Raw genomic sequence first — 58702 nt, forward strand, 5'->3', positions numbered from 1 at the left:
AAACAGGGCATCTGGGATGGCTGTCCAGTGGCAGTGCACTTGCCTACAACCCACAGGTCCTGGGCTCAATTCTCAACACTGAAAACAGAAAAAGAAGTCAGGCACGGCAGAGACACTAGGATCCAGAGTTTAAGATTATCCTTGGCTTCAGATCAAGTTCCAGTCCAGCCTCCCAAAAGACTATCTCAAAACGTACAAAGGAGCTGGGCATGGTAGGGCATTCCAATTCTCAGAAGGCAGAGGCAGGAGGATCTCAGTGAATCTGAGAACACTCTGGTCTGACAAATGGAATTCCAAGCTAGCCAGAGCTATATAGTGAGATCCTGTCTCAAAATAAAACAAACCAACAAAACCAACAAAACACAAAAACATACAAAGGCAGTGATTTCTAGGACTTGACACCAAAGATACAGACAACAAAGGCCAGGTTGGACACTTCATGGAAATTCAAGTTTTTTGAGTATCAAATGACAGTATCAATTTTAAAAGACAACCCATAGAATGTGAGAAAATAATGCAAATCAGATCTGATAAGTCATTGATATCCATAATGTATAGCCTTACATTCCACATTAAAAGGAATGACCCAATCGAATTCGGGCAATGTTCAAATCCTGGAAGTGGTTTACCAGGAATGGAGCGGGCAAGCAGAGACGTGAAGAGCAACCTGGAATCCAAAGATAGCACAGAAGCCAAAACAAACTATGCCTTCAAGTCCTGCCCAGCTAAAAGCGAAACCATTTTTGACCGGCCCCCTATCAATGTAGGCTGCCAAAGAGTTAATCCTTAAATCTACTGGTCGGTGGGGTGGCTACTGCTAAGAACCCCATGAAGTCCAGGACGCCAGACTGTTGGTAACCCCAAATCCCTATCCTGAGTGGTTCCAAGCTCTGGACTAAATGGTTTCGCTGAGTTCCCATCCTCCACCTGTAGAGAGACTGGCTTGCTTGGCTAGCGCAGATAAATACAACCCGCAGAGACTGACAGAAGAGGCAGCTTCTGTGGCAGCCTTTAGTTTCAGAAGGGTTAGCACCTTAAGGCCACCTGCAGTCTCTGGAAGTGGCCTGGGCCGGGCTGACAAGCCTGGGATGAGTGGATGGGGGGCAGGGCTGGCATAAGGATGCAGGAGGTAAGGGTCTCCATTCTTTAGGGTACAATGAGAAATCTGAGACAGATAGCACCGACTTCAGGCCAGAAACAAGGGAAAGAAGCGTCAAAGCTGAGACACCAGACGAGGATCCCCAGCCTTGAGTGTGGGGGTGGAGAAAGGGCCCTTCTCTACACAGTCTCCGTTGTTTCTCCGGGGGACCCCCTCCGCTCTCTCAAGGGCCTCGGTCCTTCCCCTCCCCCAAAACTCTGCGCCCTTTGCGGATTGGTCCCGGGCTGCCGGAGGCGGGGCTTATGGCCCTGACGTCACCGGCCGAGGAGGGGGGACGGGCGACTGGGGGAGGGGGTGACGAGCTCCGGCTCAGCACCTCGGAGAGCTCCCTCCCCGGCCTTGTTTTGCTCCGGAATCGCTGCCGGGGGAGGGAGCAAAGGGGCCGGCCTTAGGCGTCGAGGCCGAGGGATGGCAGTGAAGAAGACGAAGGGCCCCCGGGGGCAGACGGCCCAGCCGTGATCCTGCGAGGCGGGCCGGGGCGCCGGGTGGGGTGGGGGGCAGCGGGCGGCGACAGCAGTGGCCGCACATCTGGATGGAAGCGAGCTTTGTCCAGACCACCATGGCTCTGGGGCTGCCCTCCAAGAAAGCATCTTCCCGCAACGTGATCGTGGAGCGCAGGAACCTGATCACCGTGTGCAGGTGGGCGCCGCTGGCGGTCGGGGTGGGGTGATGAGAGAGGTTGAAGCAGGCTGAGAAATCTAAGGGTTGAGCATGCCCATGAGGATGCTCTGCAGACACTGAGAAAAGGCAGGGCAGGGAGGACCGCGCTCTCTATCCTTCCTAGGCCCGGAACCGGGAGGCGGGCTGGAATGTCTGGTCCTTATTCTTGGCTAAGCCAGGCCTATGCCCAGACTGGGGTTTGGGGGATGAAGAGAGTTTAATTGGCACTGCAGTTTCCTGTGAGAACCAGGAAGTGACATTGTGTATGAGAGGGGGGAGGAGGGAGGATGGCTGGCTCTCTTCCTGGCAGTGGGGGCAGGGTGGGCAAAGGGAGCTCAATGGGGTTGGGGGTGAATGTCCTCCAAGTCCCCTCTGCCACCCCTGCCTGCTTAGCGTCTTGGAGTGGAGCTTTCCTAAGAGACTTTACTATGCTCAACCCTTCATAAAGCAATGATGGTGTTTCTAGGTAGCAGCAGCCTGTGGCTGGACCAATTGTGCACAAAGGCCCTGAACCCATCCAATGAAGGTCGAGAGCACTACCCCGCTGTAGGGAGCACCCAAGGCCTAATTGCAGAAACTGGGGCCCCAAGTAAAGACTGGGAGCCCAGATCCCTAAATCCCTGAGGGTGGGGCAGTTGCAGGGCTAGGAAAATTCTCCTCTTTCTTGGACACCGGAAAGTAATCCTTCCCACTTCAAGGCTGCAGTGACTCACCCTGCCTGCCCTGCCCTGAGGCCAGAAAGCCACCAGCTGTGCAGGCTCTCTCCCAAGCCCCCACCTGTCCTTGCCACTCCCTCTGGGATCTCCATGCCAGCTGCCTTCTCCACCTGCAGCCTCCATGTCCAATGGGGTGCTTCGTCTTGGCTCTTAGTGCTCCTGGGTGTGGGACCGAGTTGTCCTTTCTTGCCAGTCCCACTTGCGTGAACATAAACCACAGCCCTGTTCCTTCTTCCCGAAATCATGCCCACCTGATGCCCAGTCTCCGGTTACCCAGGGTTCCTTTGGAGTCTGGACACATACCCAGCCATGTTGTCTCTGTGTCAGAGCACCCCTTTGCCAGTGTCTCGAAAGTCTGTGCACATCACCTCTGTGAGGAGGAGGCTGGGATGTGCATCTGTGACCTAGCCGGAAGCACTTACTGCCTTCATATTCCAAACCTGCCAGTGTGGTGTCAAGAGATTTCTGCCCTTGGGACCATACTTGGGCTCAAGCTTTTGCATCAGTTCTTAGCTGGGCAACCCTGTGGCCGTCTCCCTCCTATCCACACTCTGAGCCTTTGGTGCTTTTTCTTAGGTTTTACATCTTAGGTGTAAAACCACTCCAAAGAATGTGTCGTGGTGTGCCGCGTTAGATACTAGCTAGTGCCTGGCACACAGAATCAGCTCTATTTCAATGACATCCTTCTGGCCCCTCTCTTGGTTCTTGGCAATCTAGGCCCATCTTTTTCTTGCCTGCCAGGAGAGCTGGGGCTTAGTGTGTGGGAAAAGGAGAGAGAGCCACTGGACCTGAGCCAGAGAAAGAGAGGTTCAAGGGACTTAGAGGTAGCTCAGAGTCGGGGGACAAGGAATAGTTTAAGGGCTCGGGGGCATGACAAATTCTCCAAATCCCGAGGGACCCTGCTGCCTCATTACTGTCACGTGGTTCTCCTCTAGCTCCCAGCAGCTCCCTTTAGCAGACTGCTGGCTCCCCTGGGCCCTGGCCTCCCTGTCTCCATGGTAACCCCAGCAGTTATCCTCCTCCTAACCAGGTCCACACCATGGGGTTCCTAGAGGCTCTGACCAGCTTTCAGCATCTCCAAGGACAGATAGCAGACGCTGCCATGCTCACCAAGCCCCAGGCCTCTACTGAAGTCTGACCCAGATGACCACAAATTGGTGGTGTGCATAACAAAGCCCAGAAAATGGCCTTATCGCAGTCGCAGGCTCTCTCTTTCCTGGCCAGGCCAGCCTTGCCTCCTCACCTGGCCTGTGCCCAGGAATCAATACACTCTCACCTTCTCCCACCCTTGTCTGGGATCTGAACCAAAGTTGAAAGGGGCGAGTGCTGGTATTTCTGTTTGCACCCAAGGAAAAAGGCTTTGAATCCAGCAGCCTGCTTATCCCTAGCACAGGCTAACGCTGACCTGTCTGCTCTTGGGCTCCATCCCCTGATAAGCCCAAGGGAAGGTGACAGAGAGGGGCTCCTGGTTGTGCTGTTTACTTGAAAGCCTTAGTAGCCAATACTTCATGACTGGGGGCTTCTAAAGTAGAGGGCAGAGGTCACTCAGAGCTTGTTTGTTTGTTTGTTTGTTTAAGACAGGGTCTCTCTATGTAGTCCTGGCTGTCCTGGAATATACTGTGTAGACCAAGCAGGCCTAGACTTACAGATCCTCCTGCCTCTGTCTCTTGAGTGTTGGGATCAGATAAGGCGTGTGCCATCATGCCAGGCTACCTTTTTTTTTTTTAAGATTACATTTATTTATCTGTTTGTTTATTTGTTTGTGTGAGCATGTGCCACGGTGTGAATGTGGAAGTCATAGGACAGCTGATGGGAGTGGGCTATCTCCTTCCACCGTGTAGGTTTTGGGATTGAACTCTGGTCCATGGGCTGTGGGGCATGTGCCTTTATCCACGGAGCCAGCTCACTGGCCAAGCCTCAGTAATTAGAGCAGCCACTAGGAAGTCGTAAGACAGAGCAGAAAGAGCCAAGGATGGAGAATGGGCCAACTATTTGCCTTTTCTCATGTTACATGACTGATCATTCCATCTCTGGAGCCTTTAGCCTCCTTACCTGTGATATGGGGCAGGTTGTCATGAGAGGACTCGTTTCCAGGGGTTTTGGCGAGGACACACATATGAAATATAGTTCTGGACACAGTGCATGGCTTGGTTAAACATGGATAGAATAAAAGCACAGACTGAAGTTCCTCCTGTATCCCAGGGCACCCGGCTCCTGCTCTGTCTCCAGAAGCAGAGTGGTAATGAGATGTGAGGAGCTGCGCACCCTCTCCCTGTTCCGCTCCACTGCATAGATGGCAAATGGAGACTCTAGCATAAGGATGGTAGAGGATGCCGGAGGCTGAAGCAGGGCTGCAGAGGGCGGTGGGGGCTGCTTGGCTCCAACCCCTCTGCCTCACCTGCCTCCTTTGGATACCTTCCTTCCTGAGAAACCAGTGTCTGGGCCCCCTGGATCCTTTCCAGGGACCTCTTGCCAGAGTTCCTTCCCACCCAATGTATGTCAGACCCACACCCTGCGTTCTGCCCCCACACCCCAAGCTCCACACTGCCTAGCTCTGGGCAGCTGGCGTGTGGGTGGGCTAGCTGAGAAGAGAGGGGAGGAGGGAGGTCCCAGAGCTGAGTGTCCACCTGGTCACGAATGCATGCCTACATTCCTGCATGCACATTCTGGTACAGGTGACCCGACCCCTCCACCCCCAGAGAGGAGAGTTCATTCCAACACTATTGAAAGATTCTTTGGGAGCCTGGGTCCAAACTTGGCTTCTGATGCCTGGTTGACCCTCGATTCACACATTTGAAAAATGCCACCTGAAGGGTGGTAGGGACAAAGGTCTAGGGACTATCCCCTAGCTCTTGCTGTCTTTCTGCCACCCTCCCTCTCCTCCCTCCTAGCCTGGAACCTTTCGCCTCCGCTAGTTTCACCTCCCCCACCCCCATGACACCCATGCCCCTCATGACCTCTTCTCGGGCGGTTCCTCAGACACCCTTCCTCCTCTGCTGCCCTGTTTGACCCTCCCTCTCCTCTCCCCTCCCCTGCCCCCCACCCACCCAGGTTCTCTGTGAAAACCCTGCTAGAGAAGTACACAGCAGAACCCATTGATGACTCTTCCGAGGAGTTTGTTAATTTCGCAGCCATTTTAGAGCAGATCCTCAGCCACCGATTTAAAGGTAGGCCATCCATCACCTACCCCTTCCAACCCCAGCCTGTGGCGCCCAGCTACTATCCCGGGCTCTAATAACCTTGATGGATTTCTAACCCCCATTCCTGGTCCTGGACCCCATTCTGGGCTGTACATAGAAACGAGAGCATAGAAAGCATAGTGTTGGGAGACTGGGGAGAGGGTGGTGTGCCCACAGCTCCATCGCTGTGCATGCAGCACTTCCTCTGTCTCTCTGTCTCTCTCTGCTGTCGAGCTTCGGCTCAAGCTTGGGGTGGGGGGGGCTGGGGCTAGGGGAGGCATTACCTGTGTGTCTGGTGGCTTAGGCTTATGCATGCAAGTGTTTTGTGACATGGACCTTTTCCAAACTCCCTGGTATCGCTGAGTCCCCTCCCTGCCCTGGCTCAGCTTGTGCCCCAGCAGGGCCAGCGAGCTGGTTCAGCTCAGATGGACAACGGGGCTTCTGGGACTACATCCGGCTGGCCTGCAGCAAAGTGCCCAACAACTGTGTGAGCAGCATTGAGAACATGGAGAACATCAGCACAGCTAGAGCCAAGGTGAGGGGCCATAACGGGAACACCCCTGATCCCCGCCCTGGACAGAGGGGCCCTTTGCCCACAGCACTCCGAATGGGGACCATACCAGAGGGACAGATAGGTCCCTTTGGGACAGTTAAAGGTGATCGATCCATGCTTTTCAGGGCCGGGCGTGGATCCGGGTGGCCCTGATGGAGAAGCGTATGTCGGAATACATCACCACAGCTCTTCGGGACAACCGAACTACCAGGTCAGACCTCTTAGGCAGCAGCATGCTCATTCGTTGCCTAAGCCTTAAGTCCCCACAGCAAACTTCAATACCTGGACTACAAGTTCCGGCATGCAGTGATAGTTGGCTTCTCGAAGATGACATGGTTACTGGACTACAGAGGCCTCAGTCACATGCCATTTTACTTGGCCTTATGCCAGGACCTACAACACATAGCCCTGCCAGCTCTGCAAACAAAGGCAGTCACTCTGTTCTTGGATCCCAGTGTTCAGAGCTTCAGTGCTTAGAGTGGGGTTTGCTGAGAAGTTGGGTCCTGCCGATCAGAGATCACGGGGCAGAATGCTTCTGTGTGGGAGTGGGGAGCTACTGTGGGTCTCCCTCCCCCATCTGATTTTTTTTTTTTTATAATACATTTTATCCCTAACCCATCTTATTTCAGAGACAATTGTCTTTTGAGGACCTCATTTACTGTATGTGTGACAAGCACTAAGACTAAGATTTACTCCCTGATTTATAGGATTGAGGTGACCCTATAGTGCTTTGATAGGGGTTGCTTAGCCTAGAGAACAGAACCGTGTTTCTTGTAAGGAAACAGGCATTGTGATGGGGGCTGGGTCAGGTGCTAGTTCCAGTGAGGTACTGAGCCGGAAGGAGTCTCCTTCCTCCGGGTAAAGTTTGTAATAAGTAAGCCAGGCAGAGAAATCCTGGGTGGAGGGACACTCCTTGGGAGTCTCAGCTTTCTCCTCCCTGCAGACGGTTCTATGACTCCGGAGCCATCATGCTGCGGGAGGAAGCCACTGTCCTCACTGGGATGCTGATCGGGCTCAGCGCCATCGACTTCAGGTGGGGTCTGCTTGGCGGTGGTGAAGGGGACTTTCTCACCCACAACTGTCCAACGCCCCTCATTCCCTCCCCCCACCCCTGTGGCTCTTCTGCCCCAGCTTCTGTCTAAAGGGCGAAGTTCTGGATGGGAAGACACCGGTGGTCATCGATTACACACCCTACCTAAAATTCACCCAAAGGTGAGCAGCCCGGTTATTGCGGTGGGTGAGGAGATGGGTACCGGAAGGGCGCTGAGTGTCATCCTGGTGTCACTGCCCAAGGGTCGGAGTTGGGGTGCTAGTGGGGCGAGGCGGTGCGTAGCCGGCCCCACCCACTGCTCCCGCTCCTAAGCTACGACTACCTGACGGATGAGGAGGAGAGGCACAGTGCCGAGAGCAGCACCAGCGAGGACAACTCACCAGAGCACCCCTACCTGCCTCTCGTCACCGATGAAGACAGTTGGTACAACAAGTGGCACAAGATGGAACAGAAGTTTCGCATTGTCTACGCACAGAAGGTGCGCGGGGCGAGGCGCGGGGAGCTGGGCGCGGTGGGGGCAGGGCCTGGGGCTGGGACTCCAGCTGGGACCCCTTTGGGCGTCCGGGCTGAGCCGGCGCCCCGCAGGGATACCTGGAGGAGCTGGTGCGGCTGCGCGAGTCGCAGCTGAAGGACTTGGAGGCGGAGAACCGGCGGCTGCAGCTGCAGCTGGAGGAGGCCGCGGCACAAAATCAGCGTGAGAAGCGGGAGCTGGAAGGCGTGATCCTGGAGCTGCAGGAGCAGCTGTGAGCCCGCCTCCCGCCCTGACCCCTGGGAACCCCAACATGACTCCATTGGCTGGGATCGCTTTTCTGATGACACCCAATTCGCATCAGCCTACCCATCCCATCCCCTTTCCCAAGATCCCGTGGAGGTTGCCAAACATTACCTGCCCCCCACATTAAGATCCCCCGCAGCTTCCAATACCCATCAGCTAGAGACACCAGCCATTCCTCACACGACTTTAGCAGCCTTCAGTTTTATCGTGTGCCACCCCCATTATTAAGGCCTCTGATAGGCATCACACACACACCCCCACCCCCAATCTGGAACATTTCCTCCCTGAACCTGACCCAGCTAGCTAACACGAATCCCACCCCTTCAAGAGTACCCACCCTTTCCATTCTCCTCCCTACATCACCCCAACTGACTTCTAAAAACTCCATCATGAGTGCACTAATCCTGGCCACCACAAACATGGCCTTAGATCCTAGTGCCATAATTCCAGACTTGGGCCATCCTCCCTGAGCAGCACAGATCCCCATTTTTACCACTCAAGTTTCCGTCCTAAGCCCTGCCCCTACCTTTGCTGAGTCTCGCTTCCCTCTCCCAGCCAGGCCTGATCCCCCTCCCCCTCCCAGGACAGGTCTGATCCCCGGTGACCATGCCCCCCTGGCCCAGGGTTCCAAGGAGCTCACCACATCCCTAGTCAACCAGTGGCCCTCCCTGAGCACACTTCATAGGCCCGAGGGTGCCAGCAACTCCAAGCTATATCGGAGGTAAGCCTCAACCAAGTGCTGTCCCCATACCCCAGTCCCAGGAAGTGGGGCCTGGAGCTGCGGGTCACTCCCTGCACTTTTCTGTTCTGCTGTAGACACAGCTTCATGAGCACGGAGCCGCTGTCTGCAGAGGCCAGCCTGAGCTCAGACTCCCAGCGCCTGGGAGAGGCCAAGAGGGACGAGGAACCCTGGGGCCCCATCGGTGAGCACACCCCACACACACTCACCCACCTTGGCACTTCAGAAAAGGGATAGGGCCCCTGTAGTCAGGCCGTGGCTGAACCCCTTATTCTCTCAACTCTTCCTGTACTTATACACCAATAAGGAGCTTGGCTTGAGGTTTCAAAACAAAAGTGCAAATTCGGGCCCCACCTCTTCTACCTGTAAACGAGGTCAATCTCTGCACTTGGCTGACTCAGATTCCCATCTGTAAAATAGGGATGTTGGTAAAGAGCCTCCAGAGTGCACGTATGGAGAGGGCGCAACGGCTTTCTAGTGTCATGACACTAGACACATGTTGCTGGCTCTGCCCACACACACACTGTGAACGGCTTGCCTGACCAATGTTTTCCCCTTTCTTTGGCTGCCAGGAAGCTCAGAACCAAATTAGTGGCTCCCTCTGAGCGAATGCCCAGGACTTCAACGCATGCATTTTGTGTTGACCCCTCCTTGGTTACTCCCTTCCTAGTTTCTTCCCCTATGCCTGGACCTCCTGCCTTTTTTTTTTTTAAATACATAGATATATATTATATTGTATTGGATAACTCGACTTTGAGACGAGGCAGGCTTTGGACATGTAACTCACCACACTGTGTTTGTGACTGTGTGTGTCTCCCCACCAGACTGTGAGCTCCGTGAGGGCAGGGACCATGTCTTGTCCATTCTCTGTATCCCCAGAGTGTGAAATAGAGCAAATGCTCACTGTGTGCTTAATAAATGGACAAAGAAAGGCTGAACCTTGGGGAGACAGAGACATAAACTGATGGTTTATGACACAGTGTCTCAAGCCCTGTGCAAGGAATGTTCAATCAAGGTTTAATTAAAAATGACAGATGCTCCAGAAGAGGCCACGTCCCCTGGGGGTGACTGGAGAACTGCCCCCCTTCTGCCCACCCACGAGGACCTCCTCCCCACATACAACACAGGCTGGTTGGCCCGGCCTTACCCGCCCTCTCTCCCTAGGGAAGGACCCCACGCCCTCCATGCTGGGCCTCTGCGGCTCCCTGGCCTCCATCCCCAGCTGCAAGTCCCTGGCAAGCTTCAAATCCAACGAATGCCTGGTGAGCGACAGCCCTGAGGGCAGCCCGGCGCTCAGCCCCAGCTGAGGAGCACCAAGGGCAACACCAGCCCCACCTGCCAGGGGCCATGGACAACTGCCACCTTATGAGTCCCCCAACCCAGGCCACCCTTCAAGAACACCACCAACCTAGCCTCGGGTCTCTAGGGAAAGATGACCCAAGCCTCTTTCCTGCTTCAGCTTCCTGCCAAGGAGGCAGGAGCTGCATGGGAAGTGGTGGGGCCACGAGGGACACCCAGATTACAGATCCTCAGTCCCCTGGGGACAGCGCTCCATTCTGGTGGCTCTGAAGGCTGCCTGGTTCCTTCTGATTTCTTCCACACCTGCCTCAGGAGCAGGTGGTCCAGCCCTGGCATTCCTGCTGCCCTGCCTCTGGTCTAACCCTGTGTACCCTCTGAAGTCACCCTTCCTTGGTACCTATGTGGGGAGAGATTAGGCAAATAAAAACCAGAGGACTGAAGTGGTTTCATCTGTTGGAGAGTGGGGTAAGGGCTCCCTAACAGGTCTGTTAACCAAGGTACACATGCCAGGAGGATGTGCCCTGGGGGACCACATGGGGCCATCATTCAGGGTGTGGGCTGAGTGGGAGGGGGCTCCGGATTCTGTACATCTGCAGGTGCTTTCTGGATCTGACCCTTCTAAGACTTGCTCTCACCCCAACACAGTGGGCCCCACATGAAAGGCCCTTACTACCTACCAGACAGGCACCTTTCACCCAGATCTGTCTGGGTACCCCCTAAGGTGGGAAGCTTTTAAGACAAGGTCTCTGGATGGCCTGGAGCTCAGTATGTAGGCCAGGCAGGCTTCAGATCTGCTCGCCATGAACTCTCGGGGCCACCATACCTGTAGATGCCAGCTTTTTGTTGCTGTTGGTTTTTTTTTTTTTTGTGAAGATAGAATTTGGCTGTGTAGTCCTGGCTGGCTTGGTATTGGAGGCACTCCTCCTGCCTCAGCCTCCCAAGTGAAGGAATAACAGGTGTGGGCCACTGTGTCTGACTGGGGACCCCCAAACGTGCACACGTACCCCAAGACACTACAGCCACAGCTGTGCACAGAAGACCATCATCTTTAGACAAGGAATGAATGGGGCCAAGATACTGCCTGGCCCAAGCTCCTCGGGCCAAGCTATAACAAACATGGGGATACAAAAAAGGGCGATCATCAGATTTGGTCTTGAATTCGGGAGGCGGGAGAGGGGCAATCCTGGGAAGGGAAACAGCAGGAATCCAGGTCTGAGGACAGCCTGGGTGACTGGACTGGGAGGGAAGGCACTTGGCTCAGTCTCCTGATCCCACCCGTGCAAGAGCCGGTTGCTCCCCGACTTTCAGCGGCCCAGAGGCTGCTCCTGGTTGAGCCTCTGGAAGAAGCTTTTGCCAAACTCGTAAGTGCTGATCATGATGGCACAGGAGGGTGCAGCCTTGATGATCCTGGGGAGGAAGCCTGTGATGGAAAGACAGACCACAGTGAGGGGTCCAGGTCCCCTCACACACACAGCATGGATATGTATCATATATGCAGTGCATTCACAGAGACAGACCTGCAAAGAGTCCCCTGGTGCCAGATTCAGCCCGGATTCTGCGAAGCAGGAGCCAGGTGGAGTCCACTCTGGGCGGCTTCACTGCAGATGCAAGGCCCGGCTCAGTAGGGCTCAGCTCAGGCCCCTGCCTGCCCTCTCCCCTCACCAGCCCAGCTTACCTCTCACAGCCTCCACCGCTCCCAGTGACATCTGTCGCTGTGTCTTCACCACATCGAAGGGTAGGGTAAGGGTGGCAGCCACCTGGTCAGGTGAGGACAGGGCTCAGCTCCATTCCCAAGCCCTGAGAGGGACTAACGCATCTCAAGGGCGGCTGAGGAAAGCACACAGGCTCCCTGGCAGGCATTGCAATGTTCTGTAGGTCACCTCTGGTGGCCCTACCCCCAGGGCAGTCAACTCACCATTCCTGAGATGCCACCGGCCACGAAGCTGATGCCCACCGATGTCTGGTCTTTTGGTCTCAGTCCGCTCAGCCAGCTCTTCACCAACTCGTAGTTGAACCAGTACAGAGCTTGAGAAGGAGATACACACTCATTAAATGGGGGGGGCAGGGAGGTGGGCTCCAGACTTCTCACCCCTCACCCCCACAGCCACACCATCCCAGGTGCAGGCTTGCCTGCTCTCAACCAGGTCCTCCTCACGACTTAGGTCAGGAAAACCTAGGCAAAACCCTAGGTCCCTGCTAGACCTGTCCTTATATAATGAGGGACCCAAGGTTCAGGGAAGTGATTATGACTTCACGGCCATTTTAGTAACGAAGGAGGGACTTGGTTAAACATTACCAAGAGCCCTTTACCCTAGGCCCTGACCCCGAGCGCCTACCTGAGAAGGGGACATCTCGAAGAGCTGTGGGACCCCAGCCCAGCCACAGAGAGCGCCAGCCACCCTGAGTCACCGCAGCTTGAACAGAGGAAGCCAGCTCACGGTATGACACATGCTGAGCCTGCAGCTTGGTCCGCACGAGCTCCAAGGGGCTGACAACTGTCACGGTGCCCACTAAGGAGGCGAGGGTTGGTAAGACAGCAGAAAGAGGTCAGGCCAAAGAGGTCATGCATTCAAACCCAGCTGCTGCCCCAGGGCCTGAGGGTTTAACATACTCCCCCACCCCCAGGCTAGCAAGAGGCTGGGACTGGGACCCAGAAGGTCAATGGTTAGTTGTGCTCACTTCGGGCGAGGGCACCAGCCACCATGGGTGCGTAGAGGTCAGAGGTCAAGGACTGACCACACAGGAAGGCCTTGAGTTGGTCGTAAGCAGTGAAGTAGATAGCAGTAGCTGGCACGGTCATCACCCTGGGAGTATGGAGAGGCCAGGAAAATCACTTAAGGGCTCCCAAACCTCTCAAGCACCCCCTTCCCTACCCAGCCATGACTAGGGTACTCACAGGGTGGCTGGGAGGCCGCTCCACAGGGTCCTAGTGCCCTCATGCCGCACAATCTTCACAAAGGCATCCTGACCAAGCCAGCAGGCAGCCCAGGGAAAGAAGACAGAGATGAACAAGGCCTGCGATGGACTGGCTCAGCCTCTGCCTAGAGTCTTGCTTGAGTCCTGAGAAGAGCCAGTTAGCTCTACACTCACACCCCACTCCACGCCCCCCAACTTGGTTCTAGGTGGACTCCTAGTCCACCCCTTAAACCTTAAGGAAGTGGATGGACGTTGGTGCTACACATCTTTAGTCTCAGCACTCGGGAGGTGGAGAAGGTGGATCTCTGGGAGCTTGAGGCCAGCCTGGTCTATTACAAGAAGAACCCTATCTACCACTACCCCCCACACACACACAAACCTAAACAAACAAACCACACAAACCCCCACCCCCACCCCCAAAACCACAAAAAGCAAAGAACAAAACAATTCCATAGTAAAGAACTTTACTAGTGTGTATTACGCTATTAGGTCCTGTTTTTGATTCTCAGCATCAGGACCAAAAAGCTTTCTGAAGGAACAGCCTCCCAGGTAAGCCCTTCCTACACTGAACAACCACCCCATTTGCTTTCCATTCCCCACACCGGCAGCCTAGCCAAATCCAAATCGAGTCCCTCAGAGACACATTGATTCTGCTCCTTACCAAGGTGCCAGTGAACCGTGTGGGGTCCTGAAACCAGGTGGCACAGCGGGTACCATTTGGGCACAGGTACAGGGGCTCCAGGACTCCATTGCAGTATAGGAGGCACTTCCCTGGGGACTGTAGAGCGGAGGATGCTGGGAAAGGGAACGGACATTAGGGTGGAAGGGCCTGGAGCCTTGCTGGGTGACATAGCTGGGTCAATATGTGGCTATTCCAGTGTCAGAAAGCTGACTAATGTGGCCTCAAAGTATGGGGGGGCAGGAGGGGATCTCGAGAGAGGGTTTCTCTGTGTAGCCCTGGCTGTCCTGGAACTCACTCCATAGACCAGGCTGGCCTCAAACTCAGAAATCCGCCTGCCTCTGCTTCCCAAGTGGGACATTAAAGGTGCGCACCGTGCACCACCACTGCTGGGCTCATGTACTACTCTATGATCATGGGTAACCCAGGTACTCGAGGGATACTCAACACTTCTTCCCTGGGCCCTCCCAAGGGCCTGGGGCTTGGGGCACTCACATTTGGTGTAGGAGAGACTCCAGAATCTGGAGGGAGTTGTCAATTCTGAAACACAAAGGTCAGCCCTGGTGGTCAGGAATGCAGCCTCCCCCACTAGAACCCCATCTCTGGGAAATCCTTATTTTGTCAGGCAGCTCGCCTTGATCTGGTACTCACCGCTGGTTGCCGAGGGTCTCTGAGACTGAAGGCGGACCTTCACCACATCCAGGGGTGTCACTGGGGAAGGAGGTAGGTCTGAAGGTTCCTTCAGGACACCACTCACCCTCTTCTTTATCAGAACCAAACTGCCTCCAACCTTTAGCCCACATTAACCCCCAGCTGCCCCATCCCCCATCTCCCCAGGTCTTACTGAAGAGGGAGGTGACCACAGCCCCGGCTCCTGAGGCCACCATTTGCTGAAGGGGGCTAATGCCCCCAGGGTCCTGATCATCCATCTTGGAATTTCAATCCTGAAAACACACACCACAGTCAAATGGAGCTTACCCCCTGACAAGGCAGGCCTGAGTGGGGGGAGTGGGGAGCAAGCATGAGCTAAGGTGCTCTGGGACTTTAACGACAGCGCACTCAGGTCTCATCCAGAGTTTGCCTCTATAATCTTTAAAATCTAGAAATGTGCTCACTTTGCCGAGGGGAAAACTAAGGCTCAAAGGTTGCTGTGACCTTCAAGGTTACGTCATTCGTTTGGAAAGAAGCTAGAATAGCCGTCGGCCAAAGACAGTGATGGCTATTTTCTCAGCCACATGCTCCTCCAGACCAGAGGCCGAAAGATCAAACACCTGAGCCCCTCCACCCAACATCTGGGCGGACACATGAGCGCCCCGGGCGAGGAGAGGTCGAGTCGGGCACCGAGAGAAACGTGTAAACAAATCTGCTGATAGAGGAAGGTCCACCTTCCTTCCCAAGATTGCTGGCCCTCCCCCACACTGCCTGCCTGGGGCCAGAGAGGACAGGCCGTGAGGCCTGGATGGCAGGACATTCTCTGTCTGCCTCCTCTCTCTCTTAAACACAAGCCGCGGAGATGGAAGCAGAGACCTAGTAACAAACCCTTTCACCGAGACTCGGCCGCACTCCATGCCCAGGCCCAGTAAAGGGGTTCACGGAGAGGCCCACCCCCTTCCCGCGGCCTCGATTCCCCTCCCAGCCGGGGACCCTCGGAGAACCCACTCCAGCCCAGGCCCGCCCACCTGGCTCGGAGCCGGTCCTTGCGCCGCGCCACGCCAGGGGCCTGGCGGGCCCATAGCGGCTCCGCGGCCGGTGCAGGGTCCGCGCGTGCCCGCTTCGCACAGCGGCCGCCCGGGAGAGCGGTGAGACCGGCTCCGCCCCCAGAAGGCGAAGCCCCGCCCCGTGGCCGACCGGCCGCGCGCACGGAGTGCAACGAGCTCCGCCCACTCGCGGCCCTCCTCCCACCCCCCCAGTTCCGCCCTTGCGCCGCGGCCGCGTGGGCGGGTCGCCGCGGCCCCGCGCTCCTTGCGGCCGGCAGGTCAAGGTCGCCGACTGGACGGCGCTTGCACCCGGCTCCAGTAGCTCTCCTCTGCCCACGCCCTGCAGGAGTGTTGTCCGGGGAGTCCAGACCTGCGATCGCTGGAACTTTCCTGACCGCTTGGGTATTGCTGCTCCGCGTCCTTTTACGAGGCAGCTGCCGCGAGGGTCGGTTCTTCAAGGTCATCAGAGTGTGGGACAGCAATGGCAAACATCTGCCCACTTAGCTCCGTGGCGGGAGTTTACGATTTATGGCGAGCCTGTTGGCTGGAATCACCATCCTCTTTTACGGATGATGAAACGGGGTTGCAACCCCAGAACGCTTTATGACCTGCAGGGCAGCCTTGTCAGCCGACCTGCAACCTGGGCTAGACGTGGTGTGGCCCTGGGCAAATTTACAGGACCTCTTTGGGCCGAGGACACAGAGAACGTAGAGCAAGAAAGAAAACCAGTGTTTCGCGACAGATCTTAGACTGTTACCACTTTTAATACTTAGAAGTTTTTTGTTTCTTTCCCCCAAGACGATCTACGTAACCTTTGCTGGCATAGTTTCCAATGTAGGCCAGAAATGGCCTCTACCAAAACTTTTCATAGTAGGTAATTACAGACGTAGGTACCCCCATTTTACAGAAAATGAAATGGACTCAAGTTAAAACTTTTGCCGCTGCCTTCCCCGGTGGGCTTGCAAACAGCGCTGTTTCCGCACCAGCTCAGTACCCGGCACCCCACCGCCCGCCTCGCCTCTAAGACTTCCAAGCTAAAACGGTGTTAACAGAAACTGGAACACGCGGTGTGAGGCTGCACCTTTAAGAAGAAAAGGCCGCGGCTTTGACGTCACTACCGTCTCCGCCCCTCAGTCCCCAACTGGTTGCAGACCGCGCTGGAGCCGCCCAGCCAGCCCAGCTAGCACGTGGATTCCAAGTGGCCAACCATAACTTTACCCTGAGAAAACCCTTTCGGCATTTCCATGGCTCGGATCCTCCAGCTTTGGGGGCGGAGTGAGAGCAAACGGGTAGTTAGGAAAGCAGCCAATGATCAAAAGGCCCGGGCAGTCGGTTGGCCGTGAGGCAGAGGCGGCAGGAGAGTCACGAGTGAAGTGTCGCTTGTGCTGCCCTGTCCTATCCTGTGTCCTCTCACCCCAAACCTGGCTTAAAAGTAACACAAAAGCTGGGCATGGTGGCGCACGCCTTTAATCCCAGCACTTGGGAGGCAGTGGCAGACGGATTTCTGAGCTCGAGGCCAGCCTGGTCTACAAAGTGAGTTCCAGGACAGCCAGGGCTATATAGAGAAACCTTGTCTCGAAAAACCAAAAAAAAAAAAAAAAAAAAGGTAACACAAAAGTCGTTTCATAAGCTGTCGGTTCAGTTGGGAATCCAGCGCCTGCTAAGGCCATTTCAACCTCAAAGTTAATGTTTTACCACGTTTCTGAGCAGAGATGATTTTTCTATTCTGTAGAGAAGAAAACTGAAGGCCCTGTGTATAATCTCTTCTCTCCCCCTCTCTCTCTCCCTCTCTCCCTCCCTCCCTTTCTTGTTTATGATTTGGGGTTTGGCTTTATTTTCTGTTTGTTTTGAAGCAGTGACTCATAGCCCAGGCTAACCCGAAACTCCATGTTTAGGCAAGAATTACTTCGAACTCCTGCCTCCCAGATGCTGGGATTACAGGCATGAAAGACCATAACCAGCGGTAATTAATTCTTTGCCCACCCCTTACCCCAACTTCCAGTTTATAGATGAGAAAAGAGTCCCCTGAAGTCACTCAAAAGATCCTATTTGCTCTCAATGAGGTCACTGCCTCAGCAACATGACTCCCAGTGTCTGTCCGAGGCCATCTGCAGTCTGTAGGAATGTCCGGAGTAACGAGGTTACTAGAACTACAGACCTGGAGGAAGCAGTGAGTTTCCAGGGGCCCTGGAGGCAGCTTGTGGCCATCATACAGATAAAAAGGCCCAAGCAATCACTTCTCACTGAGACTTCTGAGAACGGAGCAGCAGATGGAATGAACTGGTATCAAAGCTGGCCTGGCCAGGAGCTCGAGCAGGGCAAGCCCCAGGGAGGGCAGGAGCTGGGAGACCTCCAGCTTGCATCCCCAAAGCCTGTGGAAACATTTCCAGGTAGAGGCAGAACTTCAATCCAATATCAAGATCTAAGCAACAACTCTCTGTCTAAGGCCAACACTGTCACCATCTAGCGGGACTTTCCAGAGGCAAAGAGCCAGAGCCTCTGTCCAGCCACTGAATCCCCCCCCCACCCCCCAAGAGAAATCCAAAGTTCAGACCCAGGGAGGGCTGACCAGTGGAACCAGGAAGGGGAGGGCAGCAAAGCCACAGAGAAATGGGAGAAAAGGGGCCTCTGTGACGTGGAGAGCAGAGGCCACAAGCACTCGTTTTTTTGTTTTTGTTTTTTTGGTGTTTTGAGACAGGTTCTCACTATGTAGCTATTGGCTGTCCAGGAATTCACTATATGCACCAGGCTGGCCTTGAACTCCCAGAGATCCACCCACATCTGTCTCCCAAGTGCTGGGGTTAGAGGTGTGTGCCAGCATCCTTGATCTTAAGCCACACACACTGGGTTGTTTAGGAGCAAATGAATCTAAAGTCTCAAATGGTGAGGGGGGGAGGGGAGGGGGAGGGCAGAGCAAGAATACCAGAGCTAACTTTGGTATATTGGGGCTCATTTTTTTTAAACTTTCATTCTTTTTTTTTTTTTTAAGGTTTCTTTATTATCTGTAAGTACACCATAGCTGTCTTCAGACACACCAGAAGAGGGAATCAGATCTTGTTACGGATGGTTGTGAGCCATCATGTGGTTGCTGAATTTGAACTCAGGACCTTTGGAAGAACAGTCAGGGGCTGGTGAGATGGCTCAATGGGTAAGAGCACCCGACTGCTCTTCTGAAGGTCCGGAGTTCAAATCCCAGCAACCACATGGTGGCTCACAACCATCTGTAACAGGATCTGATGCCCTCTTCTGGAGTGTCTGAAGATAGCTACAGTGTACTTACATATAATAAATAAATCCTTTAAAAAAAAAAAAAAAAAAAGAACAGTCAATGCTCTTAACCACTGAGCCATCTCTCCAGCACCTCATTGTCTCTCTCTCTCTCTTTTTTGTTTTTGTTTTTTGAGACTGGGTTTCTCTGTATAGCCCTGGCTGGTCCTGGAACTCACTCTGTAAACCAGGCTGGCCTCGAACTCAGAAATCTGCCTGCCTCTGTCTCCCAAGTGCTGGGAGGTGTGCGTCACCACTGCCCAGCCTAAATGCAATATCTTATATGTAGACTTAGAATTAGTATAAAGTTGATTTTGTTTATTTTATCTTACTTTATTTTGAGAGAGGGGAGGGCATCGCAATAGGTAGACTAGGCTAGCCTAGAAGTCACTTTGCTGACCAGGTCAGCCTTGAGCTCTCAGAGGATCCATCTGAGTGCTAGAATCAAATGCATGCTCCACAATGCATGCTCCACCATGTCCAGCCCCAAAGGATGCCTCTGTCTTCAAACGTAAGGCAAATGTTCACCTAAGGCTGTGTTTCAGTGTTCCAGCACGCACTTAGCACTCACAGGCCCTGGCTTCAATCCACAGCAAACAAACAAAACCAAAAAAATGTCATTATCTGGCTCAGCCCCACTGGCAACAGTCTTTCCTCTCTCCCACTTGGTGGGAGAGTAGGTATGATATGTGGGGCTGAGTCCCCAGTGCTTCATTTGAGAGACCCTACTTTGAATGTGGCCTGCAGAGGTATATAACGCCCATAGGGCCCTGAAGAAGACCCTCCAGAACTGGCTTCTATTCTGGCTTCCACAGTGTGGATTTATGAGTGTGTTGTGCGAGGCAGTTTAGGAACATACAATAACTATTGCCACTCTAAAGGTCTAAACTCCAACCCAGCCAAGCCACTTAATTCCTTCTGGCCAACTGACTTCACAAAAACAAAGTGATAGAGTCGTCCTTCATTGAAGCCTGTTTGCATCAGCCAAAAATCACATTCCCGAAATGTAATCACAATCCGATCATGACAACCGGATGATCACCCACTGTGGGAGGGAGTCAGAGGTCTGCATCCTGATATAAAACAGTCTCGAAGGTAAAATGTTGCTGCTGGGAACGTAGCTCAGTAGCAGGGTGCTTGCCTAGCTCATGTGAAGTCCTACACTCTATCGCCAGCATGGAAACCAGAAAGTTGAACTGCAGCATACCAGACACTTGCTCTTAACAGGAACAGCACCGCCCCCTAGGGGACGTTTCTGAAATTCGAGGCTGGTGCCGCTTTGGATGACCAGAAATGTCCTGTTTGGGAATGTCCCGTGCTGAGCAGAACATTCTGATACAACATGAACTTTCAACAACAACAAAACCCCACGTCGCTAAAATTTCCTTTTTTCAGGGCAGTTATAGGCATGAAAAACTTATAATTATCAGCTGCCGATGACAAATTCACCCCCACTTTTTGTATGTATATGATGTATCTGTGTGCAGGTACGTGTGTGTAGGTCAGGGGTCAAACAAGGATGTTGTGCTCCAAGGACTGTCTACTTTTTTTTTTTTTGACACAAGTTATCTTACTAATCTGGAACTTGCCAGTGCAGTCTAGGCTAACTAGCCAGTGATGCCCAGGGCTCTGCCTGTCTCCATCTCCCCAGCACTGAGAGCATAAATGCATGGCACAACACTCAGCTTTATACGTGGATGCTGGGGATCAAACTCAGGTACCTATGCTTGCAAAACAAGTAGTTTATCAACTGAGCCTAATCCCCAGATCCTATTCCCAAAACCTTTTTTTTAAGATTTGTTTTATTATTATATATATTTTCCCTGTATGTATGTGTGTGTACTACATACGTGCCTACCCACAAAAGTCAGAAGGAGGCTTCTGAGTTCCCTAAGACTAAAGCTATAGACATGAGTCACCATGTGGATGCTGGGAATAGAACCCAGGTCCTCTGTGCGAGTAAAAGGGGCTTTTAACTGCAGATCCAACTTTCCGGTACCCCCATATATTTAATAATTTTTTTTTCAGTGGTGGAGAGATGGTTCAGGGGTAAAGAGCACTGGTTGCTCTTCCAGAGGAACAGGGTTCAATTCCCAGCAACCACACGGCAGCTCACAACATCTGTAAATCCAGTCCCAGGGGATCTGACACCTTCTTCTGGCCTCCATGGGCACTGCACACATGTGCATTGGTACACATAAATAAAACAACTATGTTTTAATTATAATAAAAATATGTTTGCTATTCATTTTCTAGGAATAAAACCACTATGGACCCTAAGAAAACTTTTATTTTTTTCCTTAACATTACAGCTTGAACTTTGTTCTGGTTTCTAAGTGTTCTGTGTAGGAAGACCACAGGACCTATGAATTTCATGAAGGAGTGTCTTCTTTTGGGGACAGGGAGGAGGAAGACAGGGGAGCTCATGCCTTGCTATGGCGCTGAGGCTAGCCTCGAGTTCTGGATCCTCCTCTCTCTCCCTCCCCTGAATTTCTGGGATTGTGGGCATGTGATGTCACATGTAGCAGCTTACGGCTGAGTGTCAAAGGTGAACTAGATAGTAGGTAGGTATTACCAGGCTCAGGAGACTTGAGTGCCGCAGGCCTTCCCTGTCCCACACATTGCCCACTGCCTCTGGACACGGCAAGTCCAGTTTAGCCGTGTGTGGTCTTCATTGTTCTGAGAGGCTCTCATGCATTTAGCAGTTCTGAGAGCGGTCTACTGCCATAAATAAGGCCTCGAATAAAGCCAGGGAAGGTGGGGCAGAGGGTGAGTTACCCACTAGATCACCATGGGCCAAGAAGCAGGAACACTGGCTGTACCTACCACCAAGATTTGTGTTGGAGATTCAAGGCGAGTTTACTGGAAAGGCTACTGTGCTGGAGATCACGGTAAGCATTAGCAGAACACAATTGTTGTTCTGGTTGGTTTGGCTTGGAGGTTTGTTTTGATTTATAGCTTTTGAGACTGGGTTGCCCCAGGCTGACCTCAGACTCTGTGCAACTGAACTTGAACTCCTAATCCTCCTGCCTCTACCTCCCAAATGCTGCGATTACAGATTACAGGTGTGCACCACCTCTCCTGGGTTGGTTATGATGTGCTGGGGATCAAACCCAGCCTTCAGACATGCTGGCTACAGCTTTAACCTGTTTGTCTGTCTGTAGAGACAGTCTTGCTATGTAGCCTTAAACCTAACATCCTCCTGCCTCAGCCTCCCCAGTGAGGGCACAAGTCACCCCCATAAAGCTAAGACCCTACTTTTTACAAACACTAAAATAGGGTGAGCCAGTAGCCTACCTGATGGGTGGTAGAAAGCCTGATGCATGGACACAGGTTTCTTCCCTAATTGGTTGACCTGTCTCCTTTCCAGGGTTCACAGTAGCTTGATCTCTGAACTCTTCTTCCCTTTTGCACCAGGATCTTGCCTGTGTTAGGCAACTGCTCCGCCACTAAGCTACAGACTCCCAGTTTCTTCACTTTTTTTTTTAAGATTTATTTATTATTATATCTAAGTACACTGTAGCTGTCTTCAGATGCACCAGAAGAGGGCGTCAGATCTCATTACGGATGGTTGTGAGCCACCATGTGGTTGCTGGGATTTGAACTCAGAACCTTCAGAAGAGCAGTCTGTGCTCTTAACCACTGAGCCACCTCTCCAGCCCCAGTTTCTTCACTTTTATCAATGCCACCAATATTGATGCTACCGAGAGACCCTGCTGCCTTCTTTGGGTGGGGGGGACACTAAGGTCTCAGTGGAGAATGGTGGCTATGACTTGTGACCTGAAAAGGTGTCCTGTGCCACTTCCCTCCATCCCTGTGGCCTTCTCTTTTCATCTCTCTTTGGGCTTATGGCGATGCTGCTGCAGTCTGGGAAGGGAAGGCTGGCTTCCTTGCTTGGGTCCCCTCCCATCACTTTGGAGACAGAGCGTCAGGTTAGTCATAGGATCCCTTTGATGTCCTAAAACAAAAAACAAAACAAAACAAAAATCCCCTCTGCTTTTAATATGCCATTTTACAAGATTTCTTCACGTCCATTATGCTATTTGAACCTCACCTGTGGAGGGTGTGCCAAGGGTGTTGTGTGCACATTCCAGTAAGGAAGAAACTGAATTTTAAGGGAAGTGTGTGTGTGTGTGTGTGTGTGTGTATGTGTGTGTGTTGGGGGGGTTGTGTGTAGCAATGTCCCCTGAGTTGAAACATTCTGGAGGCTCCCTAACACTTAGGAAGTTCTACAGTAAGGCTCCTTAAGCCTCAGGAAGACCCTGAAATGTATCAGATTCACAGAACTCCTCCCTCCCTAAGATCAAATAAACAGTAGAGAGGAGGGGAGGGGGGAGAGGGAGGGAAGGGGAGGGAGGAGGGGAGTAGAGAGGGAGGGAAGAGGAGATGAGGGAAAGAGGTGAGGGGAGGAGAGGAAGAGAGGAGAGGGAAGAGAAGGGGAGCAGAGGGGAGGGGGAGACTCTCAGCTGTCAAACTGCCTTTAAGCAGTACACAGAGGTCTAGGGCTCCTGCTTTTGTGAGTCACCCACCGCCCATGCTAGCCCAGGCTTTTATTGAGCTGCTGCATCAGCCACACTCCCATCAGTGACTCCTACAAACTCACTGGTTTTCCAAGTTGTGCTTCAGTGGTATGTATTTGACCTATCATGGATTCCCTATTCAGGGGGAGTAGATGTTTCTTCATGTCTCCCCAGGAATAGTGTCCCACAATGCAAATGAGGCCTGGACAGTACATGCCTAGACAAATACAAGTTGAGGGGACTGGTTGCATGGCCCCTGCACCGGATGCTAAGACGTACAACTGAAGCCAGTCCGTATGAGGATGGAGCATCCCCAGGGAAAATCCTGATGAGGCCACCTCTCCCTGTGTGGTCTGGGATGGAAGATCTCTTTGCTGTAGTGGTGGTCACATTCCCCCTGTGATGGACGAGAGGAAGTTCGAATAATGTCTCATGAGCTAAGAATGCCATGTCTGTGGAAGGGGTCCAAAGACAGCCACCATCCTCTACTTGGTATGGGGTGGCGTGCCTCCTTGAGTACAGGGATGTCCCCGAAACAGCTGATGGAGTAAGGAAATAGATTAAAGTCTCTGAAAGTAGCCGGGCAGTGGTGGCGCATGCCTTTAATCCCAGCACTTGGGAGGCAGATTTCTGAGTTCGAGGCCAGCCTGGTCTACAGAATGAGTTCCAGGACAGCCAGGACTGCACAGAGAAAACCTGTCTGGAAAAAAAAAGTCCCTGAAAGTAGCACATACAAGAGGCAGTCATGTGACCCCTGCTATAGACATAGGACATTGAACTGAGGCTCAGCTGTCTTCCTGAAGGGAGGAGTCACGACAGACCAAGGGAATGCATTGTTAGCTTCTACATTAGCTTCTGGTGTGGAAAATAAAGCAAAAAGGTCGTGGCGGTGAGTGAGATTAAGGTGTTGGCTTAAGGCTTACAGCTGAAGGACTAGAGATAAAGAAAAGACTTCACGTTAAAGAGCCTTTACTAGGGTTCAAAAAGTTGGAGCTTATGGGACAAATTAGATGATGAAGGGGGAAAACATGAGATCCTGCCAACCCGCACAGAAAGCAGGATCCTGGCCCAGTGTGCCGACTGATACAAGACAGCAGTAGAAATAGCCTGATGCGGGCTGGTGAGATGGCTCAGCGGGTAAGAGCACTGATTGCTCTTCTGAAGGCCCTGAGTTCAAATCCCAGCAACCACATGGTGGCTTACAACCATCAATAATGAGATCTGATGCCCTCTTCTGGTGTGTCTGAAGACAGCTACAGTGTACTTGTTTATAGTAACAAATAAATCTTTTAAAAAAGAAAGAAAGAAAGAAAAAGAAATAGCCTGATGCAAGGGACAGTGGGAGTCAAGATTGTTCTTGCTCTCCCAGTGGCTTGAGTTGAGAGAGCATGAAATAAACCAAAGCTCAGTTGCAGCCTGCCTCTCGAGGCTGTAGGGTATGGAGCGTCCTGGTTAGGGTTTCTGTTGCTGCAACAAGAACACCATGACCTGAAAGAAAGATGAAATTTCAAGACCTGTAAGTCATATAAAGTACTCAGAAATTGCTGGTTGTTTGTGACCTAGAGGCTGCCTGGGGCTGAGAAAAACAAACCTGGGTATGCCCCGTAGTTAAAACATTCCTGGGAACATCTTGACCATAAGATAAAGGGGGATGTGAAGACAGAACAGGGCTATCTGAACTGAGTCAACAACTCACAGAACTCTGACACCCTGCACGTACATGTAATTTTTCTGCTGATGTTTGAATAAGCCAATAGTGTGTTGCTATGCTGAATTCCACACCCCTAAGCCCCTTACCCCATAAAAAAACCCCTAGCTTTCGAGCCTCGCGGCAGACATCCATTATCTCCTGTGTGGGATACATGTCGGTCTGGAGCTCCGTAATTAAACGACCTCATGTAATTACATCAAGATGGTCCTTTGTGATTTTTTGGGTGTACACTGAATCGGGAATTGAGTGGGGGTTTCCCCACTAGGTTCTATCAGAGCAAAGCAAGTTGGGGAGGGATAAGTCAGCCTACACTTCCACATCACTGTTCATCACCAAAGGAAGTCAGGACAGGAACTCACACAGGACAGGGACTTGGAGTCAGGAGCTGATGCAGAGGCCATGGAGGGATGCTGCTTACTGGCTTCCTCACCTGGCTTGCTCATCCTGATGTTTTATAGAACCCAGGACCACCAGTGTAGGGAGAGCACCACCCACAATGAGATGGGCCCTCCCCCATCAATCATTAATTAACAAGTTGCCCTGGTGGTGGTAGGTGACAGCTGCAGCTGGGTACAAGTTTAATCTCAGCTCTAGGGAGACAGAGGCAGATGCAGGTGGATCTCTGTGAGTTTGAGGGTAGCCTGATCTACGGAGCTAGTGCCAAGATAGCCAGAGCTACAACAAAAATGAGAGAGAGAGAGAGAGAGAGAGATATGAGAAAGAGACATGAGAGAGAGGAGAGAGAGGAGAGAAATGAGAGAGAGAGAGGGAGAGAGAGAGAGATCCCATAGGCTTGCCTACTGCCCAATCTTCCAATCTTTTGGGGCATTTTCTCTATTAACTTTCTTTTCTCTCAGACGACTTAAGCTTGTGTCAGTTGTCATAAAACTGGCCAGCACATGGAGTTAGTTCAAGTGTTTTGGCTACATAACCTAAGAAAAATCAGTCCCTGGTCGACTGGCTCATAGGAGCCATTTGGGACACTTGATTATGGCCTGCTGAGGTTCTCATAAATATCAGGTTCCTGGGGAGATAAGGAAGGCAGGCCAGGTGTTATTAAGAGAATTGGGAGGTGCTTGGTGCCCAGTTCCCTGGGCCTGATGGTTCTGTGTTTAGGAGAATTAAAAGACTTGTTGGATTGGGCTAGAAAGGTGGCTCAGTGGTTCAGCCTCCTGCTCTTGCAGAGAACACTGAACCATGGGTTCAGTTCCCAGCACCCGCACGGTGGCTCACAACGGTCTCTAGTCCCAGCGAATTCGATGGTCATCCCTGATCTCCATGGGCAGTCAGCATGCAACTGGCGCACAGATACAGGTAAAGCGCTCATACACATTTAAAAAAAAATTTTTTTTTAACTGATTGATTCAATTGAGACCTTAAAAATGGCACTGTGGGGCTTTGGGTCGTGATCTCTGAAGTAAGAACTCTGGCAAGCCTCTGCAATGCAGGCCGACATGGAAAGCAGATTTGTGAAATACGAAAGGGGATAAAAGGACAAGAAGACAGAGAAAGGGGTCAGAATCAGCTACTCACAGGCAGATGTGACAAGATCCCTGCAGAACTGGCTACTTTAAAAAGTTGACAAACTGGGCGCAGACCTTCAAACCCAGCACTCGGGAGGCAGAGGCAGGCAGATCTCTGTGTGTTCAAGGTCAACCTGGTCTATGTAGAGAGCCTCAGGACAGCCAGGGCTACATGGTAAGAGTTTGTCTCAAAACAAAATGAATCCCTTTAATCCCAGCACTTGGGAGGCAGAGGCAGGCAGATTTCTGAGTTCGAGGCCAGCCTGGTCTACAGAGTGAGTTCCAGGACAGCCAGGGCTATACAGAGAAACCTTGTCTCAAAAAACCAAAATAAATAAATAAATAAATAAAGAATGAATGAATGAATCAACAGAAAGCCAAAGGCTATAGTAGAAAGCTTCTGGAAGACTTTAAAACCTAATCAGCCATTCATAAACGACATTCGCCTGTCCTAAGGGGTGGAAAACACTTTCCCTGGAGTATGTGGTACACAGTACTGAGGGTGGGGGTAGAGATTTTTAAGCCCAGGCAGGCCCTTTCAGCAGTCTGCTATGCAAGGGAAAGGCAAGGCTACAGTGTTGGGCAGGAGCCTGTCTGACAAGGGAGCTGGCTCCTGCAGCAGGCATGACAGGTTACTGTGCAGCCCTTGAGCCCATGCCAGACTAGTTGGGCAAGCTGGCTCTGCTGATGTCATCAGAGTAACCCTGCAGCAACAGCAGTACCCAGGATGCAGAGGCAGGATGGCTCAAAGGAAATATCCATAGATTCTGGAGGAAGTGTCTCCCATCCATGACACTGTATTCAATGTTACTCTTTTGATGAAAACACTAATTCAGGTGATGAAAATCTTTCCACACAGGGTTGAAACTTCTTTCTATTTCTCTGGTGGTCTCCTATCCCCTTAGCCACTCAAGTCCAACTAGCACATACCTGGGACAAATGATGCTGGCCACTCAAGGACCCTATCCATCCTCTATAACGGGATTTTGTTACATAATCCTAAGTTTTGAGGGTCTTAAAGATTTAGATACATATTGTAAAAGGAGCAGCAAATATTTTAAAAAGTGTATCCTTCATGGGGAAAGACACCATGACCACCACCAAAACCATAATAAATAAAAACCCCAATGCCTAGCTGGAGAGAGGGCTCAGAGGTTAAGAGCACTGGCTGCTCTTCCAGAGGTCCTGAGTTCAATTCCCAGCAACATGGTGGCTTATAACCACCTATAATGTGATCTCGAGCCCTCTTCTAGCCTGCAGATATACATGCAGGCAGAATGCTGAATACATAATAAATCTTTAAAACAAAACAAAACAAAACCCAATGGCAGAGGTGGTCTACAGCTCTATGAACTGTTGGCGAGAGTTTGGCCATGGTCCCTGCATGGGACATGATCAGGAAGGTGTGGCTACAGATGCAATAGCGGCACTAAGTGTTTTCAGTGCAACCAACAACATTCCTGATTCAGTTTACACCTGTGCCACGGGAGGGAAATCCTGTTTAGTAGTGTTTGTCAGGACAAAAAACAAAACAAAACAAAACAAACAAAAAAAAAAACCCTGTGTCTGGGGAGGTCAGAGACTCCAGTGGGAAAGGAACTGCTGTTGTTTTGTTAAACAGATGCAATGTGAGTGCCTATGCTCTGTGGATTGCTGTTGCTGCCAGCCTCAATTAAGGGAATTTTCTTTTGCTAATTTTTTAAATTACATGAATTGTGTGTGTGTTTGGTTTTTTTTTTTGTTTGTTTGTTTGTTTGTTTTTTGTTTTTGTTTTTTGAGACAGGGTTTCTCTGTATAGCCCTGGCCCCTGGCTGTCCTGGAACTCACTTTGTAGACCAGGCTGGCCTCGAACTCAGAAATCTGCCTGCCTCTGCCTCACAAGTGCTGGGATTAAAGGCATGTGCCACCATGCCTGGCTGTGTGTGTGTTTTGGAGGTAAGAGAAAGACTGGTAAGAGTTATTTCTCTTCCACTGTGTGGGTCCTGGGGATGAAATTCAGGTCATTATTCTTAATAGTAAGGACATGTATTCCTGAGCCATCTCACTGGCCTCTGTAAAACAACTTTTTTTATGTATATAAAGTGTACCTCAGAGACTCCTAACCACTAGTGAAGCTCCTGAAAACAATTGGCTGCCACTGTAACATAGTGGCCCAAAGCTTAGCCTTGGGTGAACACCTATATGATTCTTTTGGAGGTTCAGTGAACATCATGGCAAATGGAGCAGAAAGAATGTAAGAACTAGGGGAAGGGGTAGAGGGTTGTATGGTATTTTCCTCCAAGTGAAAACAGTCTATCCTGTAGGAAGGCTCCTTAAGACTCAGGAAGGAAACAACCCACAAGTCTCAGGAAGTCCTTGAAACTTACCAGATTCATAAAGCCCCTCCCCTGCCAATCTTGTATTAAGCAGTAAGGGTTTCTGAGAAGAGGAGACTCTCCTATCTGTAAAGTTGCCTGTAAGTTGTGATCAGAGCTCCAGTGTTCGAATTTTCATGAGTTGTCCTCTTGTGCTAGAGCAGGCTTTCAGCACAATTGTCATCCATGCCCTTGTAAGCAGCCTGTAGCCATCCTCCTGTAAGAGTCCCTGAGAAACCCATTGGCTCACCAGTTTGGACTTTGATGGTATTGTAACTCTGTTGTATTGTTGCTTCACTGTCTTGGGTGAATGAATATTGGCTCCCTAGGAACAGTGTCACACAAGTGGCCTCTCCACGTGGCGACAGAGGGGCTCTAAGCATAGAGTTCACAGTAATTCAGAGACATGGGGCTGCCTAGCTCCCCACAATGACCTTCACAGTCAGATGAAAGTCCACAATGGGGAAAGTGCCCCACATGCCCGCAGGACTCATGACACAGGGAGGGACCTCCATCACCACCTAGGTCACTGATCTTGTAGTGACCACTTTCTGGAGAAGACTCCCAGTGTCCTTAGACATGATATGAGGGACAGCATCAAGAGGAGCTGAGCCCTGTGATTTGCTTGGTTGGAGTTTGGGTTTTTCTTTTTTTCCCCTCCTAACTTTAGTGGAATCAGATTTTATATCACTAAGCTTTTAATCAGAGCATTTAATTAGAGAATGAATCTCTCTGTCCTAAATAAGTGCAATTTGATTATAAAAATTCTTGCAGCTAAATGTGTGATGGAGAAAGAGCTGACAGCTTATTGAGAAATTACTCCCTGGGTTTGTTTGCATGTCTATTACCTCCCAGGCTTCCTGGACGCCGGGGCAGTGCCCTATAAACAATCAGGATCAGACGGGTAAGAGAGCCGGTGGGAGGCAGGGCAGGGGCCACGGCTCATTGGGCAAGAGAGACATCTGGCTGTCTTACCTCAACACACCTCCAGGCTTTCGAGAAAGGGCTGTGTCCTTTGACCCTGACCTGCTGCAATGGAAGAACAAGAGTGCAGCGTTGGGTCCCACTAGAGTTCCAACCTGGGGTTCATACACACCAGCAAGAAATCCATCACTTAGCCATGGTGGGCGCAGTGATAGGCAAAAAGTCAACATGGCTGCCACTCATACAGTCCAAGAGAGACAACAGCTTATGCTGGGACAGGAATATTGATCTCCTGACCCTGTTAAGTGGTTACTTTTCCAAAGGTCTTTTGTGGCAGCTCCTAGCCTGGCTGCTAAGCTACTCCTCACCTCTCTCCAGCCCAGGGTACCACTCCAGTTCCAATATCCCTTTCTTCCTAAAGAAGGATACTCTATCTGAAGCAGGACTCAAGGCCAGAGATCTTGGTCAAGCTAGGCTTGGATCTGACAAGAGGCTGCAGTGTGGAAGGTTTGGTCTGCAGTTGGTAGTGCCATGGAGAGTGCTATGGTCCTGAAGAGTTAATCCACATCACTGATGCGAAGGCTGGCGATCTCTGAGTTGAAGGCCAACCTGGTGTACAGAGAGTTCCAGGATAGACAGAGAAATGGGATCATAGCCTAATGGGCTATTAGCAGGTAGGGCCTTTTGGAAGGATGTATCTTTTGTTTTGTTTTGTTTTTGTTTTTTTGAGACAGGGTTTCTCTGTGTATCCCTGGCTGTCCTGGAACTCACTTTGTAGACCAGGCTGGCCTCGAACTCAGAAATCTGCCTGCCTCTGCCTCCCAAGTGCTGGAATTAAAGGCATGCACCACCACGTCCAGCTTGGAAGGATGTAACTTATCCCCAACATACTCTGTTCCCTTGCTTTTTGTCTGTCCTGAATGCCAAGGGGTTCAGCCTCCTCCAGGTCCTAAAACAATGGAGCTAGCCCAACTTTTAATCCCAAAATGTTGGAAACTGAGCCAAAACAAAATTTTTTTCTTTTCAGTGATGTCTCTGTGTGTGTCTGTGTCTGTGTGTGTGTCTGTGTGTGTGTATGTATAAGCTTGCGTGGATGTGGATGCTAATGCTTGGAAGCATGAAAGTAGAATGAGGTTCATGTATGTGGTAGTCATAAGACAACATACTAGACTCAGTTCTATCCTCCCACATATTGGCTCCCAGGGATTGAACTCAGGTCATTGGGCATGATGCTAAACTCCATTAGCCATTTGTATTAGTCAGGGTTCTCTAGAGTCACAGAACTTATAGCTAGTTTCTATATAGTAAAGGAATTTATTGATGACTTACAGTCTGTAGTCCAATTCCCAACAATGGTCAGCAGCAGCTGTGAGTGGAAGTCCAAGGATCTAGCACTTGCTCATTCCCGCAGGGTAAGAGAGACAAGAGACAAGAGAGAGAGAGAGAGAGAGAGAGAGACAGAGAGAGACAGAGACAGAGACAGAGAGAGAGAGAGACAGAGACACGGAGACAGAGACAGAGACAGGCAGAGAGAGACTCCCTTCTTCCAATGTCCTTATATGGTCTCCAAAAGAAGGTGTAGCCCAGATTAAAGGTGTGTGCCACCACACCTTTAATCTCAGATGACCTTGAACTCAAGGAGATCTCCCTGTCTTAATCTTCTGGAATCCATAGCCACTATGCCTCAAGATCTCCATACCAAGATCCAGATCAGAAACTTCTATCTCCCAGCCTCCAGATTAGGGTCACTGGTGAGCCTTCCAATTCTGGATTATAGTTCATTCCAAATAGTCAAGTTGACAACCAGGAATAGCCACTACACCATTAAACTCTCTCACCAGCCCGGGGTTTGTTTTTGTTGTTTTGAGTCTAACTAGACTAACAAGGGAGGCCCTGGAGACCTGCTCAAACCTCAGTCCCACCTTCTTTTCTTTGTATGGCTGTGGGTCTTTTTTTCTGCATGTATGTCTATGCATCACGTGTGTGACTTCTTCTTCTTCTTTCTTCTTCTTCTTCTTCTTCTTCTTCTTCTTCTTCTTCTTCTTCTTCTTCTTCTTCTTCTTCTTCTTCTTCTTCTTCTTCTTCTTCTTCTCCTTCTTCTTCTTCTTCTCCTTCTTCTTCTTCTTCTTCTTCTTCTTCTTCTTCTTCTTCTTCTTCTTCTTCTTCTTCTTCTTCTTCTTCTTCGTTAATTAGCTATTTTCTTTATTTACATTTCAAATGCTATCCCCTTTCCTGGTTCCCCTCAACCCTCTGGAAGCCCCCTATCCCGTCCCCCTTCCCCCTGCTTCAATGAAGGTGTTCCCCCACACTCACCCACCCACTCCACCTCCCCACCCTGGCATCTGCCTCAGCCTTCTGAATGCTGGAATCATAGACTCTCCCTAGCACACTTGGCTGGCACTGCATTTTAAATCAGAGAAGCTGGAGGCTGAGAGGAACCCAGGCTTGGGATTCATGGCAGGCTCTATCGTTTTCAGGGTCCAGAGCAAATGAAAATGCAGGGTCCCTTTGTTTGAAAAGTATTAGGAACTTCACGGGCAGGGGTGAAGTTAGGGATGGGGTGCTTGTATTGTGTACATGGATGAGGACAAAGCTTTCATCCTCACTACAGTGGGGAAAATGGAATTTCAAGAACCCTCTTAGAGCCCAGTGTGCTTGCAAGTATGTTTGGTCCTGGCACTCGGGAGGAGGCAGAGTCAAGTGGATCTCTGTGACTTTGAGGCCTGCTTGGTCTGCATAGTGAGCTCCAAGTCAGAGAGGGCTGCATAGTGAGATTCACTCAAAACAAACAAACAAACAAACAAACAAACAAACAACAAAACCCCCATGGCTCTGGTCACTTCCTTGTGAAGGCGCCCCTGCCTCAGTCTATCTCCTTAGCTCACCAGGCCTCAGCCTTAGTGTTTCTGGGCCTCAGTTTCCCTCTCTGTGAAGTGAGGGGACTGTTGGACCCCAGTCTTCCTTCCAAGCTAACTTTCTGGGTCCACCCTCCTCCATCCTAGCCCCCCAACCCCCATCCCGTCCATGGAAGAACGGTGAGTGTGTGACTCAGTTTACACAGGAGGTCCAGGGTCCCCTGTCAAGCTAGTCTTTTGTGCTGTGATTCATCCTACCTTGTGTGTCCTGGGGCCAGGGCTGGAAGGCCTGTCTCACCAGGAAGACAGAGGCCTGGGAAAGGAGAGTAAGAACTGCTCGTGACCAGTGTGACTCAGGCAAGAGAGGCAAAGTGGGGGATGGGAGGCTGGGTTGCTTCTGTGCTCTCTCTCCAGCCTTGGCTTTGCGTGGTTAAGCAGATACAGCAGGTAAAACCACAAATCCACCAGGAAGATCTCAGCTTCAGATCCACGGTGACCGCTTTCTGAGTGCGTCCCAAGTGCCGCATGGGTCGTGTTTTTGTTACTATTGTCTTTATCTTTATTTCAGTGCATGAGACATACTTATGCTAAGGAAAACTTAACCTTTAGAGTTTGGTGTGGCATCACATGCCTTCCATCCCAGCCCTCAGAAGGCAGAGGCAGGGTTCACTGTGGAGACCAGCTTAGTGTCCATAGTAAGTTCCAGGCCAGCCAAGGCTATGTACATAGTGAGACCCTGTCTCAGAAACAATCAAATGAATGCGAAATTCAATTTAAACAGGCATTCTATAGTTTTATCTGGCATGCCAAGATCCTGGGGGTTGGGGAACTTCCACTCTGGTATAGTCACAGCCCTTCTATTGGGACAGAGCGTTAACCCTGACTAAAAGAAGCCCTGAGGGACAGTTGAAAAAAAAATGAGGGGGAGGCTGGGAGAAGGAGAAGGTCACCGGAGGGCGAGCCCTTACTTGGCCATGTGCTCTGAAGGCTGCACTGGGCTGGCCTACAGAAAGAGGGGGGGTGTATAACTTTCCTGGGGACACCTACCCTTCCGTCAGCCAAAGCAGGATATCCTGGCATTTGTGCAGCCTCACGCCAGCGCCAGCATAGGTTTGGCATCTGGGCATCAGGCTGGAAATGGACAGGATGCGTTAATAATAATGACAGAGTCAGGACTTGACATACAAGTGTGCACATGACACGGGGCCACACCCAGGCCCTATTTATAAATCCTGATCAGGCAAGGGGAAAGATTAAAAAAAAAAAAAAAAGCAGAAGCCACAAAGGAAAGATTGATCAGTAGATTTTAGATGACGCAATGTCACAAAACACAAGTGACAGGCTGGGAGACAATGGCTGCAAAATATGTAATACCCAGGACATCCAAACACTTTGTGAGTAAAAGGAAAACTCAGAAAAACAAATTAGAGGGTAACTGGGCGCATCCCTCCATGTGTGTGTTGAACAATATTAAGTTTAGGTCAGTGGTTTCTCAGGAGAATAAATTGACCTTTATCATGGGAGTGGGGCCCTCCTAATCCACGGAAGGCCTGAATCATACAAGATGGGCCTGGACCTTCTCTCTACCATTAGCTTTCCTGGGGCTTAAGCCTCCCAGAGTACTCTAAGCTTTAAGACAGGGACTTGGTGTGTGTGTGTGTGGGGGGGGCTGGAGAGATGGCTCAGCAGTTAAGAGCACTGGCTGCTCTTCTGAAGGTCCTGAGTTCAAATCCCAGCAGCCACATGGAGGCTCACAACCATCTGTAATGAGATCTGATGTCCTCTTCTGATGCATCTGAAGACAGCTACACTGTACTTAGACATAATAATAAATAAATCTTAAAAAAAAAAAAAAAAGGTAGACCACTTGCCAGACATACCCTAGCACTACACAAAAAATAAACAAACAGAGGCTAGGAATGGAGGCATGGCTCAGCAGGTCAAGTGTGCTCGTGGTGTGAGGACTATGCACAGCCATTGCAATGAGGGAGGGAGCAGAGACAGGTATGTATACCCCCCGGGGGTCCAGGGCAACCAGTCTGGTTGAGATGGCGGTCTACCGGTTCTGTGGGTGATCAGGGATATAAAGCTGAGCACAGTACCACGCGCCTTTAATCCTAGCACTTGTGAGGCAGAGGCAGGTGGATCCCTGTGAATTCTAGGCCAGGCTGGTCAACAGAAGTTTACACAGTGAGCCTCTATCTCAAAAAGTGTGATGGAAAGAACCGAAATCCTCATGTGTTTGTTGCTGGTGGGGATACAAAATGGTACAGCCACTTTGGAAAAACATTCTCACAGTCACTCAAAAAGTTCAGCACAGAATTGGGGTCACTCTTATGTGACCTCAGATTTTCACAGCTTTGTAAGAAGAATGGAAACGTGGACACACGAAAATGAATATCAGTGATGCTGTTTGCAATAGCCGAAACAACCAAGATGGCCATCACTTAATGAGTGACATCCAGGAGGGACCAGTGCCCTGACATACAGCCAACAGTCCTTAGCATGGTGAAGCGCTCGCCTGGAGGCTGTGGTTAGCCGGCAGACACAAAGGGCTGCGGCCAGACCGCTCACGGCTACTTCTAGGCAGCACCTGGATCAGGTTTTGATGTGGCACAGGGGCACTTTCATCGAAACTGTGGGCTTCCTGGGATCCATGCTTGGGTTTTCTAGAACCAAGTTATTTATAAAGGACCTTTTTGTATGCTGTGTGACTTTTGAGACTTCAACAAATATCTGCTCTCTCCTGATAGAGGACACTGATGTCAGACCAAAAGCACCCAATTCTAGCTTAGTGAACACCTGTGTTTAATGGGACTACTTACGGGCGTGTAGATGATTTGAAGACAGCTGTATCACCAAAAAGGCTACCCAAGCTCAGGAAAGCTGTATCTCTAGAGCTCCCTGGTAACATGACACTATGAGTTACTATGAGTGTTACCCTATGAGTCTTGTAAGTTTCCAGATTTTCCTGGGCCTTCTAAGTTGACCTTTCCTCTGTACTTTCTTTTTCCCTCTAAGAGGTTTCATTTCAGGGGAACTAGCTACATAACACACCAATATTTCTGCTTTATAGCAAAAATGTTATGCTATCTTATTATGATCACTTCATTATAAATATGTTTTTTAGTAGCCCCAGAATATAATTTTCCATTTTTCACAAGCACTTTCAAAACTAAGTTCTAGGGCTGGAGAGACAGCTTAGGAATGCTTATTGCTCTGGTAGAGGATTTGGTTTGCAATACTCACGTGGGGCTGTAACTCCAGCTCCAGTGATTCAGTACCCTCTGGCCCCCAAAGGCTCCTGCACACATATGATACATATAAATTCATGCATGCATACATACATATATACATACATCTAACTTAAAAATTTTTTTACGAAGCTTACAAAACCTATCTAAGTTCTAAAATAGTAACCGAGAAGACGGCAAACTGGATAAAGGAGCTCAAATCTGTAATCCCAGCACTTAAGAAGCAGAGGCACCAGGATCAAGGTCAGGAAGTTCAAGGTTAGTCTAGGGTACAAAGTGAGCCTGAGACCAGACAGACTCTGTCTCTAAAGTGGGGTCGGGGGAGGAGGAGGAGGCAGAGCCTGCTGGTTCATGTCTATAATCCCAGCTAAAGAGTCCAAGTTCAAGGTCTATGTGGGTTATATAGTGAGTTCAAGGCTAGCCTGGAAAACTTAGGGAGACTCCATCTCAAAATAAAAAGTAAAAAAAAAAATAAAAATAAAAATGAAGAGGCTGATCTTCTATGGCAAGATGGGAGGCAGAGTCAAGAAAATCATTTGGAGGCTTAAGGGCCAGGTATCATGAAGCACACAGCGCGCAGAGGCAAAAACAGAGACCTTGCCTTAAAAACAAGGTAAACGCCGGGCGTGGTGGCGCATGCCTTTAGTCCCAGCACTGGGGAGGCAGAGGCAGGCGGATTTCTGAGTTCGAGGCCAGCCTGGTCTACAAAGTGAGTTCCAGGACAGCCAGGGCTATACAGAGAAACCCTGTCTCGAAAAAAACCAAAACCAAAACCAAAACAAACAAACAAACAAACAAGATAAACAAGGTAGGGTGGTGGTGGTGGTATGTGGCTTTGAACCCCAGCACTGAGGAGGCAGAGGCAGGTGGATCTCTCTGTGTTTGAGTCCAGCCTGGTCTATAGAGTGAGTTCCAGGCTAGCCAGAACTCCACAGAGAAACCCTTTCTTGATAAACAAAACCAGGTGGACAGATCGACTGTCCAAATGTTGTTCTGTGAAATATGCGCTCCCTCCTTCAGACGGAAACCAGAACCTCTCGTGTTAGATTAGAGCAATGCCATTAAGCTGTAGCCCCAGAAGTTTGTTCTACCTTTTTATTATTTATTTCAAGCGATTGCGTATGTAAGTCTGGGGGTGCGCTAATGCTATGGTGTGTGTGCAGAAGTCAGAAGTCGTGGTTTCTGGGAGTCATTTCTGTCTTGTGAAACAAAGGAAGCAGGTTTGTTAAGCTTTTACCTGCTCCCCATTTTATTTCCCCTTGAGGCAGTGCTGCGTCTAGGATGTAGCTCAGTTGGTAGCACTTGTAGCTCAGCATGCTCAAGGCCCTAGGTCTAATCCCAGCAGCACAGAAACTAAACACGGCAATCTGCACTTGCAATCGTGGCGCTTGGGAGATGGGGGCAGAAAACTGAGAAGTTCTGTGTCAGCTATCTATCAAGCTGAAGCTCGTCTGGAACACAGGAAACCCTGACTCAGAGGGTGAGCTGCAATGTTGCTGAGTCTGGTTTCCAACTCCTGGGGTTCAGCAGCACCCCTTCCTCAGCCTCCGCAGATGGCTGTGTCTCACTAGAAGCATAAGCAATGGTCTGTTCTGGGGACACCTGTATGAATGTCATGGAACACCTATGCTAACACCATCAGGATGCAGAATGATGCACCAGTCTTACACACTTTCTGGGACTCCAGTGTAAGAAGCCCTCACGGAATTCCACAACCCTGCATGCACTCCTCTCTATGTAAGACTCCCACTGTCCTGAACTGTATGGCTGACCCCCATGGTCTCTATTCACCCACCATAACAATTCCTCGAAGGTGGGGACAGCTGAAACAAGGAAACCCCTTCCATCTCGACAGCCACCAGCCTACTCCACAGGCAGTGCCACACACTTGGCTAATGCCCTTATCTTGAACGTGGCTTTCAACCCTTGCTAGAGGCTGTCTGTAAAGAACAAGATATAAACTACCCAAGGAAAGGATTCACTGTCTTTCCCAATCTAGTTTCAAGTTCCTCTGTCCCACCTTATCAGCCTCTTAAAATTCTTTCAGCTTCAATTTAATGCAGTGCTATCAATATGGATTTAAATCTCTTCTTCCCCCCAGTTTGAGCCAATCTCCTGCCTCCTCCCTACACACATCTACAGTGCCCGGTACTCGCCCTTGAACCTTTATTAGATTTAGTCTAAGCCACTCTCCCCATTCAAACCTGGGGACTATTTATCTTCACCCTCACAACCATCTTCCAACTGGTTTCGAGTCCTTGTCTGCCAGGCGTGAAGAGACAGGAATGTACAAAAGTCCCGATCCAGAAGCAGACACCCTCCAGTAAACGACCTTGAACGCGTGCCCTCAGGGCAGCTCTCCTAACTGTGGGTGCCCTTAGGCATGAGGTGTCTCATCTCTGCAACACTCTGCCGCCAGAACCCAAACCAGCAAGCTCTGCCCTGGGGGAGGCGGGCTATGTTGTCATATGATTCTCTAATCACATGATCCCTAGAAATGGGGTGTGGGGAGAAAGAGGAAAGGGAGGAGGAATGTGAACTGAGTAGAAAAGAAACACAGCATTCCAGGAGAGTCCCGCCTCTACGTAGACAAGTAACCAATGGAAGCCCTGGATCTCCGAGCAATGGCTAATGGAAATTGAGGTGGGCGGGCCATCGTGCGGCCAAGCCCTAGTCCTGGAGCTGACCGCCAGATGCCTCCCAGGGAGCCCGGACCCCGACGCAGGTAGGAGGACCCTCTGCAGACAATCTCCCCGGCTACTGTCCAGAGGTCCAGAGGCCTGACCAGGCTGCCTGTGCAATTGAGGGTCCTCTGGAGTCTCAGCTCAGAGACAAGAGAAGACCTGCCTCTTGAAACTCCCCTAGGGGTTTCTGATGCACTAACGAGGTTGTTTTTTTCTTTTCTTTTTTGGAGGGGTGGGGGCAGTTGTTGTAGAGACACCTCCCCGCACCCCCTCCCCCCCAATAAGAGGCTTCTCTTGCCCAGCATGTCGGAAAGCTGCAGGCCTTTCTCCAGGACAGGAACCACCCCACTCTTGGGCCAGCTCCTCTCTTGTCCGTACTTCCCACCTCTGTCTCCAGGTCCGGCTCTTTCTCTTTCGGACGCTGCAAGTGTTCTCTGCGGCGGCGTGCATTGGGTGGGGATCTCCGGCCCTTGGCCCCCAGAGCTCAAAGGGGTTGCGAGCAGGACCAGGGCGTGATGGCTGAGTCCCTGGGTTGTGTCAGCTTTATTTCCTTTCTTGGGGGGCGAGAGAGCTAATTTCCGCCTCTCCCCGCCACTTTTCCCCCGCTGCCTCTCATCTGGATTGGCTCACCTTTTAGGAAATTCATTTCCCCTCGACACTCAGAGTTGGGGGGTGCCACCTAGTGGAAGATGTCGGAGCTAGGGCTTTGAAAGGCTCCAGTTCTCCCTAGCTGTGTAGTGTAGAGGTGGCCAGGGGCTCACCACTCCCTAGCCCCGTTGAGAGGAACTGGGTCTTCCCTACCCCTTCCTGGTTAGGAGATGGCCTCTGGGATGTTCTTTGAATTAGGTGAAAGGGCACTTGAAAAGACCTAGAGAAGGAAAGAGAAAGATGGCAGATCCTTCTATGTAGCCCAGGCTGGCCTGGGATTCACCTTATAGCCCAAGTTGGCCTGGCACTTGCAACCCTCCTACCTCAGCCTCCCAAATGCTGGGATCAAAAGCATGCCTGCCATGTGTGGGTGGCATTTCCTGTCTTTCATAGCCACCAGTGTCCAGGCAGAGAAGAATTGAGACACAGGGAGCAATTTCTGACATAGAGTGTCACTTCCAGGACTAAAACCCAAGTCTCTGTACCTACTTTTTAAATATTTTATTATTATTATTATTATTATTATTATTATTTTTTTTTTTTTTTTTTTTTTTTGGTTTTTCGAGACAGGGTTTCTCTGTGTAGCCCTGGCTGTCCTGGAACTCACTCTGTAGACCAGGCTGGCCTCAAAACCAGAAATCTGTCTGCCTCTGTCTCCCAAGTGCTGGGATTAAAGGTGTGCACCACCACCGCCCGGCTCCCACCCTGTTTCTATCCTGCTTGGGTCACCTGCCAGAAAAATGCTCTGTCCTGTCCTGTTTGGACCTCTGGCCTCTGGGATTCAGGGTCCTTCTCTGACAATATTCAGGGAGACCAGTTGGCATATGAACCCAGTCCCATATCCCGTCTTTTTTCCCTGACTTGATCCTTAGGCATGGATTTGAAAAGTGAAAGTAATATTATAATTACTGTTTTGCATAGTTGTTGCAGAGAAATACAGTAAGGAGAGGGAGAAAGACTCCCTAGAGGGTCTTTGAATATTGTTGGGTCATTCTGGGTTGCTGGGTAGGCCAGCTGGGCTGGGGAAAGGCTTATTAGGGAAGTGAGAGGCTCGGTTCCTCCTGCTGAGGCAGTGAGGCACTGTGCTGGGTCTTCCCACTTGCAGCTGAGTTTCGGTTTCTGAGGGGGGAGAGACGGAGGCGGTCCGTTTGAGGTGCCCTGGTGATGTCGGGAAGGGCTCACCATGAAGTTAGCTTTAAGGCTGATCCAGTCTCTGTGTCCCCTTCCCTTGGGTGGGGTGGGGGGACAGTTGTGGGTAGGCGGTGGCTGGCCCATAGGGAAGCCAGACCAGACCCCACTGACCACTGCACTTCTGTTTTTACAACTTTCTCCACTGCTCGGTTTCCCATATGATCATGTGACTGATGACTGTCCCTCTCCATCCCCCAAGGCTTTTGAAAGCTACAGGTGGCAGTTCAGTGCCGGCAGTGGGGCTGGCCATCCTCCTGTGTCTGCTGAGGTCTCCTCTGCCTCCCAGTTAGCCCACAGTCCCATAGATAAAGCCACAAAAGCCACATGCCTTCCTGACTGCCATACCCCGTGCCCCCCCCCCCCACTTACCCAGAGTCTCAGCCGTATGTGAGGCCATGAATCCACACGTGTTCATGCCCACAGTGTGTGCCAGCTGACGCATGTGCGCTTGCTGCACACTGGTAGGACGCTGACACAAGCGACACATCTGCTTGCTTTCCTGTTGGCTTGTTGAGAAGACTCAATGAAGCCAGGGCCTTGGTCAGAGCACAGGGGAGTGCGTGGCCTCAGAGTAGAAGGTGGCACAGAGTTTAAGGTGGCTGCCAAACTTTGCTTGGCATTTGTAGGCAGACCATGTGGGTCCTGATGAGCTGGCTGGCCTTCGCGGCAGGGCTGGTAGCCGGAACACAGTGTCCAGATGGGCAGTTCTGCCCTGTTGCCTGCTGCCTTGACCAGGGAGGAGCCAACTACAGCTGCTGTAACCCTCTTCTGGTGAGTGCCTCCTGCCCCAGTTGGCACCCCGGGCCTTTTGAAGGGCTGGCTACCTTGGATTGACCAGAGCAAGGCTGGCACAGACCCTTTGGTTGATGTCATCTCTTCTTTCCAGGACACATGGCCTAGAATAACGAGCCATCATCTAGATGGCTCCTGCCAGACCCATGGCCACTGTCCTGCTGGCTATTCTTGTCTTCTCACTGTGTCTGGGACTTCCAGCTGCTGCCCGTTCTCTAAGGTGACAGTGCCATTGGCTTGGGGAGTTGGGGTGTGTGTGTGTGTGTGTGCTTAAAATCTGTGTTTACCTCTTTCCTTCACTCTAATAGTCCCAAGCAAAAGCGTCTTGCTCACACAGACCTCTCTGTGTCCATAGGGTGTGTCTTGTGGTGATGGCTACCACTGCTGCCCCCAGGGCTTCCACTGTAGTGCAGATGGGAAATCCTGCTTCCAGATGTCAGGTGCTGTGGGGCACAGGGGAGGGGGGCATGTGGGGAGGGACATCGGGTGGCACCTGAAGGGCCCAGGAGCCCAACCGCCTGGGTGGCCCTGATTCCAGAACAGAGGGGCAGTTCTGAGAGAAGAAGGTGACAGATAAGGATGCCGAATTAGGGGTCTGGGGACACGGAGAGGCCATGCTGGAGTGGTTTAACACCACTGGATGCCTTAGTTGTCTCTCTGCAGTAGGGGCTACCTGGGAGATCACCTAAGCCCTGGGACTGGCCACTAAACCTCCTGTAGCTGGACCAGCAGTTCCTTCTTGACGGTCCTGGTGAATGGCCTTTGCTGACTAGATTAATGGAATTCTGGGTTCTTCTATTTGCAGATAACCCCTTGGGTGCTGTCCAGTGTCCTGGGAGCCAGTTTGAATGTCCTGACTCTGCCACCTGCTGCATTATGGTTGATGGTTCGTGGGGATGTTGTCCCATGCCCCAGGTACAGGTGTAGGGAAATGGTGACTAGCGGGTAGCGGGGTGGAACTGGGACCTGGGGCTGATGCAGATGGATTGAGGATTATCTGTCTCTTCTCAGGCCTCTTGCTGTGAAGACAGAGTGCATTGCTGTCCCCATGGGGCCTCCTGTGACCTGGTTCACACACGATGCGTTTCACCCACGGGCACCCACACCCTACTAAAGAAGTTCCCTGCACAAAAGACCAACAGGGCAGGTGAGGAGGCTGGGAGCCACCCAGCCAGCAGCACCTGGGGGGTGAAGCCACATTTGACTCTTGGATGGGAAAAAGTCCCCACCATCCTGGCAACCCCTCCACATGCCTCATTGCTCTTTCAGTGTCTTTGCCTTTTTCTGTCGTGTGCCCTGATGCTAAGACCCAGTGTCCCGATGATTCTACCTGCTGTGAGCTACCCACTGGGAAGTATGGCTGCTGTCCAATGCCCAATGTGAGTGAATGGCTGGATTCCCCTGAGCCCATATATAGTCTTACAAGGAGGCTCCAAGCACTGGGCTGATCCCTGAGAGCTCTAAGGCTCATGCTGCCCCCTAGTGGCGGTTTGAAATAGTGTACGCTATCAGCCTGGCTCGCTCCCTGTCCTCACTACTGGAGTTCAGAGACTTATACTTGTCCCAACCTAGGCCATCTGCTGTTCCGACCACCTGCACTGCTGCCCCCAGGACACTGTATGTGACCTGATCCAGAGTAAGTGCCTATCCAAGAACTACACCACGGATCTCCTGACCAAGCTGCCTGGATACCCAGGTACAGGACCAAACTAGACCCCATTTCATTCCCTCAATAAAGAGGGGTTCTTGTCAGTTATGGAATGGCTATCAGCTGGGTGGGTTTTGATGGCCGCATGGAGGGACCTGGCAGTTGTAGACCCTCTCCACTGGCCTTGCATGAGGCTCACTGTGACTGGGTTAGCTGTGTGCTCCGTTCTCCGCACCTGGTCCCACTGCCTTTGATGATTTGGTCTCTGCCCACCTCACAGTGAAGGAGGTGAAGTGCGACATGGAGGTGAGCTGCCCTGAAGGATATACCTGCTGCCGCCTCAACACTGGGGCCTGGGGCTGCTGTCCATTTGCCAAGGTACCTGGGAGCAGTGGGCACTGCAGTCCAAGCGGAAGGGGCAGCCAGCTTGGTACCAGTGCTTATTGGCTTTGCCCTGTCTACCTTAGGCCGTGTGTTGTGAGGATCACATTCATTGCTGCCCGGCAGGGTTTCAGTGTCACACAGAGAAAGGAACCTGCGAAATGGGTATCCTCCAAGTACCCTGGATGAAGAAGGTCATAGCCCCCCTCCGCCTGCCAGACCCACAGATCTTGAAGAGTGATACACCTTGTGATGACTTCACTAGGTGTCCTACAAACAATACCTGCTGCAAACTCAATTCTGGGGACTGGGGCTGCTGTCCCATCCCAGAGGTAACATAGAAAGGGAGGCAGCCCTGAGGGGGTAGAGATAGCATCTTGGCCTGGGCAGGTGGGTGGCAAGAGTCCCGTGGCTTTATTTCTTCTGCACTCTGTCTAGTCCAGGGTGGGTACCCAGTGCTGTGACCTGTCCCCAGCAGGAGAAGCTATGAGCTAGAGAGGTAGACTCCCATGGTCCTCTGTAGGGACATTCTTCTCTGCCCACCCCTAGGCTGTCTGCTGCTCAGACAACCAGCATTGCTGCCCTCAGGGCTTCACATGTCTGGCTCAGGGGTACTGTCAGAAGGGAGACACAATGGTGGCTGGCCTGGAGAAGATACCTGCCCGCCAGACAACCCCGCTCCAAATTGGAGATATCGGTTGTGACCAGCATACCAGCTGCCCAGTAGGGCAAACCTGCTGCCCAAGCCTCAAGGGAAGTTGGGCCTGCTGCCAGCTGCCCCATGTGAGTCTCCACCCCACCGCCCTGGGGGAAGGGAGCTGTGTTCTTGGGATATGAGTGTGATCCCATCCCCTCGCTCCACAGGCTGTGTGCTGTGAGGACCGGCAGCACTGTTGCCCGGCCGGGTACACCTGCAATGTGAAGGCGAGGACCTGTGAGAAGGATGTCGATTTTATCCAGCCTCCCGTGCTCCTGACCCTCGGCCCTAAGGTTGGGAATGTGGAGTGTGGAGAAGGGCATTTCTGCCATGATAACCAGACCTGTTGTAAAGACAGTGCAGGAGTCTGGGCCTGCTGTCCCTACCTAAAGGTCAGTGTGACCCTGACTCTGGGGCTGGGTGTGGCCATGGGCTGTATTCTGCCCTGTCTAGTACTTACTCTCCTTTGACTATCCAGGGTGTCTGCTGTAGAGATGGACGTCACTGTTGCCCCGGTGGCTTCCACTGTTCAGCCAGGGGAACCAAGTGTTTGCGAAAGAAGATTCCTCGCTGGGACATGTTTTTGAGGGATCCGGTCCCAAGACCGCTACTGTAAGGAAGGGCTACAGACTTAAGGAACTCCACAGTCCTGGGAACCCTGTTCCGAGGGTACCCACTACTCAGGCCTCCCTAGCGCCTCCTCCCCTAACGTCTCCCCGGCCTACTCATCCTGAGTCACCCTATCACCATGGGAGGTGGAGCCTCAAACTAAAACCTTCTTTTATGGAAAGAAGGCTGTGGCCAAAAGCCCCGTATCAAACTGCCATTTCTTCCGGTTTCTGTGGACCTTGTGGCCAGGTGCTCTTCCCGAGCCACAGGTGTTCTGTGAGCTTGCTTGTGTGTGTGTGCGCGTGTGCGTGTGTTGCTCCAATAAAGTTTGTACACTTTCTGAATAGTATCTGATTTGTTGCGCCAGGGCCCTCTGATACCAGCATTCCCCATAGGAAAAAAAAAATCACACATACACATACACATACACACACACACACACACACACACACACACACACACACACACACACACACAGAGAGAGAGAGAGAGAGAGAGAGAGAGAAAGACAGAGCTTTAACCTCACCAGCTTTGTATTTTTTTTGTTGTCAAGAGTGTTATCACATTATCCTCTAGTCTCCAGGATCGCCCCAGCCACCAGCCCTGTGACATCCAAGCAGCACCCCTCCCCTCCCAAGGGTCCACAGAGATTGCCCCTCCCTTCCCAGCCCTCACCCTAGCAGCTGAGGCTGGCTCGCCCCTCCTGCTCTCCCACAATAGATCTTTCTATGTACAGCCACGTTTATACAGGCACTGCTCCCCCACCCCAGCCCTCTTCCCCAGCCCCTCCCATGGGGGACCGGGTCCCTCCCACCTCCCTCTGTTTGGAGGCCAATCCAGGGTCCCTTCCCAAGACACTCCCCCAGCACATACCACAGATGAGCTCTGCCGACCCCTGAGCTCTTCTCCGGGATAAGAGCGCATGCCCCTCCGCCATAGCATCCCGGGGCGCGCACTCTGGGAACCTGCAGGGGCGGTGGGTGACCCCCGGGCCGCACTACTTGACGTTGAACACCATTAGCGGCCGCTCCTCCCGCCGCTGCCACGGGCTCTTCTTGTCGCCAGCCTCGTCGCCCACCTCCGCCCCCAGCTCGTCCTCCGGGCTGGTGAGCGAATCGCGCCGCAGCTCACTGGCGCTGCTGCGGGAACTGTCCCCACGGCTGCGGCCCCGACCCCTGGGTACCGTGGCTGCCCGGCCTTCGGGTGCCACCACCTCGTCCAGCAGGGGCGTTAGCGAGTTGTCCTCCGGCGAGCAGAGGCCGGTGCGGCTCTCGCTGCTGCTGGGCTCTGTGTCTTCGCTGAGCGCCAGGCGCGGGGGCGCGGGCGGCGGCGGCGCGGGCAGCTGCGCGCGCTCCCGCTCTTCCCTCGGGAGCCGGCGGCGCGCAGGTCGAGCCTCGTGCACGTCGACGCCTGAGTCCAGGCTGGCATCGGTGCTGCGGCCGCCGCTGCCCGCCTGCAGGTCGATGTAGGAGTGGCGCACTTGTGAATTGGAACGTCCGTCCAGGGATACGAACCAGGCGCGCGGGTGAGGCTTCACTCCCAGTTCCAGCAGCTTCTTCTCGGTTAGAGCCTGCAGCTCGCCGTTGAGCTGCGCCATGGTGGACTCGTTGAACAGCACCGGAATGGTGACCGAGCCGCTGACCGGTGCGGAGCGCCCGCCGCCCCAGCCCTCGCCGCCACCGCTGTCGCCTCCCGCACCCGCGTGGCCCTGCATCAGGGGGCGCTGGGGGTCGGGTTGAGGGAAGGGGCGCGCGGGGCCGGCGGCCGAGCCCTCCGGCGGGGTGGCTTCGTCGCCCACTCCCGCGGCGCCCGCCTCTCCGCCCAGGCGCACATAGTGTGCGGGGATCACCAGGGTGGGCATGACATTGCGGTACACGTTGTCCTTGAGGTGGTCGATGGAACCGCAGAAAATGAGCTGGCCCGGTTGGCTGAGGGACGGCGGCCGCGCCAGCTGGTCTACCGACTGTGACAGCAGAAAGTCGGGGGTCTTGCTCTCGGCCGCCCCCTTGTGGCCCAGATAATGGTCGAAGGATGGCGGCGGCGAGGGAGGCTCATGCAGGAAGGCCGCGGCCCCGGCTGGACCCCGCCGGTATTCGTCCAGGCTGGGCTCCAGCCCGCCAGGACCCTCGACGGAGCGGGCGCTCTTGAGCCCGGCACCCTCAACGGTGCGGGCACCAGGAGGCTCGGCGGCCGGTCGGCTGGCGGAGCGCGGTTTGGCACGGAAGAAGTCATCCCGCGAGGATGCTAAGTCTCGGGAGCTGGAGAAGGCCGAGTGTAGGGAGCCTGGGGGAGGGGCCTCGGGGTCTCCCGACGACGTAGGCTCCAGGGGTCCCCCGCAGATGAGATGGAGTTGAGACATCGACGTAGCCTGATCTCGTTTGTTGTCCGAGGGGCCGGAGAGCTGCAGCTTGCGGTGCTGTTGTCTAGGCTTCAAGCAGCGTCTTCTGCAGAGGAGGAAAGAGACAGGCGCTCAGGGATGCCGAAAGTAAAGGTATTTCCGTAAACCGCCACAGCTGCTGACATAAGGGATGGAGACAGCAGTGAGGTGGAGATGAAGGATGCCTGGAACATTCGAGAGAAATGGTGGGGGACCCAGATGATGTCTAGAAGCTGTTTGTAGAAAGAAGATCATTCATCTAGGAGCTGCACCCGTTCAGCTTCATGGGGGTAAACTTGGCAACGTTTGGCATGTACAGCAGCTAGGAGTGCCTGCTCTGGGAGTGAGAGCTGGGCTGGTTGGAGCCGCGATTGGAGTCTCTGCAGAGGCAAGGCCTGCAGGTCCTGCCATCTGTCACCCCATTCTCTAAAGCCACCAGTCTCTGGAGTCTTAGCTTTTGCATTGGCATTCTTTCCTGGAAGCACTTTAAGGATCTTCTAGAAGCATCTTTGGGACCCCAGTGCAGAGCACAGGAGCAGGGCTTGGGATGTGGTGAGAGAAGGTGGGACAGGGCCCCAGGTGAACTCACCTGCAGTAGTAGATCAGTAGACACAGCAGAATGAGCACCAGCAGCGCCAGGGCAGCCAGGATCGTCAGCAGGAAGATTGTGTGGTAGGTGCCAATGTCCTGAATGCCTGAGGTGATGGTAACCAGCCCTGTGCCAGGCAAGGGCTTAGGACGCCCTTCTCACCTTTCACAACTCTCCCACCCTTCCCTTCCCCCTACTGCCCCTCCCCCACTGCCCCACCAATCTCACCAGATGTAGGGGAGGCCATGGCAGCTACCCAGTACCCTAGCTGCGGGGAGACAAAAGTCCAGTAGAGCTGTCGGCCTTCCTTCCGAATCACACCAGTGCCATTTCGTACCCACAGTCCTAGAAAGAGGCCAGGGGAGTTCATCAGACTCAATGTTCTGCCACCTCCAACAGAAGCCCCATCCTCTAGCACCGGCACCCTGCCCCTAACACTTACCACTCTTGGGGTCAAACCTCCAGGCTGGAATGCTGGTGCCCACAGCAAGGGCACGAGGCTCTGAGGGCACTGGCAGGGACAGGTGAATGGGGCCTGAGAGAGGCACCTCTGTCCCATTGCCTGTTAGCAGGTGGACGCTCACAGCAGCCAGTGGTATCAGCTCCAGCCAGGAGCCATTGCCTGAAGGAAGAGGACACTGGTACCAATGGCCGCGTCCTTATGGAAGGAATGTGTCTCCCCTCTACATTAAGTACAGGCTCACCTGAGCTGGAGGCCTCGGTCCCCAGGAAGGCAGGGAAAGCCCGCATTTCCTGCTGGGTGCTGGCCGGTGTGAGCGAAGCCCAAAGCTGGCTGTAGGTGGAACTGACAGGCAGGCGGGCAGCTCTACGCTGGAACTGCACCCAGGGCTGGGAGCGGGCACCTGGATGGAAAGCAGGCACTGTGGTAGCCTGACCCAGACCAAAGCAGAAAGCAAGTATCCAAAAAAAGAGAACCACTGGGTTAGGCCGGGGAGGGTGGGAATAGAGAGAGGATGGGATAACCACAGATTGGTAACTTGAAGGGATGTGATAACGGAACCTCCAGTCCTGGAGACTGTGTGACCTTCCACAAATTACTCACTTCCTCTGAAGTTTCCTTATTAACATATAAATGATGGGGGTCATGGGACTGAAGAGAAAGAAGTCACCGCGGTCTAGAGGAGGGTCGCGGCTCATACAGAGGCTCTGGGTGCTCTTCCCAGTACCTACATGGCAGCTCACAACCACCTGTAATTCTAGTTCCAGGAGCCGGGCGTGGTGGCGCACACCTTTAATCCCAGCACTCGAGAGGCAGAGGCAGGCGGATTTCTGAGTTCGAGGCCAGCAAGTGAGTTCCAGGACAGCCAGGGCTATACAGAGAAACCTTGTCTCCAAAAAACAAAAAACAACAAAAAATTCTAGTTCCAGGTGACCCAATACCTTCTCTGCACATGATACACAGAAATACACTCAAGGGTGCATGGGTGCGCATGCACACACACCCAACACACACACACACACACACACACACACACACACACACACACACACACACACGTCATGTCCTGAGCCAACATCTGTGTGGTATGCATTGAGTTAGGTCATGGGATGCAGAACTAAGATCCCCTGTCTTCATGCTTAGGCTACTGCCTGCCTGCCTGCATGCCTATCTGTCTGTCTGTCTGCCTGTCTGCCTGTCTCACTATTTATTTATTTAGGTTTTATGGTTTTTTGAAGCAGGGTCTCCCTATGTGGCTCTGGCTCTGATGACACGCATGCTGTAGCCCAGGCTGTCCTGGAGCTCCCAGAGATCTGCCTGCCTCTGCTGGCCTGAGTGCTGGATCAAAGGTGTGCGCAGACACTGTTGGGCAGTGTGTGCTGCTCTTTACAGTTTCTCTAGAACCTTCTGCTGTGATGGGAAGAAGTGTTTTGTTTGGGCCCTCATTTAGCACCCACTGAATACATGTGGCAAGCGAGCCTGGCCCGGTGGCACACATGTGTAACGTCAGCACAGGAGAGTCTGCGGCACAAACTGGAGTCTCGGGCCAGAGTTCTCAGGCTGGAACTCTGAACTACAGAGTTCTGAAATACTGTCTCAAAAATTATAGAAAAAGAGAAAAGTGGCCAATGAACACTTTTTAAAATTCCTTTTCCTTTATTTTTATGTGTCTGAGTGTTTTGTATGTCTGTGTACCACAGGTGTGCAGTGCTCTTAGAGACCAGAAGAGGGCGTGAGATTTCCCCCAGACAAGTTAGTCTGTGAGGTACCATGTGGGTTCTGGGAATCCAATAGGACCCACGTACTTGGAAAAGCAACAAGTGCTCTTAAGCACTGAACCATCTCTCTAGCCCCAAATTATTTCCATTTAGATAGACACACATTAGCTTACTGTGCTCTCTCTCTCTCTCTCTCTCTCTCTCTCTCTCTCTCTCTCTCTCTCTCTGTGTGTGTGTGTGTGTGTGTGTGTGTGTATGTGTGTGTGGTGTTGGGACTGCGGGAGCAGACATATAAACAGAATTCCAATCCTGTGTGGTCATAGGTAACATTTATTAAGCTTCAAAATATGCTGGATGCTGTCCTAAGCAGGCTATGTATAGTAACCCCCTTAATTAGCCTAATGGCCCCTGAGGTATCAACTCCATTTTATAGATGCAGAAATGGAACCAGAACTCCAGCAACATACCAGGGCCACCATCCCTGGAGCCTGGCCCTGTCACCCCACACCCCTCTACACAAGTCTTTCCTGCTTTATTACTAAATGTTGGGAGCCTGGGCTACCCTGTGGGGTGTTATAGGGTAAGGGAGAAAGAAAGTGGGAGTTGCCTTTCTGGGCATGTAGGAGAGAGGCCCAGCGGTCACAGGCTACAGTGGTGTGGCAGCTGGGGCATTCTGACTAGTACTGCCAACGCACTGCACTTCACACCAACAGCCACGGAAGCCATGAGAGGGCAGCAAGCTCTGGGGCCACCAAGATCCATTCGTCATTTTAGAGTCCCCAGGGGGCATTGGAGGCCTCCGGTATGGGGTTATCCAGATGCAGCTGGCAAACAATCAATTTGCCAATAACTGGGTAAGAATTTAAACTGGAAGCCGGGCGTGGTGGTGCACGCCTTTAATCCCAGCACTTGGGAGGCAGAGGCAGGAGGATTTCTGAGTTTGAGGCCAGCCTGGTCTACAAAGTGAGTGCCAGGACAGCCAGGGCTACAGAGAAACTCTGTCTCGAAAAACCAAAAAAAAAAAAAGAATTTAAACTGGAGAGGGCTCTTTCAAACTCCAAACCCCACTGTGGCTCTGTAGTCCTGGCCAAGCACCTTATAGTATACTACGTACCAGGCCAGAAAGTACCCTGAGCCCTCACAGCCCTCCTGCCTGCCTGCCTGCCAACTCCACCCCCTCTCTCTCTAGCCCCCGCCCATCCTCTATCCCCAGCCCACCTAGCTCCCTTTATTAGCTCCACCGGGCTCCCCCCTCCAAAGGTGAGGGGCACTTCTGCCACTGTCCACCTGCTCTGTGATGCTCCCAGGATTTGCAATGGTGTTTGTCTGTCTTCCTACTTGCCCATGAGCACAGGCAGGCTGTGGGCTGTTCTTTTTCACCCCCATGCCCCAGCCCCAGCCCCAGCCGTGTGCATGGCACAGAGCAGGTGCAGAAGATGAGACTGAAGGCTTCTGCAGAAGGACCACTGAGGATGTCCCAGGCCACTGGAGAGACATCCAGTTGCCCTAGAAAGCCCTCGTGACTTCAGAACAGCCAGGCACCCAGTAGGTGCACAACAAAGACAGGTAGATCCACTGAAGATAAACAGGTCAGGGAAGCGGGAGAGAAATCACAAAGCCCCCAAGGAAACTAAATATTTATTAAATACCTGTGGTTTTTTTCTCTTAGCACATTTGATGCAATTTTTTAAACCTTAATTTGATGAAGTAAGTATTAACCTTCCACATCTTTTTTTCTTTCTTTTGTTTTTTTGGTTTTGTTTTTTTTTTTTCCGAGACAGGGTTTCTCTATGTAGCCCTGGCTGTCCTGGAACTCACTCTGTAGACCAGGCTGGCCTCGAACTTAGAAATCTGCCTGCCTCTGCCTCCCAAGTACTGGGATTAAATACTCTTCCACATCTTCTACACAAGTTAAGTATGGCTCAGAGAGAGGTAAAGTGGCTTGCCCTGGACACCCAGCTACTGTGTGAAGAAGCAGAGGTTTCTGCATACAGGTCAAGGATGGAAGAGGAGCTAAGGAATGGAGGGGGTGGGGCTTACCTGGCGAGCCTAGGAGGATGTGCACAAGGTCCTCATAGAGGATGAGGGTGGCTGGCCTCTCTGGGAGCAGGTAGAGGCTGACGGATGCGTACACTGTAAAACAGGCAGCCTGTCAGCTCTAGAAGCATTTCCTAGGTACCCCCTTGTCTTCATCCCAGTGGCTTCATCCTCCCACGACCCAGTATGCCCCAGCCCAGGAGCAGCTGCTGGGAAACTGCCCTTCCACCCGCAAGGACTATTTTGGGAAGGGGCTGATGGTGGGTCAGCTGCTGTCCAACCCGCTCCTCCCCCCCTCCCCCTGCCCCTGCACTCACACGGCAGCTTGTCAACACGCCAGGGCACTGAGTTGGTGAGGAAACCGGGGCGGGCAGCAGTGACCAAGACCCAGGTACCCAGGCGGTAACTGAGGGGTAGTGTGGCCACGCCCTCTGAGTCCGTAGTACCAGCAGCCAGAAGAGTGCGGTTCCCAAAGACGTCTACTGAGGCCCTGGCCAGGGGCACCAGCTCCCCGCTCACATATACCTGTACCTTGATCAGGATCTCTGTGGGAAGACGGGGTGAGGGGATGAGGAGTGAGGGAGGGGGCTGCTGGGGGAGAGAGGCTTGGGGGCTGACTCCTGGGGATCAAATGTAGGGCCTCTGTCTGTGAGTTGTGCTCTCTGCCAAAATCAGCAGAGGAGGAGAGAGGGCTATTTATCCCCTTTTTACCAGCGCTAGCCCATGCATACTTTCACAATTCTAAACTTGGGCAATGCCTGTGATGGGTGATGTCATCGTTATAATTGACAGCATTCCCCACTCCCCACCCCCATTCTTAATGGCTCACAAAATAGGAATATACTTTGCAGCCAGTGAAATGCTATATTTGCTAAAATATGCCCTCAGCCCATTTTACAGATAAAGAAAGTGAGGCTTAGAAGGCGTTAAGTCCTTGTACTGCAGTTAAGTGAGAAATCTGAGCTCTGAACCTAGTAGTCTACTTCTAGAGTTAAAAAATGTTAGCCAGTCTACCCTAAAAGAACAATGGTCTGAAGAGGAGAAGAGAGACCAAGAAAGAATGAGCCCTGGGAGAATGGGGAGCCTCAGGTGGAGGGGGAGAGGGCAAGATCGAGTAACCTAGAGGAAAGATGGAAGCTTGAGTTCTCAAGGAACAAAAAAAAAAAAAAAAAAAAAAAAATCAAGTCAAGCCACCAAGGAACCTGTCACTCTGTCACTTCTTACACACACCCTCTACCCAGGATCCTATCCAAAAACCCTTCAAATTTAGGGACCTGCCCCAGCTCCTAAGCTCAAAGGAGTATCTTGATCCCTCCCATCACAGTCTGTAGCTGGTCAGCGACAGTCACTCACCATGGCAACGCCCTCATTCCTCCCGGGAGATCAAGCAAAGGAGCTGGGGCACTGATGGGGATGGGCTACACGGAAAGCAGACCCAGGCCCAAGGGAAAGAGTGTGCAGGGACTGGGACGCATAAACATTTAAATTTCCAGGCTATCTGTGAAACCCCCCCCCCGTCCCCCACCTCCCTTCCTCCAGGGTAACCTGGCCACTCTGGCCCTGAAGGCGAGGTGCTTGGGTTTGGGTGGGTGATGAGGACTTAAATTACTCTCATGGATTTCCACAGGTCGCCTCTGCCATCTAACCCTTTCCACTCAGCACCCGCTTCTCCCTCAAGACTAGGCCCCGCCCCCGCCTTCCTAATGAGCATCATAGATTGGGAGACAAGTGGAGGATGCACTGGATGCTGGGGGAAATCCCAGGTAGAGAGGGAGCCTGGAGCCTGGAGCGGAGAGAAGAAGGGGCGGGGCTGGGGGGCGTGGGCAGCCTCAGAACCTCAAGGCCTTTCACCGACTTGACACTCCACAGTGACAGGTGTCTCTTCTCAGGCTTCCAAAGCAGGATACCACGCCTGGTCCTGGCATCCCATCCAGCTATTCCCAGAGCCCACCTCCCTCTCCAGGATAGGCCAGAGTCTAGCTTGTTAGGGTGGGGCACCCACTCTGCCCACTCCCACGCTGGCTCTCCAAGGAGTGGCAGTCTCCTGCCCCAGTAGGAATTCTGAGAAGCTAAAAGAGTCTGACTGCTCCCAGCCCCATTCTAGGCTTAGGAACAGCTGGAGAAAGCAGCTGGGAAGAGAGGATCCTGGAGTCTGAAATTTTGTCACTTGAGGGAAGCCTTTTGGCTCAAGGGCCAAAGCCTCAAAAGAGGTAGAGGAGGGACCTGGGAAACAAAACAGAGGTGGGCAGGTAAGGCCGGAAGGAAAGTCAGCACCAAGCTGGGAGGTGGGGCAGGTGTCTAGCAGACTCCTTTCCCTGCTTCCCCACAGCCTGGGCTCCCCGCCAGCTGCCTGAGAGAGCCCCTTATTCTGGCTGTATTCCAGCCAATTCCCTGGGCCCTTCCTCCCTCCCCTGGGCCTTGGAGGAGGAGAAGCTTCTTAGCTTGGGCCTCTTCTCTGGGAGATTAGGGGAGACTGAGGCACAGGAAGATCCCTCCCCACCCTCAAAGCTTGGCATTCCATACAGTATCTGCATCTCTCCACTTGGCTAGCCCTGCCTTGTTCCAGGAGGAAATCCGACCTCCTTCCTTCATCCGGACCCTACTTCCCTCAACCAGACCCCCGCCTTCCGCCTTTCCTGCTAGCTTCTGGTGTGTGTGTGTGTGGGGGGGGGGTGGCATAAGGAGCAAAGAACACTGTTTCAGGATGGAACCGCAGGCAGGGAAGGAAGAGCAATTGTGGGGTGGTGGCGCAGGAACCAGAAAGGTGGGAGAGGGAAGCAGGGATGAGGAGAAGAGAGGCCCAGAGCACCCACGAGTGAGCTGTGGAGTCAGGGTGTCCAGCTCCCAATGCAGGGGCCAGCTCTACCTTCACCTCACACACCCATGTGGGCCAGGTTAGGCGTTAGGAGGGTCAGGGTCTCCTTTGGGGGCGGGGGAATGAGTGAAATGAAGAAGGGAAGCTGGTAGAAGAGAGTAGTAGCAAGAGACAGGCTGGACAAGGACCCAGACACCTGCCCTCTCAGCTGGTACTGCCCACAGCTAGCCAGCCAGCTCAGCATGGCTCCGTGACCACAGCCCTGCCATGCGCCTTGAGCCGGGAATCACAATAACGCCTGTACTCGCCCCCCCCCTTCCAAATGCATCCCCTCCCTCTAGCATGAGCTGATCAGTGTTTATTCGGTGAGCCCCAAATTCTAAACCTGGGGGGGGATTGGCTAGAAGCTGTCAGGCTCCTGGGTGAAAACCCCATTCGAGCAGTCAATCCCGCCTACAGCCTCACCCACTCCCCCTCTCCCCTCCCCCCTCGCAGCCCAGCTCTAAGCTCCCAGCCCCAGTCCGGCCAGGGTGGCAGCCGATGTCTGCGCCCCCACCCAGCCTGGGTCGCAGCTAGGGACCCGCGGGGGGCTGCGGAGCCGGCGCCCGCCCCAGCCCGCCCCTGGGCGGGTGTCTTCCGCAGACAATAGCTCTGGCTGCAGTGCCTCGCGGACCAGGAGGGAGAAAAACAAGTCGGAGGAGGCGGCAGCGCCGAGCCTGGAGACCCTCGCCCTCTCCATTGTGTCTCCCCAAGACCCCCGCAGCAAACAGTCCCCCAATCTCTCCCCCAGAAGCACCGATCTCAGGTCGCCTTCCCCCCGCCATCCTGGGAGCAGAATGCATCCCAAGTCACTAGCACCGTGAAGAGGGGGCCAGCGGTGGCAGCCGATCACAGGGTACAGGCCCACGATCGCCGCCCCTCGAGGCCGATACTCACCCTGCGGGCTGGGGGGCTCCGGCGGAGACTTGCCGGGAGCCCGGGAGGCGCCGCCGAGCAGCAGCCCCAGCAGCGGCAGCAGCCGCGCGAGGACGCCGGGGCCACTCGGCGGCGGCATCGCGGGGCTCGGCCGGGCCCTAGCGGTCCATCGTTGCCGCCCGGCCCTGATCGGCCGGCCCCGCTCAGCCCCAGTTCTGCACCGCTCTGTGCAGCTCCGGGTTGGGCTCCCGCTCCGGCTGCGGCGCCCGCTCGGCGCGATTGTCTCTGCCCGGAGCGGCCGCCAGCGCCCCCTGCAGTCGACACCCGGCACGGCGGGCCAGCGGGCACCGCCCCCTCGAGGCCCGGCTCTGCCTGCAGCCCACCCGGCAGCCCCCACCCGGTAACCCAAGATTCCAGACAGCAATGGAGTGCAGCGATTAGGGGGCAATTACCCGGGTTGGGGTTGGAGAGCTCTTGAGATGTGGTGTAAAATTGAGGGGTAGGAGAATGGCTATTGCCTACTCCTAAGGGCTGTAGTTGGAAAGAGTGAGAATTTTCTTCTCCCACACCGAGAGCTCCGTAGTGTTGAGGAGGCTGCGGTCTCCATCCAACATTGGGAAGCTGACCTGTGGTCATGTCAGCCTCCTCCCCCGCCCCCCATGACTTCCATTCAGAAACAGGCAAGACAAGTTCCTTACAGCCTTCTTAGCCTCTCTTGCTTTAAAGAGGATGGTCTGAAGTTCAGAATGACCTCGAACTCATGGCCCTTTTCCTGCCTCCGCTTCCAGAGTGTTGGGATTTCAAATGCAAGCCGCTATATTCAGCCTCACTTATCCTTTAAAGTGACAATCATAATAATCTCTACCTAGTAACGTGGTTGAGATACCAAGGTGTGTGTGAGGGGTGGTTCGGGGTGATGGTGGAGGAATGCCAGGCACCTTTTATCCCAACAGGAAGAGCTCTGTGAGTTCAAGGCCACTTTGCTCTACATAGCCAGTTCCTGGTCCTCTGACACAAGTCTGACAGGTGCACCGGTGCAGTAAGTGGTGCTATTGTTGGCCGGGGAGGGGCTTGCCTCCCTTGGAGTAATAAGACCTCCTTCTGGAGGAGACATCTGGCTAGAGAGGTTTTGTAGAAGTGGAAGCAGACGCCTCCCCCCACAAAAGAATCCCATTGGTTCCGGCATCCTGATTGACAAACTGGATCTTCCTTCGCTGAACCCCATGTTTGAAGACAAGCTCCCAAACAACCTTTCTCTCCTTATCGTTTCTGGCTGTCACTATCCCTTAGCTTCTGTTTTGCGTCGTTCTCTCTGCCCAGTCACCTCTTCAGCACAGCCTGCTACCCAGGAGACCTATGACAAGGATGGCTTCCCCTAGGGGACGCAGCAGGCTTCCCTCTGACTAAGTCTCTCTACTTAAGGGGGCAAAGTCACCAGGTCTTTCCCTTCATCCCTTCCTTTCCTCTTTCCCTCTTTTCCTTCTTTCTTTCTCCTCCCCTCATTTCCATCTGTTTCCTCTTCCTCCTCCTTCTTCTCACCGCCCCCGCCCCCCACCTCAGACCCTGGAGTAGCCAGCCAAGGGTAGAGGGGATTGCACGCAGCATCTCTTCCTTTTTAATAGAGATTTCCGTGTAACCATATTTCCCAGTTCTGTGCTTATGTAACTTTTTTTTTTTTTTTTTTTTTTTTTTTGGAACCTAAGTGCAGGCTTTAGCGCTCTTCCTTGGTGAATTTCATCGTGTTGGTCTCAAGCCGACTTCACAATCTGTCAGAGCTCCCTGGAATCTGCCTTGCTTGCCCACTGTATTATCCCTGTGCCTGCCACAGCCAGGAGTTATCTGTGGGGCAGAGAGGCTACTGCTGCCTTCGTTCAAGGATCTCCTGATGTCTCTAGGCAGCCCAGAGTTGACATGGAGCTGAGACACCCCAGAGAGACCCCCCCACCGCACCCCAGTTTTATCAGGATCATTCAGATCTAAAATCCCAGCCACTACAATCCCGCTCACATTTCTCTCGTCCGTGAGGCCCAAGGCTAAAATGCTTTGCTGGGATCAAGATAGGTGGTCTGGGCCATTCAGTTGCAATGACTGACTGACTCCAGAGGAAATTTGGCTGGTATTCAAGGATCACGGCTTAATCTTTACTTAGATATTCAGTCACCCAGCTAGAAACCTGTTCTGGAACTTGCCATGCATGGATGTCAAATCATTGTTATCAGGATTTACCATTTTACCCCTCTGGGTACAATCAAGTATGGGCTCTGGTGAGGTGAATATATGCACCTCTTCTGTCCCTGGACACGTAGCATTGAATTCAGTGTTCAAGGCGTGTCTGCTCAGCCACCACCCCTGCCTCCCTAACAAACAAGTACCCCAGGGCCCTCCCCACCCGGCTCCAGCCTCAGCAACTCCCTCTTTGCCAGAACTTGCCCCCTTGTTACTGGCAGAAATTTTTTTTTTCTGAACACTTTGCTCCATGCAGGGAACGGCTCTTTCATTGCCTCAGATCAACCGTCAGAGCCCTGTCCTTGACTACCTGGCTTCCCTTTGAAGACTTCGGGAAGTGGCGCCTCCACCAGCACCCACTGATATCTCCTCACCACTCCCCTCCTTCCATGCCTCCTTCCGCCTCACCTCACCTCTCCTCTTCTTCTTCTCCTTCTTTTTTTCCTAAGATTTATTTATTTATTTTATGTATTATGAGTACAATTATAGCTGTCTTCAGAAGAGGGTGTCAGCTCTCTGACAGATTTTTGTGTCATTACAGATGGTTGTGAGCCACCATGTGGCTGCTGGGAATTGAACTTGGGACCTCTGGAAGAGCAGTCAGTGCTCTTAACCATTGAGCCATCTCTCCAGCCTCCCTCCTCTCCTCTCTTCTCTCCTGTCCTCCCCTACCCCCTTTCCTCCCCTCCCCTTTCCTCTCCACATCCCCCTTCTCCTCTCCACATCACCCTCCTCTGTCTTTCTCCCCACCCTCAGTACTGAAGATTGAACTCAGGGTCTTGGACATAGTAAACGACTGCTCCCCTACTGAAAGTTGTCTCAGCTTTCTTTTTCCTTACTTTCTAAAAATGTGATAGAAATAGGACCGTTATTAAGGAGGAATGGGAGTAGGGTGGTATGCTGAGGAAAGGCATTGTCTCAGGGTTTCTATTGACTTGACGAAAAACACCAGGACCAAAAAGCAAGTTGGGGAGGAAAGGGTTTATTTGGCTTACACTTCCAGATCATAGCTCATCAGTGGAGGAAGTCAGGACAGGAACTCAAGCAGGACTGGAATCTGGAGGCAGGAGCTGATGCAGAGGCC

General features: G+C 52.4%; 4 protein-coding genes and 1 non-coding gene across 30 annotated transcripts; 2 read left to right on the forward strand and 3 right to left on the reverse strand.

Annotated features, from left to right (window-relative positions):
- Positions 1-1409: 1409 nt before the first annotated feature.
- On the forward strand, positions 1410-10571 carry Rundc3a (RUN domain containing 3A). 20 transcript variants are annotated; one of them, XM_030246121.1, is made up of 11 exons: positions 1410-1798; positions 5587-5702; positions 6116-6249; positions 6393-6478; positions 7211-7300; positions 7399-7479; positions 7631-7796; positions 7904-8061; positions 8677-8814; positions 8910-9016; positions 9997-10354. In XM_030246121.1, the coding sequence occupies exons 1-11, from the start codon at positions 1692-1694 to the stop codon at positions 10137-10139; spliced, it is 1326 nt and encodes a 441-aa protein (XP_030101981.1). In that variant the 5' UTR covers positions 1410-1691; the 3' UTR covers positions 10140-10354. The 20 variants fall into 20 exon arrangements, 15 of the variants coding, with proteins under 15 accessions (XP_030101981.1, XP_017170136.1, NP_001239276.1 ...); XM_017314647.2 differs by having other exon boundaries at positions 1416-1798; positions 6113-6249; NM_001252347.2 differs by having other exon boundaries at positions 1419-1798; positions 6101-6249; positions 8653-8814; positions 9405-10571.
- Positions 10572-10984: 413 nt separating this feature from the next.
- Slc25a39 (solute carrier family 25, member 39) lies at positions 10985-16691 on the reverse strand. 6 transcript variants are annotated; one of them, NM_026542.3, is made up of 12 exons: positions 15406-15533; positions 14571-14670; positions 14378-14437; positions 14222-14266; positions 13709-13842; positions 13028-13095; positions 12811-12935; positions 12468-12641; positions 12047-12156; positions 11807-11888; positions 11649-11729; positions 10985-11551 (listed from the first exon to the last, which is right to left on the reverse strand). In NM_026542.3, exons 2-12 carry the CDS (start codon positions 14653-14655, stop codon positions 11436-11438), a joined length of 1080 nt encoding a protein of 359 aa, NP_080818.1. In that variant the 5' UTR covers positions 14656-14670; positions 15406-15533; the 3' UTR covers positions 10985-11435. The 6 variants fall into 6 exon arrangements, with proteins under 6 accessions (NP_080818.1, XP_006534098.1, XP_006534097.1 ...); XM_006534035.1 differs by lacking the exon at positions 15406-15533 and adding an exon at positions 15794-16691 and having other exon boundaries at positions 11158-11551; XM_006534034.2 differs by having other exon boundaries at positions 11158-11551; positions 15254-15412.
- Mir6930 (microRNA 6930) lies at positions 12936-13003 on the reverse strand. The gene has a single exon (NR_105895.1). It is a non-coding gene; the product is annotated as a microRNA 6930 (primary transcript).
- A 21831-nt stretch (positions 16692-38522) lies between the features above and the next one.
- Grn (granulin) lies at positions 38523-44825 on the forward strand. The gene is made up of 13 exons (NM_008175.5): positions 38523-38556; positions 40981-41125; positions 41241-41366; positions 41502-41586; positions 41952-42061; positions 42158-42293; positions 42416-42525; positions 42719-42842; positions 43075-43172; positions 43262-43507; positions 43725-43958; positions 44040-44264; positions 44351-44825. The coding sequence occupies exons 2-13, from the start codon at positions 40988-40990 to the stop codon at positions 44486-44488; spliced, it is 1770 nt and encodes a 589-aa protein (NP_032201.3). The 5' UTR covers positions 38523-38556; positions 40981-40987; the 3' UTR covers positions 44489-44825.
- Positions 44826-44996: 171 nt separating this feature from the next.
- Positions 44997-55693, reverse strand: Fam171a2 (family with sequence similarity 171, member A2). Of its 2 annotated transcripts, none has more exons than XM_006533049.4 (8): positions 55414-55693; positions 51980-52207; positions 51666-51758; positions 48152-48310; positions 47890-48069; positions 47676-47792; positions 47448-47553; positions 44997-46925 (listed from the first exon to the last, which is right to left on the reverse strand). In XM_006533049.4, exons 1-8 carry the CDS (start codon positions 55529-55531, stop codon positions 45479-45481), a joined length of 2448 nt encoding a protein of 815 aa, XP_006533112.1. In that variant the 5' UTR covers positions 55532-55693; the 3' UTR covers positions 44997-45478. The 2 variants fall into 2 exon arrangements, with proteins under 2 accessions (XP_006533112.1, NP_954670.2); NM_199200.2 differs by having other exon boundaries at positions 47448-47574; positions 55414-55679.
- Positions 55694-58702: the final 3009 nt, after the last annotated feature.

Source organism: Mus musculus, chromosome 11, assembly GCF_000001635.26.
Source record: "Mus musculus strain C57BL/6J chromosome 11, GRCm38.p6 C57BL/6J".
Classification (NCBI taxonomy): Eukaryota; Metazoa; Chordata; class Mammalia; order Rodentia; family Muridae; genus Mus; species Mus musculus.

Bases quoted from the DNA above. Each gene is read 5' to 3' on its own strand.
- Grn (NM_008175.5), top strand. From the start codon at position 40,988: ATGTGGGTCCTGATGAGCTGGCTGGCCTTCGCGGCAGGGCTGGTAGCC. The intron at 42,062-42,157 runs GTACAGGTGTAG...GTCTCTTCTCAG, and splicing joins GATGTTGTCCCATGCCCCAG to GCCTCTTGCTGTGAAGACAG. The intron at 43,173-43,261 runs GTACCTGGGAGC...TGTCTACCTTAG, and splicing joins GCTGCTGTCCATTTGCCAAG to GCCGTGTGTTGTGAGGATCA.
- Fam171a2 (NM_199200.2), bottom strand. From the start codon at position 55,531: ATGCCGCCGCCGAGTGGCCCCGGCGTCCTCGCGCGGCTGCTGCCGCTG. The intron at 52,208-55,413 runs GTGAGTATCGGC...GTCTTCCCACAG, and splicing joins GGAGCCCCCCAGCCCGCAGG to AGATCCTGATCAAGGTACAG. The intron at 48,311-51,665 runs GTAAGCCCCACC...CTTTCCATCCAG, and splicing joins CATCCTCCTAGGCTCGCCAG to GTGCCCGCTCCCAGCCCTGG.
- Slc25a39 (NM_026542.3), bottom strand. From the start codon at position 14,655: ATGGATGATCAGGACCCTGGGGGCATTAGCCCCCTTCAGCAAATGGTG. The intron at 13,096-13,708 runs GTAAGGAGCAGA...TGGCTTGGTCAG, and splicing joins CACGGTTCACTGGCACCTTG to GATGCCTTTGTGAAGATTGT. The intron at 12,642-12,810 runs GTGAGCACAACT...TCGCCTCCTTAG, and splicing joins GGCTGGTGCCCTCGCCCGAA to TGGGCACCGTGACAGTTGTC.
- Rundc3a (XM_006533688.1), top strand. From the start codon at position 1,692: ATGGAAGCGAGCTTTGTCCAGACCACCATGGCTCTGGGGCTGCCCTCC. The intron at 7,301-7,398 runs GTGGGGTCTGCT...CTTCTGCCCCAG, and splicing joins CTCAGCGCCATCGACTTCAG to CTTCTGTCTAAAGGGCGAAG. The intron at 9,017-9,996 runs GTGAGCACACCC...CTCTCTCCCTAG, and splicing joins GGAACCCTGGGGCCCCATCG to GGAAGGACCCCACGCCCTCC.